This window comes from Nelumbo lutea, chromosome 1 (assembly GCF_056320005.1).
Source record: "Nelumbo lutea isolate HS-2025 chromosome 1, American lotus-T2T, whole genome shotgun sequence".
NCBI classification, from domain to species: domain Eukaryota; kingdom Viridiplantae; phylum Streptophyta; class Magnoliopsida; order Proteales; family Nelumbonaceae; genus Nelumbo; species Nelumbo lutea.
In genome coordinates, this window is record NC_142684.1 from 78,260,795 (window position 1) to 78,332,883 (window position 72,089).

The 72,089-nt window shown below is 41.9% G+C and overlaps 1 protein-coding gene and 1 pseudogene across 1 annotated transcript; both read left to right on the forward strand.

The window, feature by feature from the left end:
- Positions 1-7,800: 7,800 nt before the first annotated feature.
- On the forward strand, positions 7,801-8,388 carry LOC148875541 (uncharacterized). Its single transcript, XM_088964930.1, has one exon. It carries the CDS (start codon positions 7,801-7,803, stop codon positions 8,386-8,388), a length of 588 nt encoding a protein of 195 aa, XP_088821056.1.
- A 6,896-nt stretch (positions 8,389-15,284) lies between these two features.
- LOC148875542 (cysteine-rich receptor-like protein kinase 25) lies at positions 15,285-57,323 on the forward strand (annotated as a pseudogene).
- Positions 57,324-72,089: the final 14,766 nt, after the last annotated feature.

The window sequence follows — 72,089 nt, forward strand, 5'->3', positions numbered from 1 at the left end:
CGGACTTTTTTCGATAGATGATGGACTTGGACCTGGACTTAATTGACTTGGACTTCGCTTTTTGTTGGACTTGAAATAGGCTAAATGGACTTGGACTTGGTGGACTTTTTTGTGTTTATATTGGATTTGCTTTTTTTATTTATGCATTTGTTTATTATAGCCATGAACTTAGAGATTGATGCCCAAAAGTTGAAGAAAACCGTAGAATTTTGATCAGGTTATATTCCAGAATGGTGAGTTAGTTTATGTTTAGCCATTGATATTCTCATAATTTGAATATCTTGTTTTTTAATGATGTCTGAGTATTCTAACATTGTCTTCTAAGTGCATTCAATTAATGTAGATATGAATGCATTAGCTTCAGCAGCGTTTCTGAATTTTGAGGATGTTTTTGAGGTTCTTTAACTTTGGTTGATTCCGGTTCCAGCTTCTAGTTGAACCAAACAGCAGGAATCGGAATCCGATTCCGATTCTGGCTGCGAACCAAACCAACCCTTAGGTCTTGTTTGGTTCTCAGGAATAGAGGTCTGGAATCGAAATTGGAATAGGCTATTCCGATTCCAACTGTTTGGTTGGATGGAATTGGAATCCCATTCCCATTCATGCTGGAATGACATTCTCCCATTTGAGGGAATAGCCATTCCCTGACCCTCCCTTGGGAATGAAATACCATTCCTACTGATTCTAATTCCTATTCCCATTCATATCTGAATCAAACAGACTATGGGAATGGACCATTTCAAATCCAATTCCAAAAGATCTTGATTCCAATTCCAACTCAAACTAAAGGGTTCCTTAATGTGATTCCATGGTTTATGCCAACATCTCTTTATCCTTGCATTTGGCACTATGACGAATGCATCCTTACCAGAATGTCGATCTCCTCAGACTAATATTTGGGAATAGGAAGTCGAATACATCTCTCTACTTTTTAACAAGTCTTTTTTCTAACTTAGCTAAGGCAAACATCTTGGGTCAGGGGAAATGAACCCCGAAGTGGGTATCAGGCCCAATTTGTGAATGATGAATCGTCTTTCAAGGTTTAGGTTCCACAATACATAGTATATGTATATACGATAACAATTGGAACTCTAATCAGTTTCAATCATACAATTGTATGTCAGTTGCGTGTAACTCCATTTATTTGGACAGTGGCGAAATGTTTATGTTAAAGACAAGATAGTTTTAGGCTATACTTGGTTGAATCAAGGAAATTTGACAGAAGATGAAAAAAGAAATCATGCTCTCTATTTGAGAGAAGATGAATCAAGGGCAATCATCTGTTTTTGCTAGCTAGTTGCTATCTCCCCAACACTCCAACAGCAACTGCAACCAATTTTGGCCGCGCTTATCTATTAGGGGGTGGATAGATAACAATCACAAACTGATAAATTAAGCCAAAATAAGAAAAATAAAAAAATATAATAAAATGCATAAGAACATAAAAGGAAATTGTAAATACTACAATAAAGAAAAGAAGTACAAAAAAAAAATACAAAAGAGAACATTAAAAATTGTAAAAGAAAAGAAACTAAAAACATAGAAACAGATAACATGCTTTAACATGCATATTTTCATTATTTTGATATTTTGTTATTTGTTCAATGGGATTTGGATACCACTGAGTACTTTTTCTATGGTTACGTAGTATTTACAAGTAATTATTTTGATATCTTTCAAATAAATTTATAATGTGTTAAGAAAATATATAATAGCTGTTCATGGAGAATTATATTCCCACTTCCCAGGGTAGACTTTCTAATTGACAAGAAATTGCTTGAGAAGACTGTCTATAATCTCTGGTCAATTTGCTGAAGAATTTAGGAACGAGATTGTATTGGTTGCTAAGCTTCAACACAAGAATCTTGTTAGCTAGCATCTTAGGGTTTTGCTTGAAGGCAAAGAGAAGATACTCATCTATGACTTTGTGCCCAGCAAAAGCCTCCGTTACTTGTTACTTGGTTTGGCACTTAACACATACCCTGATACCCCTAGTAGCTTAGCTGGCCGATACCTATTCAAGCACACCATTTGTGTTGTGTAATTTCACAATTGTAAATATGCAAATCGGAGTGGAAAAACACAATTGGACGTTTTTATTTCCTTCAGGTTCCTTGTTTCATGGTGATGAGGGGCATTTTGGTCACCCCACAAATTAATGACATATGAATGCTGTCAACAGCACAACGTCCAACACAACAAGATGGTCCGACAAACCGACACGTGGCAGTTCAGAGTAGGTACGTGGACGAGTTGAGGCGAGTTCGGCCGGCTCACAACTACAGCTCGCCCCAAAACTGTTCCGCATCCTGCACCTGCATAAATACCGTTACCAGATGTATATGAGCAGCTCGCTAAACCGTACGGCACAAGACCCGCGGGAGACTTGTAACTGCCACGCGAATCTAGTAACTGACTGACCAGCATACGCCAAATTGCAAAAACAGCTCCGCAGAAGACTCAGAAACATTGCCTGATGGCAACTAAACCTCAGATAGCTACAAAAAGACCCCAGGATTACTCTGAAAGGTATGCGCACATAAGCTCTCACTCTCCCTTGCATTCTCTCTAAGACCTACTCACTGACTTAAGCATCGGAGTGTCCTCCTGGGCAAAATATACCCAAGCACTCTAACCCATCTTTCTTATAGCATCTCTCAGCTTGGACTCCCAGCTCAGCATTGTCAAGACTGAACTCAGTTTGAGCCACCACATCAAACACAAGGGAATGAGCAAATTGTGCTTCATCAATTGGCACCGTTTAGGGGAAACGCAGCAAAAAGCTAGTGATTCCATTCATTCATCCTTTACCTTTCTCATTTTTTCTCGAGGAAATCCTCCGATGGCATCTTCTAGGAATCCTTCAGCCAACAACATTAATGGCCAAGTACCCACAGTCACGATAGGCCAGATTGACATTCCTTTACTACCCACCAATGTGAGGAAAATGTAAATATTCCACCCCCACCTCAGGTCGTGAATCTTGTGGCACCTTCTATAGCGATGGATGTACAATAGTTCAACAACTTGGTACGGTGTGTGCACAACATGACTGAACAAATGTGGTCATGGGAAAATAGATTCACCTTTACTGCTGAGCAACAACAACAGCTATTCCAGCAGCAGCAACAACGGCCGCAACAGCAATTTCAGCAATAGCAGCAGCAATATCAACAACAACATCGGTCCCAACAACAGCATCACGTGGCACCAGACTAGTCGCTTCCCCGTGATAGTCAGCAGGTAGCACATGGCAGTCAACAACTCCCTCCACAGGATAATAATTTGAACCGAGAAGACCCACCTCACCCACAAGTTCATAGTCAAATCCAGATCCCGAACGGGGAAAGCACAGTAGGCCAAGACAAGCAGGTACCAATGGAAAGCCAAGCTAAGGCACCTGGCAAAACTAAAGCATCCAGCTCCACTGAGTGCACCAAAAAGAAGCGTACAAATCGCATAGGGAGAAAAATATAGCTTGCTTGCGCAAACAATGGTACTCAACCTAGAGAGAGTAGCACAGCGACTAGTAAGATGGCCCCCTTTCAGAATAGCCTAGCTTGACCTACGAAACCCCACTCGCACCAGAGATCCTTAAAGCACCATGCCCAAAAAACTTTCGAGCTCCAGCTTTGGAATCTTACCTGGGAAAGACAAACCCAGTGGAGCATGCAAACAACTTCCAAGAACTTATGCTCCTCTATGGAGCAAATGACGCTAGCATGTGCATCACGTTCCCCACCACGCTAAAAGAAGAAGCATGGTTGTGGTATTTGGGACTGGCCCTAGGATCTATTTGAAATTGGGACTAGTTTCCCAAGCTCTTTATAAATCAGTTTGTCTCCAACATGTGACACTCAAAATCAGTGACCTGCCTATTCAACATTGTACAAAAACCTGGTGAAACACTTAGGGAATATATCCAAAGATTCAACATGGAACGATTACAAATTCCTGACCTGGATCCCTCTATACAACTTATGGCGGTAAAGAAAGGCATCAAGCATTGCGAATTGAAATGGGAACTCGAATTACACCCACCGACAACCATGGAAAAATTCCTTGAAATAGTACATGACTTTATCAAGGAAAAAGAAGCAGTGGGAATGAAATCTGAAATAGTAAGAAAAAGGAAGCAAGCAGATGAAGAGGCAAGCACAAGCAAGACTAGACGAAGAAGTAGGTCGCCAAGAAAGAGTAGATCCCCAAGGAGAAGGCGTAGCAGTTCACCACGCCACAAAAACAGGTCACTAGCTAGGAGAACAAGTCGGCATTCAGTAATGCCACTAGCACACACTAGAGTGTTTACCCCATTAAACACTAGGAGGAAGGAAATCCTAATGCAAATTCAGTCCAATGACTATGTGAAGTGGCTTCCTAATATGAGGGGAGACCCCAACACCCAAAATCCAAATGAGTATAGCCATTTTCACAAGAATTTTGGACATGACATTGACCATTGTTAGAATTTAAAGAACGAGATCAAAGACCTCATCAAACGTGGTTACCTGAGATGCTTCATCAAGGATGAACGATAGCCTGAACCAGGATCCAACAAGGAGGTGCCCCAGAACACCAAGTAGTAGGAGCAAACTACGTAGAACCAGCAAACACAAGAAAGGCAAGTCTGAGGGACCATAAATGTAATCACTTGGAGCTCAATAATAGCAGGCTGCACCATAAATGTAGTCAACCGTGTAAGCACCCCCAGAAGGAGGAAGTTATTTATTTTATAGAAGATGATATGCACGGGGTGTAGTACCCCCATGATGATACCTTAGTAGTGAAGCTACTCATCAACGACTTCAAGGTGAAGAGGATCCTAGTAGATTCAGGAGCTCAGCATACATTTTGTTCATAGAGGCTTTTAACAAGATGGAACTCAGTAAAGGCAACCTACAGCCCACCAACGTATCCTTAGTGGGATTCAGCAGCTAGGTGGTTCGCCCGATTGGCAGAATCAGGTTGCTGGTCGAGGTAGGCTCGCCACCCCACATAGTGCATTTTGAGCATGATTTCCTAGCAGGGCTATCACATTGCCATATAATGAAATCCTAGGACAACCAATCTTACTCGCATTGCAAGTTGTGGTCTCAACATACCACCTCGTACTAAAATTTCCAATAGACACGGGGATAGGCATGCTTCGAGGAGACCAATTAGAATGTTGAAAGTGTTATGTAGCTTCTCTAAAAGCCAAGGGCAAGATGACAGTCGATACCAACCTAGAGCCACCACCAAAGAATGTAGATAAAAGGGCTCACCCAATCAAGGAAACGGTTGCAATACAGGTCTTCGAAGCTAAGCCCAAAAAATTGCTCCAAATAAAAGCTCGCCTGAAGGAACCTATGCGATCTGAACTGGTAAGTTTCTTGTTAAATAATTTAGATGTTTTCGTCTAGTCAACTGCTGAAATGCCTGGTATAGACCCTAGGTTGATAACTCATAAGCTTAATGTGGACCCTGCAGTCAGACCAGTCTAGTAGAGGAAGAGAAACCTTGCTCCAGAAAGGTGGAACATAGTGAACGAGGAGGTGGGAAAGTTGTTAGCATCAGACTTCAGAGAAGAAGTCCAATACCCAAGCGGCGTAGCAAACCTAGTCCTAGTAAAGAAAATGACAAATGTTGAATGTGTATAGATTTTACAGACTTGAATTGAGCCTGCACAAAAGATAGTTTCCCATTACCCAGCATAGATCACCTGATGGATGTGACCTTAGGATATGAACTACTTAGTTTTATGGATGCCTATTCAGGTAACAACCAAATCCTAATGGACCCTGAAGACCAAGAGAAGACTGCCTTTACCACTGAAACCGGCCTATACTGCTACAAGGTAATGCCATTTGGCTTGAAAAATTCTGGGGTCACCTATCAACGCTTAGTGGATTTTGTTTTTTCTAATTTGATTGGCAATAAAGTCATATGTTATGTCAACAACATGGTTGCAAAAACACTCTTTTCAAAGGATCTAATTTTTTATTTAAATCTTGTGTTTGGTGTTCTATGAAAACATAACCTAAAATTAAACCCGAACAAGTGCGCTTTCGGTGTAACCTCTAGCAAATTCCTTGGTTACATTGTTAGCTAGCACGGCATAGAAACCAACCCAGAGAAGATCTAGGCTATCCTAGAAATGAGACCACCTAGGTCGATCAAAGAAACCAAGAGACTAACTAGACGGATAGCAGCCATGAACCAATTTATGTCTAAATCGGTAGGGAAGTGCCTTCCATTCTTCAAAACCATAAAGAAAAACCAGGCCTTTGAGTGGACTGAAGAGTGTAAGCTCGCTTTTGACAAGCTAAAGCAATACCTCAGCTCGCCACCCCTGTTGACCAGGCCAGAGTTGGGAGATGAATTCAAACTCTACCTCTCTACAAGTGACGAGGTGAAAAGCTCAGTCCTTGTGAGGGAGGTAGATAAAGTACAATGACTTGTGGATTATGTCAGAAAGGTTCTCCATGCTACCAAGACAAGGTACCCCAACATAGAGAAGCTCACCTTTGCATTAGTGCTAGCCACTCGAAAGCTAAGGCCCTATTTCCAAGCCCATACCATAGTGGTGCAAACTGACCAACCTCTGAAATAGGTCCTCCTGAAGCCCAAGATCTCAGGAAGACTCACCAAATGGTCAATCGAGCTCAGTGAATATGATATCTGGTTTGAACCGTGCGCAGTGGCATATTTCCTTGCTGAGTGTACCTTCAACTCGCCATTGCTCGGACAGATAGAGCTGGAAGCAGGAACTCCGTCCAGCGTGGCGCCCCCTCCTTGTGAGATAGTGAGCTGGGATACAAAGCCCTAGATCCTTCACATAGAAGGCTCATCCAACCAGGGCGGGAGTGGAGCTGGATTAGTGCTATACGGACCTTGCGAGACAAAGCTAGAATACATGCTCTGATTTTAATTCCGATTATCGAATAACGAGGCTAAATACAAGGCCATACTAGTAGCATATCTCACCAAAGTAAGAGAGCTCATCCTTGGTTTCGACTCTTGGTACCTCCAACAAATTCCGAGATTGGAAAACACAGAGGTTGATGCCCTTTTTAAACTTGCGAGCATGATTGACTCAACAAAATGGACTATCTACATAGAAGAACTACCTTGCCCTTCGATTGAAAGGGCAGTTGAAGAGATCACAAGCATTGCAAATGTAGAGCCGGGTTGGACCGGCCCAACCAACAACTACCTAAGACACAGAATGCTATTGACAAAAAGGAAAGCAGCTCGGTAAATAGAACACAGGTAGCCCACTACGTTATAGTAGGCGAGCTGCTCTATAGGAGATCCTTCGCATTACCCTACCTGCGATGCCTAAGGCGAGCTGAAGCGAGCCAAGTTCTGTATGAGATCCATGAGGGCCTTTGTGGAGGACACCTGGAGGGCAGCGCCCTAGCCTAGAAAGCCTTACAACAAGTCTACTATTGGCCCACCATGAAAGTAGACGCAGCCAAGCTAGTCTAGCAGTGCGATAAATGTCAATGACACGCGAACATCCTACACCAACTCGCTATTGACTTGAGATATTTGACCATCCCATGGCCATTCGTGCAATGAGGCATAGATTTGCTAGGACCCTTTCCACCAACTAAGGGATAGAAGAAGTTTTTGGTAGTAACCGTGGATTACTTCACCAAATGGGTGGAAGCTGAACCTTTAGTAATAATAACAGCTCACAACATCTAGAACTTTTTTTGGTGGAGCATAGTATGTAGATTTGGCCTACCAAGAGTACTAGTCTTTGACAACAAAAAGCAATTTGAAGATGTTAAGCTTCAGGATTGGTGTGGCCAAATGGGAATAAGGCAAAAATTCACGTCGGTAGCACACCCCCAAGATAATGGACAAGCTGAAGTTTCCAATAGAGCAATCCTACGAGGATTTAAGGCTCAACTATCTCAAGTCAATGGTTTGTGGGTGGACGAGCTACCCAGCGTGTTATGGGCATACAGAACCACTATCAAGACAACGACTGGTGAAACACTACTCAACCTTACTTATGGAACCGAGGTTGTGATGCCAATTGAAATAGAGATTCTAACCTTGCGATCTGAGGTATATGTTGAAGACTCGAATGAGGAAGAGCTGCAAGCTAACCTCGACCTGATAGAAGAAACTAGAGACCTTGCCCACATTCGGATTGCAGCATACCAGCAATGCATAGCTCAGTACTACAATGCACGAATCAGGAAATGCAACTTCAGAGTTGGCAACCTGGTACTCAAAAGAGTCATGGTACCCGAGCTCGGTGTGTGGAAGTTCGGCCCGAACTCGGAAGGCCGCTATAGAATTTCCAAGACCTTCGGTGGGAATACATATGAGCTTGAAACGCTTGAAGGGAAAGTGGTCCCCCGATCATGGAATGCGGATAACTTGCGTTGATATTATATCTAAAAAGATTTTTGGATAGCCTGTCGTAATCATTTAACAACTTGCCTAATAGTGACAAAGTAAAGCAAAGACAACTCTATAATTCAAGGTAGCCAGGTCATGACGATCAAACAAGCACAAAGTATTGGGGAAAGGATTTACTCTTACTAATAAAAAAAATCTTTAGTAATGTTTGAACAATGTGAGACACGCAGACCACAAGATCTTACAAGAGCATAAAAGCCCCCAAAATAGTTAAGAGAATCATCAACACCACCACAAACTCCTTGACTGAGCTAGGAAGTAGGCTACTCATCACCGCCAGCATCACCCTGAGCCTTCTCGTCATCTTCTACTTCAAACCCCTCTTCGTTGTCTTCCTCCTCCTTTTCTGGGGTCAAAGGTTCTTGATCCACCTACTTGATGAGCTCGAGTGGGACCATCCGTGAAGTGATGGAGCTGACATCATGGTCGGGAAACAGAGACGAGGTAGTGGCAACACAGTTTAAACCCCCTCTTCATCAAAGGGATACCATCCTTCGCCCGCTGCGTCTCATACGTGGGAGACATCAAGTAAGAGGCAACAACCTCCTCCCTAGCTTGCTCAACTCCTGAGCACTCCTTTGGAGAACACTTTGACCTCACCTCCGTCAGCTCGCACTACAAGCCCGTATTCATTTGATACAGGCATTGACGCTCCATGCGCTCCCCCATCGAATCCAGCCTGAGCTTTTGCACCTCGACATTGAGCAAACCGATGTTGGTTTGCAAATTAGCTCACTCCTTCTGATTGGAGTAGGCACGATCCAGCAAGGCCTAGCCTTAAGAGTTTGCCTACAAAAGGAAAACAAAAGTAAGATACCAGACATCCTACCCACCTATCCGGCTCAGGCCCACTCGCACAAGCATTGGCTTGGCCAGAAAATCCTCAATTCTAACACGTTCATGGATGAGCCACTGAACAACGTTCCGCAGCTTATCATCCTTACGTTCAGCAACCTTCTAGAGACTGTTGTACCAGGCGGTATTACAATCCCAACCACCTAACTTTTTTAAGGAAAAACAATCGTTGCCTCCAATCCCTAACTTTTTTTGGGAAGTTGAAGATTTTCCTTCCACTAGGGAAAGGAAGATAGAAGCAAAAAGGGCACCAAAACTCTTTCCATGTAAACCAAAGCCAAGAAGGCCTTGATGCTTAGAGGAAAGTTGCGATGATGAAACAAGCTGATCAACTCGACTAGTGTTCTAACTCCGTTAGGGGCGAGCTGACCTAGAGACACACGGTAGCACCTCAGAACTGCGATGATAAAAGGATGGAGAGGGAAAAGGAGACCAGGCGCCAAACACTCCTGGTAAACACATAGACCCTCACGAACATGCTCCCGAGGATAGTTACTAGGACCAGGAGTGATCCATTGGTACTCATCTGGGATCTCGCACCTATGGCACAATTCTACTATTTCTTCCCTTGACAACTGGGTCCCTCCAAATGAACCCATTGCAGCTTCAACTTCTTCCCACTTGACTATTAAAGCCCCATCAAAAAAGGTCTCAAAGACTCCTCACCAGAGGAACTAGACTCCTCCTTTGACCCACTACAACAAACTCTATTTTCGATAGAACTTTGAGACATGTTAAGAAATTGGAGGAAGTACTCACCAGAAAATGACAAAACACTAGCCGCCAACCTTTCTCTAAAAGAATCCAAGAACCGTGATGGAGTGGGGACCTCAAGGGACTCCATATTTAAAGCTCACAGAGGAGAGATCAACAACCTAGATTAGAAGTTAAATTGACAAGAGCACGCCTCCCATGATCCGATGGCTCCTGCACCTGACAAGCTAGTGATAGTTGAGAAACTGCATGCACACCGACCCTGATAGCACGCTAGTTTCAAAAATTTTAAATGAGGCCGCCCCCTTTTGAAATTCAAAAAATCCTCATGTGCACACAAAATCGTGTTAATCACGATAGAACATCCTAGAGGAGAGCAAAGTCGAACCAGATGAACTAAACTGTACTAGGTCATAAGGGTGAGCTGAACAGGTGATTAGAGCGAGCCAACCCAAAATGCCCCAAACACTTCTACTCTCTTCTCTATCTAGGTAGTGATTCGAGAGTGGAGGCATTTTGGTCACCCCACACAATTATTGAAATGTGGACACTGTCAATAGCACTGTGTCCAACTCAACAATACAACTCGATAGACTGACATGTGACAGTCCAAAGCAGGTACACGGCTGAGCTGAGGCGAGCTTGGCTAGCCGACAACTACAACTCGCCCCAAAACCGTTCTTCATCCTGTGCTCGTATAAACACCGTTAACACGGCTATAAGAGTAATTCGCCGAACCGTACAGCACAAGACCCACGGGCGACCCGTAACTACTGTGCAAATCTAGTAACTGATTGACTAGTATACCCCAAACTGTAGAAACAGCTCTGTAGAAGACTTAGAGACATTGCCTGATGACAACTAAACCTCAGGTAGCTATAAAAGGACCCCGGGATCACTCTAAAAGGTATGCGCACATAAGATCTCACTCTCCGTTGCATTCTCTCTAAGACCTACTCACTGACTTAAGCATTAGAGTGTCCTCCTGGGTGAAACATACCTAGGCACTCTAACCCATCTTTCATACAGCATCTCTCAGCTTGGCATTGTCAAGACTGAACTCAGTTCGAGCCACCTCATCAGACACGAGGGAGAGAGCGAATGTGCTTCATCACATGGTATCAAAGCATTAGTAACATTGTAGTCGGATTCTGTTCATTCATGGTGTCCAACTAAACTCAGTGGCAACCTCATCCACTCCTGCAACTATTGTGAGTTCTTTGTCATTGGTCATCTCAAACATTACAACTCTTATCAATCTTGAAAGTAGGAACTACCTCCTTGGGAAGTGCCTCTTTGAACTCATTTTTTGTTGCCACCGTTTGATGTCTATTATCGATAGCTCATGCCTGACACGACACCAACGCTCACCTCAACTATTAGAGTACGATCCCATGGAGATAGTGTCATTCTAGAGGAACTATTTGATCACCTTATTTGTGAAGGATTGTCTCTTTTAGAAGAAAATCTAAATGATTAACCTGCTTCTACTTTCATTGCCACACAGTCACAACTTTCACCTCAACCTGGATCTGAATGTAGTACATGGTCGTTCCTCTCAACAACATAGATAATAGCCTTGCAAAGTACTCTAGTTTATCATCAATAACCATCACATCTTCACCCAATCTCTCCTCTAGTGCTGGTCATGGTCAAGCGGGAATGGACATCGGAAAGGTTCTAGTAACAGGCCATTATGCTAAGCCTGTAATTACGTGGGTCATACAACTATAGACTACTTCCAATAAATCTCTCATATCAACGGAAACAACCTCCAATGAAATTAGTAGCAATTGTAGTAGCTCCTAAGGATGCTAGTTGGTGCTCTGAAATTAGTAGCAATTGTATTACTCATCCAGTACCATTGTACACTTCACCATAAAGCAACTGAGGGAGGACTCTATCCCTTCAAGCCCAGGCCTATCAAGCTACAACCTATTTCTTCTACAATTCCAATAGCAAACACAATACTATATTGTCTAATAACGTATGACCAAGGTTTAAAGTATCGGAAAGGCGATTTTAAGATATGTATTGAGAAACGTCTTGGATATGCATACGTATCAGAAAAAAACTAAGATACACATAGATATGCTCGGAAACACTATAAATACTTTAATAAATCATAAAAGTACATCAACAACACTAAATATAAGACCTCAATGAGGTGTATATACATTAAATTAATATATTTTAATGGTTTTATGAAGAAATATATTATAGCTAATTATAATTTCATTAAAAATCCTATGCTTAACTATAATTTATAAATTATAATTCTTAAATTTTAATGTTTTGAAAAAAACCCAACTCTGCTATCCAACCATAAAACATGCATTGCCACAACTTCTATGTGAAAATATAATTAATAATTATTTATTATTTAAATAATTATTATTTATTATTCATTTCCAAAAATTATAAAAAACAAATAAACATTATATAATATATTAAAAAATAGTTATTAAAGAAGAAATTTCAATTGTGGATATGATAGATCATCCATAGAATTATAATATATTCAGTCATTGTGATCAAATGATAAAATATAATTAATTAATTATTTATTTTTTAATTCTAAAAAATAAAAAGAATATTATTAAAGAAGAAATTTCAATTGGTCTATGGATATGATTTGTCATGCATAGAATTATAATATATTCAATTTTCATGATTAAATGATAAAATATAATTAATTGTTATTTATTTTTTAAATTCTAAAAATAAAAAAAATAAAAAATATATATATTAAAGAAGAAATTTCAATTGCTCTATGGATACGATAGATAAATCCATAGATCTAAAACATATTTAGTCTTTATAGGAAAAGAAAAAACTTACATTTTCATTTTTTTTATGCTAATTTATATTTCCCCAAATATCTTCATGAAATTTCCATAAATCTACTACTAGAACAAAAAAAATTATGATTTTGAATGTAAGAAATGTAGATCAACATAAATTTAAATATTCAAGAAAAAAAGGAAATCACAATATATTATAAAAGATTGAAAAAATTTATCAATTTTTGCCATATTTTTTCAAAATTTGAAAAATCTTTAAAAAAATCAATGATTCACACTTGTTTTTTGCAAAATTTTGCAAATCTAACACTCTAGGAATGAAGTTTAGAGTTTTAGAGTCATTTGGGGGTGAAATAAGGCTTATTTCGGGGAAAAGAAGCTTGCTTTCCCCTTTAACTTTTTTTTTAGTTTTTTGTTGTATTTTTTCGTCGATACACTACTGATACACCCCAATACACCCCCAATACGCCCTGATACACCCCCGATACGCCCTCGATATGCACAAAAAAATATGAAACATCTGATTTCCATGCATATCCTGTATTGATTTTTAAAACATATGATATGAGATTGGGCGTATCGTATCGAAATTTTAAACCTTCCGAATGACACCATTACTTAGGTCATCCATCACGACATTCAATCTAGAAATTTTTCTTCTTTTATCTATTCCTTTCTTTGCAAATAATAGCTTGTGTTTATCTTGTAAACTTGAAAGAGTATTCAGTTACCATTTACTATGTTTCATTCTCGTTCCACTAAACCATTGCATCTTATTCATTATGATTTTTTGGGATCACCCCTGTGCTTTTTATTTCCAACTATAAGTATTATGTTTTATTTGTGAATGATTTTATGTGATATTCATCTCATTCAAAACAAGAGTTGAGAATCTCTTTGAAACATGAATTAAAATCATTCATACCGACAGAGGTGGAGAATTTTCTAGCACATGGGATCTCACATCAACCCACACCCAAGCCCAAAATGGTGTTGTTGAATGGAAATACCGTCACGTCATTGAAACTTTTCATACTGTCATCTATCTTCTCCATCCTCTCCTAATTAATGAATTTCTTTTTGGCTCCAAACCAGACTACACCCACCTTCATTCATTTGGGTGTCTTTGTTAGCCTTGGGTTCGTCCTTACCATCGCGATAAACTTGAACCTTAGTCCAACCAATGTGTATTTCTTGCCTACAACCTTGGGTTCGTCCTTATCACCTCTCATCGGGTTTATATTTCACGCCATGTTACCTTGGATGAGTCCATGTTTTCCCTTGCATCCTTATCTTCTTCTTCCTCTCCCTAACTTGACTTAGCCATTCTTTACCATTGGCTCCCTTCCATTCAACGACCCATTGACATTGTTTGGTGTTCTCCCTCCTCATCTGCTCCTCCAATGGTGTTTAACCTACTTCATTTTCTCAACCTACTCACCACCCACTGTTATACCTGACCTAATCCTTCCATCCTCTATTGATACCATATCAACCATCCACATGATAATACCATTTTGGGGCCTGAACCACCATCTACCGTTGGGCCTAACCCACCCCCTTCTGTTCCCTCTTCCACCCAACTTATTGAAAGTCCCAGATCTGGCCCAATAACTGCTGCACCCACCCATACTTACTCTAGGATTACCCACTCAGTGAGAATTTTCAAACCCAAAGCTTACTCCACCCGCTACCCAGTCAGGCCCAATTATGTTTGCAAAATGAAGAAATCAATTTACGGGATTCGACAGGTTCCATGGGCCTAGTATGATAAGTTTATCTCATCCCTCACTAACTTGGGACTACTCAATCTCAACTTATCCAATAGTTGCATAACAATTTTCGCATGAAGGACTTGGGCCAACTGTCTTTCTTTCTTGATGTTCAGGTGAGATGCACCATTATTGGTTTGTTCCTTGATCAAGCCAAGTACATCATGCATTTGTTGGATTGCAGTGCCGTGGTGAGTAGCAAACGCATCATCACTCTGGAATCTGTCGCTAAGCTTAGTACTGATGATAGTCCCCTTCTTGTTGATCGAAGCCTTTATTGCAGTATTGTAGGGGACTTCCAACTTGACAACACATTGACACAGCCCAACATTTCCTTCTCCGTGAACCAAGTCTGCTAGTTTCTTCAAGCACCACACCAAACTCATCTTACTACTATGAAATGCATTCTTAGAAATCTAAAGGGTACACTTACCCACTGGCTTCATCTTACACCAGGCCCAATTACTCTTTCAGCCTCTTGCGATGTAGATTGGGCTGGGTGCCCTTTGTGTTTTCTTGGGCTCCAACCCATCTCTTGGAGTGCCGAAAAGCAGACTACGGTAGCGTGCTAATCCACTAAGCTGAATACTTTTTTTTAGCTCACACAACCGCTAAGCTCTATCGACTCTGTTCTTTACTCCATAAGCTTCACATCCCTATTCGGTCACCTCCTATCCTATGGTGTGACAATGTCTTAACCATTGCACCAACTATGAATATGGTGCTTCATGCAAGACCAAAGCAACACATTGAAGTGGATTTCCACTTCATGCATGAGAAAGTGGTGCGCAAGCAACTGGTTGTTATAAAAGTGTTGCATCTGAAGCTCAGGTTGCTGATTTGTTCAGTACTAAGGATTGCACTTCCCTCAACTTCTTCAGTTGTTAACGTGGGCTCACCCCTAGCTCAACGGAGGGGGACCAGAGTTGAACTCATGCTCCTCTCCTACATGTGTTAGGTTTTGAATATCTGTTCACAGTGGTTACATGTGTCCGGAATATGCAATGCATGGACAGTTCTCCGTTAAATCAGATGTATATATATATATATATATATATATATAGCTATGGTGTCTTACTTTTAGAGATCTATAACTGGCCGCAAGAGGAACAGTTTTTTCTATCAGAGTTGCAGAGGATCTTCTGAGTCATGCAAGTATGAAATCCTTTCAAATACTAATCCTAATTCCTTTGATGATAATCATATACTTAATATTGCTTTAATGGTCGTGTGCCCGTAGTACATTACAGGGAGTCATTGAGAGCAATCTGAAACCTTGTTTTTGAAATTAATCACTAGTTGAAACCTCAAATGGCACCTTTTGTTAGCTAGTGTACTCATTAGTTGCAGCCTAAATATGTGCCTAATATTTATTATCACCATCTATATTGAAAGAAGCCATGCAGAATTACAAGATCCCATTTGATTTACCAGGCTCCCTGAATAACTAATCAGTGACATAAGGACGAATTGTTATTAGGTTTGGAGACATTGGAATGAGGGAACAGCTTTGGAGTTGCTACTGATGAGATGTATCCACATTGGTTTATTGTGTGTTCAAGAGGATGTAGCTGACAGACCACTATGGCAACAGGAGTTTGATGCTCAGCGGCTATTCTGTGTGTTTCAATTACTGAATTACAGCCAAGGTAGTATATATCACGATGAGAAGCGTGTCGTTGATAGTTGAATCAGGTGGAGTTCTTGAGTTGAGTGTTTGAGTAGGCCTTGAAGTGGAACAGTGTTGGGAGTAAATTGATTCGGGTTTAGAAGAAATGAAGGAGAAGGCCTTGATGGCAGGTAGAGAACTACATAGAAATAGCAACATAAAATACTGTTATAAACAGGAAAACAATTGAAATCATGGCTGCATGAGTGTCTTAGAATTATGAAGAAGATGAGATAATGGAGTAGAAACGATCTATAGCCTTGTTATTACTAATGTTGACTCTGTCTACTTTGAGAAATATTTTTCAAATTCAACAAAGTAATACTAATAATGGGAAGAATGAAGCCAGCCTTTTGTCTGTTTACCAACGACAAAGAAAAAAGGGAAGAATGAAGCCAACCTAAACCTCTCTCTACTCTTTCTTCTGATAATTATACCCATGAAAATGGCTTTTTCCACACCACTGCTGGTCAAAGTACCAATTCGATATATGGCCTCTTCCTCTACAATATATTGAAGATATCTTTCAGCACTGATGCAACCAGAAAGTGACATTTACTAGCTTGACGAAGATATGTTATTGCTGCTATATATATATATGAACGCGATTATTCTTCTTGACCATGTTGATTACCTCAAAGCCAAATCAATTTTCAATCTAATTGGGCTCTTGGATAGTTGGCTGATGCCATGAACCAAATCAGGTCTCAGACGCTGCTGTATTGCCTTGTCCGGTGCATATTATTGGGTGGCTGGTGGTTTGAAAGCCTCACATTTTAGGTTCCCATAACCTATTTGTTGAGGCAAACGACAACCTTATAGCTATCTAATTTTCATGCTTCAACGGGTCCGATTTTACTATCAAGTAGCTAGTGATGATATTAATTAAATGGCCTCTGCTCTGCCTCTCCCTCTGCCTCTGCCCTGCTGCTCTTCCATTAGCCTTCCAAGTTCATCTCATCAATCCTGGGTTTCTTTTTCACTTTTCTACACAAACCCACATATTAGAATGATAGTGGTGGCGTCTTTGACTTTTGAACTGACAATTATATAAAATTTTCATTACAAAACCTCATCACCCTTTTTTTTTAATTTAAAATCTTCCAATTCAACGTCTGAACTTACAAAATTTCTCCTGCTAGTTGCTACAACCAAGCCAATGTTATGGAATTTGACAATAGCAAATAATTGCAAAAGATAGACTAATAAATAAAGGATTCTTTTATTTATAACTTAAGTACTTTATATGGTAAATAAATAAATTAATGCTTCCTCGCTCATGTACTGAACTAATGATCATCAACGAGCATAGACCCTGCTTACAGCGGCAGTAGTGCTATCTCAGGAGAAATGATCAGTTTCGTATTTCTTTTCTTCCTTTCTTTCCTTAGCCGAGGGAGCCCAATCCTGTTTACCTCGATGCCATCTGTCCAAATACCACCACTTACCCTTCTAATGGCACGTACCAAGCCAACCTCAACCTTCTCCTCTCTTCCCTCTCCTCTAACGCCACACCCACCAACAACGGTTTCTACAACGCCACTGCTGGTCGGGGTTCCGATACCGTATACGGCCTCTTTCTCTGCAGAGGCGATGACACCGACGACCTCTGCCGTGAGTGTCTCAACACCGCCGCTGAAGCTATCATCCAGCGATGCCCCAACCGTCAAGTTGCAATTATTTGGTATGACGAGTGTCTGTTACGCTATTCCAACCACTCATTCTTCTCTATCATGGATGAGGAACCGTTGTTTATTTTGTTGAATTCACAGAACAACTCGAACCCTGGGCAATTCAATAAGCTGGTGGGGGATAAGCTGGGCAAGCTTGCAACTGAGGTGGTCTCTTCTGCTAGCAAGTTTACCACTTTAGAGACCAACTATACGAGTTTCCAAACTTTGTATTGCCATGCTCAGTGCACGCCGGATTAATCAGGGAACGACTGCAACCAATGTCTCAGAGTTGCCATCTCCCTTTTCCCTATTTGTTGCAGTGGAGCGGTAGGAGCAAGGGTTGTTCGATCTAGCTGTAATGTGAGGTACGAGGTGTATCCTTTCTACCGGACCACTGCTTCAGTGCCTGCTCCATCACCTATTCCTCTTTCCCTTCGGGCTCCGAGTAATAGAACTGTCGCTTCAGGTAAACTCTTTGAACTTTTGATTCTCAATTCAGCAATTATCTGCTTTTTTCTTTTTCTTTTCTGTTAAGAAAAATTCATTCAATACAGTATCCAAAAACAGGGGAGTTCTACCCGCGGAAACTGTCCACTCCAAACCAGATGTTCATATTAAAATTTACTTGATTAGCGTTAATAGTTCTATCTCCTTTGGTCTTTTCGGGATGGGTTTGGTGTTAGAATAACCTCTCTCCAACATAGCAAACTTCAATGCTTATCAGTATATGTTCTGTATATGAACATCCTTTTTCCCTTTAATGCAGGAAAAGATGAAAAAACTTCAACTGGAACAGTTGTAGCTATTGTTATACCAGTCATTATCGCAATGTTGCTTTTATCCACCTTTGGTTACTGTTGGCTATGTAAGAAGAAAAAGAAGAAAATCACTGGTGAGAAACTTCAACCTTTTTTTAAAGATCTAATGTGCTTGATTGTTTAAAGTTCAAGCTGGGTAATCATGCTCCACGTTTTGAGGGCAAGAAAAAACAAAATCTGTTCTTAATTAGTTAGTGTGTTTTTTAGAATGATTGATTAACCCAACAATCTCTGCTTTCTTGGAGGCTTAATTACCAATGTATCCGTCCGTTTTACACTCTTATCATTTCGTCTTTGCTTTGGTGTAGTGGGGGATGGAAGTAGGTGTTGGGAAGATGGGGTCACTATAACTTAGGAGGAGAAGCTCTGAGGCACGTCTGAAAACACTGTCTTTAGAACGTTATTTGCCCCCACTCAGTTTTACTGAGTTTGCTGTTGGGTTACAGGCAAATTCGTTCCCAGGATACAACAGAGCCTTGGGTGAGAATCTGCAACCAGCAAAGTTGAAGAGTCTCCAAAGAAACCTTCTGTGAGACTGTAGCAAACCGGACTGAGAGAGAGAGAGATAGTGAATTTCGAAATTGTGTTTTTGGAGTCTGATTCATGCTCCTTAAATAACTTGTGAAGAGGTATGAGGAAAATGTAGGTGCTGGTTTAGAGAAGGAACCTTGAACAATCACAATTTCAGACATTGTGGTTGTTTAAAAAGTTGTTAACAGTTGGTGATTGTTAACTTTGAATTGTGCCTCTTGATCACATTCGATCGAATCGTGACCATTGATCTCATCAATGGTGATCAACGGTCATCAACGTACCAAAACCAGAGCCGCCCATTGCAAGCCACGCGAGTGTGAGCGAAGTGTGCCTCTAAAGCGCCTCATTGCGCCACACACACGCATGCGCGCGCGTTGCGCGGTATCGAATCCCCATACTCTCCTCTACTAATTCTAAGGAGTGTAAAACTGGGTTTTTGTAAGAGAAAAACTGATTTTTTCAAACAAGTGTACAAGTGCAATTTTTCATGTAATTGACCAATCAAACCCATTGGATTTAATCTCTTATGAGATTAAAATCCAACAATCCCCCACATTGATTGATCAATTACATAGTTCTCTCTCAATCCAAACTACTATGACACAGTTATGCATACAAAAGGTGTTTATCAACTTAAACCTCTTGTTAGTATAGTTATCTCAGAGCCTTGTCAAAGTTATTAGTGGTAAGACCTTAAACCAACTACTCTCAAGACAGACCAGAGACACCTATACACATAAAAATGTTCAGTCTCTGCAAGAGTTTCAAATTTTGCTCAGCACTGTGATGGCCATGTGCTTATTTCCTGGTTTCATGAACAATCCCGAGAGCAAATCCAAACCCTCATGAGAAGCAGCACCACTTCTATGTTCACATAGGTGAAGTTTCACTATGTGCTCCGTTATTTGACACATTTTAGAACTTTATTAAGAGTTTATCTCAACCTTTCATCATAACAGACAACACTGTTTATGTTGTGATGGGAAATTTCTCAATGTCAGTGCTAACAGTCACATTGCTGTAACTTGTTGTTACCCATTAAACCCAATACTGATGGATTTTCAGATCAGGTTGGGTTACCATTATAGGTGACTAAGTAAAGGATTTTAATCCCATCTTTTTTGTTGTCATTCTTATCAATTCTCTGGCTAAACCCTTGGTAAGAGGATCAACCAAGTTTTTACTTGACCTCACATAGGTTATAGTGATGACTCCATCTTGAACCAGTTGCCTAACAAATTCATGTCTCAGACTTATATGTCTGGACTTACCATTGTAGGTACCACTGTAGGCCCTTGACAGAGTTGCCTCACTATCACAGTAAATGGAAATTGGAGGCATAGGACTAGGCCAAAGTTTTATATCCAATAATAAATTCCTAATCCATTCAGCCTCTTTTCCAGCAGCCGATAAGACTATGAATTCGGATTCCATGGTCGAGTGAGATATACAAGTTTGTCTCTTAGATGCCCAAGAGATCACACCCCCACCAAGGACAAAAATCCATCCAGATGTGGACTTGTTATCTCCATTACCGGTAATCCAACTTGCATCAGTGTACCCTTCTAGTACAGCTGGATAATCATAATAAAATAAGCCAAGTTCCAGGGTTCTCTTGAGATACCCAAGAACTCTCCCAATTGCCTTCCAGTGCTCTATACCGGGATTACTTGTAAACCGACTGAGTTTACTTACTGCAAATGCAATATCAGGTCTGGTACAAAGCATAGCATACATCAAGCTCCCTACTGCACTAGCATACTCAAGTTGTGCAATTGCTCGACCAGTATTTTCTACTAGTTTTATACTAGAATCATATGGGGTGATATATTCTTTAAAACCTAAATGCTTAAATTTCTCAAGTACTTTCTCAATATAATGTGTGGCTTAGTGCATAGCCCCTACTATGCTTTTTAACTTTTATTTCTAAAATGGTATCTAATTCTCCTAAATCTTTCATCTTGAAAACAGAGGATAAGTAGTTTTTTGTTTCATTTATGCCAACCATATTTGTACCCACAATAAGCATATCATCCACATAAAGACACACAATTACTCCATAATTTTTAGTAAATTTTGAGTAGATGCATCTATCAACACTATTATGTTTAAAACCAAAAGCTATAATGCAAGAATCAAATTTCTCATGCCACTGTTTAGGTGCTTGTTTTAATCCATATAGTGATTTAACCAATTTACAGACTTTCTTCTCGTTTCTAGGAAGAACAAATCCTTCTGGTTGTTCCATATAAACCTCTTCAGTTTTAACATCCATTTGGTGAACAGATAAGTGATAAATGGATGCTAATGCTATAAGTGTTATAATAGAAGTTGTTCTAGCCACTGGTGCATAAGTGTCAAAGTAATCAATCCATTCCTTTTGACTAAATTCTTTGGCTACCAATCTAGCCTTAAAAGTTTGCACAGTTCCATCAATGTTGTATTTTCTTCTAAACACCCATTTACATTTTATTGGTTTTGATCCTAGAGGCAGATCTACTAGTACCCATGTGTTATTTGACATTATTGAATCCATTTCATCATTTATAGCTTCCTTCCAAAAGGCAGCATCTCTAGAGGTCATGGCCTCACTATAGGTTTTTGGATCATTTTCAATGTTTAGGACAATGGGTATTTTATTTAAAATCTTCTTTCTATCAGCCTCAACCAAAAATACAATTGACTGAGTAGAGATAAAATCTAAACCTAAGTGTTTCTCTATTCTTTGTCTTTGACTTCTTCTAAGTCCTATTGTAGGTGTTATAGTTGTGTCATTTCTTCTTTTAGTCTCATTATTATCAACAGGTATTGAGATCTGAGTTTCTCTGTCATTTTCTGTGGATTCATTTTCTGCAGGTTTAGAACATAGTTTATTTTCAAAGAATTCAATATCTCTAGTTTCAATAATTATGTTGGACTCTAAGTCTAGAAGCCTATAGGCCGTACTATGTTCTGCATATCCAACAAACATACTTTTCTTAGTTCTGAGTTCTAATTTGGTTCTTTTAGGATCTGGAACTCTATAATATGCTAAACACCCCCACACTTTTAGATATGCTAAAGTAGGTTTTCTTCCTGTCCATAATTCATATGGGCATTTGTTATTAACTCTAGAAACAATTCTGTTATGTAAATGTTAGGCTGTTAGGAGTGCTTTCCCCCCCCCCCCACAGGTTTAAGGGTGCATTAGCTTTTAACAACATGCAGTTTATCATTTCTGTAAGTGTTCTATTTTTCCTTTCAGTCAGGCCATTCTGCTAAGGGGTATAAGGAGCAGAACACTGATGTATTGTTCCAAATTCTTCACTGAAAGAATTAAACTCATTTTTAAAGTATTCAGCACCCCTATCACTTCTAAGGATTTTAATTTTCTTTTCTAATTGATTTTCAACTTCAGTCTTATATAGTTTAAACATGTCAAAGGCTTCATCCTTAGTTCTCATAAGGTAGACATAGGTGTACCTAGAAAAGTCATCTATAAATGTTATGAAGTATCTCTTGCTTCCTCTAGTTAATACACCATTGAGTTCACAGATGTCAGAATGGATTAGTTCTAGAAGTTGAGAATTTCTCTCAACACTAGGGAAAGATTTCTTAGCCATTTTAGATTTTACACATATTTCACATTTTCCAGTTGATTCATTACTGTAAGCAATTATACCTAGTTTGCTCATGTTCTTTATGGATTTAAAATTCAAGTGTGCTAATCTATCATGCCATAAAGAGAAAGAATCAACAATATAAGCATAAACTTTTCCTTCATTAATATTTAATTTGAACATACCATTACAACCATATCCCTTTCCAACAAACATCCCATTCTTGGATATGATTAGTTTGTCGGATTCAAAGACAACTTTGAATCCCCTCTTACAAACAAGATTTACTGAGACCAAGTTCTTTCTAATGTCAGGAACATGGAGAACATTCAGGAGAGTCAGTGTCTTTCCGGAGGTGAAGTTCAACTCTACATTGCCTCTTCCAGCAACTTTGGCACATGTTTGGTTTCCCATCTGTACCTCCTAGCCATCAGTCACTTCTTCATATGTCTTGAATAAGGACTTGTCCTTACAAACATGGATTATGGCGCCTGAATCAAACCACCATCCAGAAGACGTTTCTGCCATGTTGACTTCAGTAATCATGGCCACGAGATTGTCTTCTACCATGTTTGCAAACTTGGTTCTGCCTTTCCAATGTCGGCAGACTCGAGCATAATGCCCCTTCTTTCCACAAACATAGCAGGATCCTTTCTTGTTGTTGCTCATTCTGAAGTTCCCATCCTTCTTCTTTACTTGTAATGTAGGGTTAGTCTTCTTTGATCCATTTTCCACAAAATTTACCTTAGAGTTCAGCATACTGGTCAGGGTCTAATCCCTACTGTCTCTAATTCAAGACTCTTCTTCAATACGAAGGTGTTGCTGAATTTGCTCCAAGGTAAGTTCTTCAGCCTTGTGCAGAAGCTTCTTCCTGTAATCCTTCCAAGAGGGTAGAAGTTTGGCAATGATTGCTCCCACTTGGAAAGATTCAGGAAGGATGATGTTAAGGGATCGAATTTTATTGACTATCACTTATAGTTCATGAACTTGCTCCAGTATAGGTTTATGGTCGTTCATGGTGAAGTCAAAGTATTTTGCAATAAGATACTTATTCGTACCTACTTCTTGCACCTTGTATTTGAATTCCAAGGTCTTCCAGATTTCTTTTAGAGATGCAAGTTCCTTGTAGAAATTGTAGAGCCAGCCTGATAAGGCATTCAAAATGTGTCCTCAGCACAGAAGTGAGTCCTCTTCCCATTTTGCTCTTTCCTTCTTTAGTTTCTCAGAGTCTTTGTCAGTGAGTTCAGGAAGTGATTGCAGATTCGGGTCCAACAGATAGTATAGCTTTAGTGTGGTCAGAAAGAAGATCATCTTGTCTTGCCATCGGCTGAAATTTGCTCCGTCGAACTAGTCTAGTCGAACAAGTGAAAGAATGATAGGATCCATCTAATGGATGCCAAGAAAGGTACGGAATGGGGGCGAATTTCAAAAAAAAATTCCTACCTTCTTCCAACTAGGAGTCATATTCCCTAAATTTAGAATACATTATTCAAGGATCCTACATGAACCATAAACAAACTAGATCTGAACCAAAAGGAAACAGGAAGTATTATACCTGATCCGGAAAAATAATATCTCCCAAAGTTGGTGTTCACGTCCAAAGAAGTGACCAAGATCCGCTCCTGCTGAAGATGACACAGCTGTGGATGGAACAGAACCAGCAGAGTGCATCCTACACACTGGATTCTTCACAAGAACCCTTTGTAAACCTTGAACACTGAATCCTTTTGTCTTTTTGCAAGACTATTGTCAAGAACTGCTTTCTTGACTTCCTGTTGCTGTAAAGATCCAATCATCCAACAGGTAGTGGCGGCGGTTGAAGGAGGAGAAGTCCAAGGACGAAGAGGGCAGAATTGTCTCTTCTCTCTGGAGTTTGTGAGAGATCAAATCTCAAATTGCAGGATGCTTTTCTTGCTTCCTCAAACCCCTAATTCAAAATCTGATATTTCTGCTAGGGTTTTCTCCACTTTCTTCTTGATTAAGAAACCTCCCAATATTTTGGGAGTTATCCCAATCCAAATTAGTATTTGGATAGAGGTTAATCTTAATCCTATCTGCAGATTAAGTTAGTTAACTCCTGATCTTATCAGGAGGTTACCAGATTCAAATCTAATTTGAATTTGGTCTCTTAGAGAGGATAAGGTCAAAGACCCAATCCTTTTACTAACACTAATCTCATATTCGCCCCATGAACTGGTGATCATATCAGCCAAGTCCGAAATGGGCTTTTGGCCCATTAAGTGTTCAGTGTTTAACTAGTTTCCAACCTACTGCTCAGTTGGGCTTCTTTGTATGGCGTGGGACCCAAGCATTGATCTACACGCCAGACACATGGGTTCGGCCCAGCCTTTATTACAAGGCCCAGCCGAATTCATTGAAAGACTCAGTGACCCCCTTGAGCCCATCACATGGACCCTATGGGCCCAACACTTACATTAAGTGGTCCCTGGGCCAAGCCATCTTATAAAAACCCAGGGACTGTGGGCAGGTGCAAGATTATCCCATCAGGTATTATCCTAAATGGTCTTACACTTAACCTCTCAGCCCTTAATGATCAAGCACTGCCCGACAAGAGAAGACCTCTCTCTCGGCTGCAAGGAGCAGTGCCACACTCTCCACTCACATGGATCCCGGGAATTAAAACCTTTTGCAAATCCTTTTGAAACCGTACATAAACATATATATATATATATATATATATATCTTATTTTTGCAAAACAAAATTCCAACGATTGAAATCAATTGCCGGCAGTTTGGTTTCCATCAGAGAGAGTGCATTACCGATCATTACCATTGTCTGACAAAGGGGCTGATTCTGTCACTATGACCACTCACTCAGATGAATTCTCTGACTGCCCCAACATGTCCAGGTTTTGACCCCCACTAAGGATCTCACTGATTGACACATCAAAGACAGCCCGATCCCACACCTAGTGATGTGTCATAATCGAGTCTAGGGGTCAGGTGTAACTTTCCAGTTTTGCCCAATATCTCCAAGGTCTAGGGCAACACTGGAAATCTGGTCTGGTTCAAGGGTTCAAGCAATCCCATACTGCATGTGCCTTGGGTCTTACCCTGATGGCCAAAACAAGCCATCCCAACACTTGGTGGCACACCAGTATCAACCTTGGTAGGATAAATCTCCCCAGACTTATCCAATGGCTGTGAACATTTAAAACTAACACAAGTTTCTTTAAGTGTCCAGTTTTAGAGTCTTACACAGAATTATACCAAACAACATGAATCAAACATGCACTTAAATTTATTTCCACTAAATAACAAAAGTACATCAAATCCGATTGAAGTTAAGGGCATACAAGACTATCTAACAGCTCCCACTTGCACTTAGGTCCAATCTGGTACAAGCCGGAGTCCCATACTTTCCACGTGTTTCTCAAACACCTTCTATGTTAGTGGCTTAGTCAATGGGTCTGCCACATTATCCGCTGATGCTACCTTCTGAATTAGGACGTCCCCTCTACCAACGATCTCCCGTAGTACATGGTACTTCCTCTCGATGTGCTTTGACTTCGAGTGGGCCCGAGGCTCTTTAGCCTAGGCGATCGCTCCATTGTTGTCACACAACAATGGGATGGGTGATGTGCTGGACGGAATCACTCCCAATTCATGTATGAATTTCTTCATCCACACAGCTTCCTTGGTAGCTCCACTTGCGGCAATGTACTCGGCCTCAGTTGTGGAGTATGCAGTGGACCCCTATTTGCTACTTTTCCAGCAAACAACACACGATCCTATCATGAAAACATACCCAGACGTAGACTTTCTATCATCTGGATCCGATTGGAAATCGGCATCGGTATTCCCCAGAACTTGTAGTGAACTACCATCGAATACCAGACAAAACTCTTTTGTCCTTCGAAGGTATTTAAGTATGTTCTTCACAGTAGTCCAATGCTCCTACCCTGGGTTAGCCTAGAATCTGCTTACCACACTCACCGCCTGAGCTATGTCCGAGCGAGTGCACAGCATGGCATACATGATGCTCCCTACGGTTGAGGCATAAGGAACGTCTCTCATGCCCTCAATCTCCTCAGAAGTCTTGGGAGACATCTTCTTGGAGAGAGTTACTCCATGTCTGAAAGGAACATTTCCTTTCTTGGAGTTTTCCATGTTGTACGTTTTGATAATTTTGTCAATGTAAGCAGCCTAGGATAATCCAATTATCTGCTTCGATCAATCTCTATAGAGTCGAAGACCCAGTATGTATGAAGCTTCTCCAAGATCTTTCATGGAGAATTGTTGTGACAACCATATCTTGACTGAAGTCAACATTCCTACATTATTCCCAATGAGTAGGATATCGTCCACATACAGTACTAAAAAAGTAATCTTATCTCCACTGGACTTCCTGTAAACACATGGCTCATCCGGGTTCTGCTCAAAGTCAAACGTTTTGATGGAAGAATCAAAACGGATGTTCCAACTCCTAGAAGCCTGCTTAAGTCCATATATGGATCTATTGAGTTTACATACCATGTGTTCCTGACCAGCAGCAATAAAGCCTTGCGGCTGCTGCATGTAGATATCTTCACTAAGATCACGATTCAGGAACGTGGTTTTGACATCCATTTGCCAAATCTCGTAGTTATGGTATGCTGCTACAGCTAGCAGGATCCTAATGGATTTAAGCATTGCCACGGGCGAAAAGGTTTCCTCATAATCGATGCCTTCTTTCTAAGTATGCCCTTTCACGACCAAGCGAGCTTTGTAGGTCTCAATCCTGCCACCGGGGCCCTTCTTCCTCTTGTAGATCCATTTGCAGCCAATTGCTTTTACCCCGGACGGCGGATCCACTAGAGTCCAGACTCCATTGGTCTCCATTGAGTCGATCTCAGCTCTCATGGCCTCCACCCACTTCTGGGAATCTATGTCTAACATAGCTTCCGCATAAGTAACAGGATCCTCTTCACTAGTCAAGGCTTCCACCAGGTAGGTATCCTGGTCATAACCATATCGGACTGGTGGTCTGGATACCCGGGTGGACCTTCTAGGTTGGTCACTACTTGGAACTTGTGGGACATCTCCCACTACTCGTGAGCTCTCCTCATCAAGAACTATGTCCTGACGGTGAGTGTCCAAGATGTATTCAGATTCTAAGAATTGGACATTTCGACTACAAAACACTTTCTGCTCACTTGGGTCATAGAATAGATAACCCACTGAATCCTTTGGGTAGCCTATAAATAGGCAACGACTGGTTTTGGATTCCAACTTGTCCTCACTTGTTCTTCTAACGTGTGCAGGACAACCCCAAATCTTCAAGTGTCTTACACTTTGCTTCCTTCCGGTCCATAGTTCATATGGAGTTTTTGGAACTGATTTGGTTGGAACCCGATTCAGCACGTAGATAGCAGTCTCTAATGCATATCCCCAAAAGGATGTGGGTAATTTTGAGTGTACGAGAAGTGAACGGACCATGTCCAACAAGGTCCTATTCCTCCTCTCTGAAACACCATTGAGTTGTGGTGTAGCAGGAGGAGTTATTTGTGACACTATCCCATTGTCCTTTAAGTTGTCCCTGAATTCATCAAAGAGATACTCGCCACCTCGATCTGATCGAAGGGCCTTAACTTCTCTCCCCAACTGTTTCTCGATTTCCTGTCTGAACTCTCTAAACTTTTCAAAGGATTCAGATTTGTGTCTCATTAGGTACACATAACCATATCGTGAAAAATCATCTGTAAAGGTGATGAAGTACACGTGTTGATTCTGTGTCCTAACACTCAGGGGACCACATACATCAGTATGTATTAGGTCAAGTGTGCCTCCAGATCTTTCAGGCTTACCGTCATATGGCCGCTTAGTCATCTTACCTTGAAGGCAAGGCTCACAAGTGGGAAGATTTTCTACGGTTAGAAAATCCAAAGGACCATCCTTTACCAGTCTTGTGATTCGGTCAATACCGAAATGGCCAAGTCAGTAATGCCAGAGGCACGTGGGATTAATTGTATCATGATTCCTTTTCTTGGGATTTTCGACCGTCGTAGTTTCGGTTAGGTTAGTTTCTAGAGAAGGTTGTCGAACATAGAGACCATTCTCCAGTTCTCCGCATGCGATGAATTTGTTATTCCGTTTAACAGTAATCATATTACTAAAATAAATAGTATATCCATCAGCACATAGTTTAGAAACATAAATTAAATTTCTTATCAAGTTCTGTACATAAAGACAATCTTTAAGTACAAGGACTCCTTCTCTAAAAACTAATTCTACGGTTCCTATTACCGCAGCTGCAACACTTGTAGTCGTTCCCAAGAATAGTGTCACCTCGCCATCACTCAATCTTCTGCTAACTTTGAACCCCTGCAGTGAGTTACACGCATGAGTTGAAGCCCCGGAGTCAACACACCAGGACAAAGAAGTAACTAACATATTAGTTTCTATGACACAAGTTTCGATGTTACCTTTCTTAGATTCCAGGTAGGCAGGATAGTTCCTCTTCCAGTGGTCGGTCTGTTTGCAGAAGTGACAGACATCCGATGCCTTGTTCTTCTTCTGCTTCTTGGGTTTGGCAGCTTTCTTCTGGGGCTTCTTTGCCTTTCTCTTTTTCTTTGCTTGATTTGTTAGCTTCAGCAAGCATAACCATAGGCTCATCCTTCTTTAAAAGATACTCGGCCCTCTGCAACATATTGCTGAGTTCCTGGACGCTGACATTCAGCTTATTCATATTGTAGTTCATAGTGAGCGCATTGAAGGAAGAGGGCAAAGAATTCAGGATGGCATCCACTTGCATGCCAAGATCTAGCTCAGATCCAAGGGCTTCAAGTTTGTTAATGTAACCCATCATCCGAAGACAATGGTCATGAACTTTCTGCCCCTTGGACATCAGCGCGGTCATGAACAATTTCAGGACCTTTTGTCGAGTAGAATGGTTCTGCTCTTCATACATTGTTCTTAGACTATCCAATATGTCCTTGGCCAGTTCAATCTAATCGAGTTGCCTCTATATTGAGTTGTCTAATGTGGCAATGACAAAGCAGTGGGCTAGGGAGTTCTTATCCTCCCAATCTTGGTAGTCCCTCCTACGGACCTCAGAAGCCCTATCACCCGGACGTTCCGGGGTAGGATTTTTCACCACCTTATCTAACTTTTCAGAAGTTAGGACCAGCATAAGATTTCTGTACCAGTCGGCATAGTTTGGGCCCTTAAGCTTGTTATCATCTAGAAGCTTTGCAAATTGACCGTTTGCCATTTTCTGATAAAATAGCAAGAACGTTAGTCCACAACCTTAGTTTGATTCATGTTACCTACATAGATCTGGATTTTAATCTATATTCCATTCCCATTTATTCATCTCTGAGATTTTCCCTCCCTTTTTAGTGACGGAGACGACGGAATGTCTCTTGAAATGTGGAAAATCACATAGGGTGCGTGAAGCCAACTGTTTCAGCTGCATAACCCCACTACCTTTCTGTGACGGATCATATCCATTCATCAGATGAGTTTCCCTTTGGCCTCTATCGGATAAGGTTCAGAGCCATTTTCAGGTAAACCTTTCTGTCCAGTGAGTGCACACACATCATATTCAGGTTACGCCAAGGTACCGTGAGAGAAATCCCATTTTCTAGTGAAGCCTCTCCCACATCGGTCTATGATGCCCCTATCATCTAATGAAACACTCTAACAGATCCAACAACAAATGGATAACCCAATTTTATAGTGCGTTTCCTCATTACTGATGGACCCATCATTATGCTAAAGACGGAAGGCCTTTAGAAAGTCCATCAAATGGATCTCCCTATCACACGCACTCATATTTGCTTGGAGGGAACAAAATTACGCCCTAGTTCTAATTTAAGTCAAACCAAAGTAGCTCCCACTGGCTTTCATAAAGCCAGATTTTTAGTGGAACTCAATTGGCTAGGGGTTCCGTACGCATCCCTTTTTAGAGTTGTGGGGCCCACCAAGTAGAGAGGGGTCATCCAATGACCTTAAGGGACACCATGGCAATGATGTGCATTCAACCATGGTGTGCGCAAGAGCCACTAACGAATTATCATGGGCCAAGTGCTTATGGCCCATGGTCGCAGCACATCATACATCCAAACATCACATGAAAAGGAAAAATTGATCCAATCAATTAACTACTGTGAAGCCCATCGAATAGCCCATTTAAAAACCTAAAGCATTAACAATTAATGTTTACTAGGTGTATGGGCTGAATAGCAGTTAGCAGTTCGGCCCATACAGCTTTTCTCACAATAATGGGTTTTTGCAGTTTTAACCCTTTAAAACTGGGCTTTACAGGTGGGCCGAATTAATCCCTGTAATTGAACATCAGATTTGGAATAACTAGTGTGAGAAATATGGATTGAAAAACAGCCCCCTTCGAATCTCAGATTCGGTCCAAACAGTTTTGGTCCAATCTAATCCGAAATGGTCCAAAACTGATTTTCAATTCAAGAATTAATTCATGAGAGATCTGAAATTAATGATTGTTTATTTTAGACAATCACAAATCAAAAATATGGATTGTTCGTACCACTTGCAAAACAGAGGTCAAACATAAAAGTTACAGTTTCATAAACTGTAAATCGCAGTAGGCAATTTCTCCATCTGTGAATCTCCAGCGCCGCCATCTTCTTCCTTCTTCTTTAATCAAGAAAATAAATAAAACAGAAATCCTATTTCTATTAATTAATTACATTATTGATCAAATCCTATACATTCAGTCTAGAAAAATAAAAAAAAAATTATTTACAGACCAAAAAATAATAAAAGGAAGAAAAAGGATGTGCAGACTATCTGTGCCAAATCTGCACTGCGATCTCCAGGTTCGAACAGTCCATTAAATCAAAAATAAATAAAGAACAATTCTAAATAAATTTTTGGATTTAACAAAATTAATTTCAGATCAAATGCCCTTAACAAGAAACTATTTCTTGGAAAAAAAAAAGAAAGCAATTTGCGCAGATCTTGGCAGAACATTTTTTGTTCATCTGTGCAGGGTCAGATCTGATTTTCTTTTGGTTCAAGATTCGAACCTGTGGCTCTGATACCACTGAAAGAATGATAGGATCCATCTAATGGACGCCAAAAAAGGTGCGGAATGGGGGTGAATTTCAAAATAAATTTCCTACCTTCTTTCAACTAGGAATCATATTCCCTAAATTTAGAATACATTATTCAAGGATCCTACTTGAACCATAAACAAACCAGATCTGAACCAAAAGGAAACAGGAAGGATTATACCTGATCCGGAGAAATAATATCTTCCAAAGTTGGTGTTCACGCCCAAAGAAGTGACCAAGATCCGCTCCTACTAAAGATGACACAGCTGTGGATGGAACGGAACCAGCAGGGTGTGTCCTACACACTGGATTCTTCACAAAAACCCTCTGGAAACCTTGAACACCGAATCCTTTTGCCTTTTTTGCAAGACTATTGTCAAGAACTACTTTCTTCTTCCTTCTTCTTTAATCAAGAAAATAAATAAAACAGAAATCCTATTTCTATTAATTAATTACATTATTGATTAAATCCTATACATTCAGTCTAGAAAAAAAATTATTTACAGACCAAATAATAATAAAAGGAAGAAAAAGGATGCGCAGACTATCTGCACCAAATCTGCACTGCGATAACCAGGTTCGAACAATCCATTAAATCAAAAATAAATAAAGAACAATTCTAAATAAATTTTTGGATTTAACAAAATTAATTTTAGATCAAACGCCCTTAACAAGAAACTATTTCTTGGAAAAAAAAAGAAAGCAATCTGCGCAGATCTTGGCAGAACATTTTCTGTTCATCTACGCAGGGTCAGATCTGATTTTCTTTGGGTTCAAGATTCGAATCTGTGGCTCTGATACCACTAAAAGAATGATAGGATCCATCCAATGGATGCCAAAAAAGGTGCGGAATGGGGGTGAATTTCAAAAAAAATTTCCTACCTTCTTTCAACTGGGAATCATATTCCCTAAATTTAGAATACATTATTCAAGGATCCTACTTGAACCATAAACAAACCAGATCTGAACCAAAAGGAAACAGGAAGGATTATACCTGATCTGGAGAAATAATATCTTCCAAAGTTGGTGTTCACGCCCAAAGAAGTGACCAAGATCCGCTCCTACTAAAGATGACACAGCTGTGGATGGAACGGAACCAGCAGGGTGTGTCCTACACACTGGATTCTTCACAAGAACCCTCTGGAAACCTTGAACACCGAATCCTTTTGCCTTTCTTGCAAGACTATTGTCAAGAATTACTTTTTTGACTTCCTGTTGCTGCAAAGATCCAATCTTCCAACAGGTAGTGGCGGCGGCTGAAGGAGGAGAAGTCTAGGGACGAAGAGGGCAGAATTGTCTCTTCTCTCTTGAGTCTGTGAGAGATCAAATCTCAAATTGCAGGATGTGTTTCTTGCTTCCTCAAACCCCCAGTTCGAAATCTGATATTTCTGCTGGGGTTTTCTCCTCTTTCTTCTTGATTAATAAACCTCCCAATATTTTGGGAGTTATCCCAATCCAAATCAGTATTTGGATAGAGGTTAATCTTAATCCTATTTGCTGATTAAGTTAGTTAACTCCTGATCGTATCAGGAGGTTACCAGATTTAAATCTAATTTGAATTTGGTCTCTTAGAGTGGATAAGGTCAAAGACCCAATCCTTTTACTAACACTAATCTCAGATTCACCCCAAGAACTGGTGATGATATCAACCCAGTTCGAAATGGGCTTTTGGCCCATTAAGTGTTCAATGTTTAACCAGTTTCCAACCTACAGCCCAGTTGAGCTTCTTTGTATGGCGTGGGACCCAAGCATTGATCTACACGCCAGTCACATGGGTTCGGCCCAGCCTTTATTACAATGCCCAGCCGAATTCACTAAAAGACTCAGTGACCCCCTTGAGCCCATCACATGGACCCGATGGGCCCAACACTTACATTAAGTGGTCATTGGGCCAAGCCATCTTATAAAAACCCAGGGACTGTGGGCAGGTGCAAGATTAGCCCATCAGGTATTATCCTAAATGGTCTTACACTTAACCTCTTAGCCCTTAAAGATCAAGCACTACCTGACAAGAGAATACCTCTCTCTCGGCTGCAAGGAACAGAGCCGCACTCTCCACTCACATGGATCCCGGGAATTAAAATCTTTTGCAAATCCTTTTGAAACCGTGCATATACAATATATATATATATATATATATATATATATATATATATATCTTATTTTTTTAAAACAAAATTCCAACGATTGAAATCAACTGCCGGCAGTTTGGTTTCCATCAGAGAGAGTGCATTACCGATCATTACCATTGTCCGACAAAGGGGCTGATCCTGTCACTATGACCACTCACTCAGATGAATTCTCAGACAGCCCCAACATGTCCAAGTTTTGACCTGTTAGATAGTCTTTTATGCCCTTAGCTTCAATCGTATTTGATGTACTTTTGTTATTTAGTGGAAATAAATTTAAGTGCATGTTTGATTCATGTTGTTTGGTACAATTCTATGTAATACCCTAAAACTGGACATTTATAGAAATTTGTGTTAGTTTTAAATGTTCACAACCATTGGATAAGTCTAGGGAGATTTATCCTACCAAGGCTGATACTGGTGTGCCACCAAGTGTTGGGAAGGCTTGTTTCGGCCATCAGCGTAAGGCCCAAGGCACATGCAGTATGGGATTGCTTGAACCCTTGAACCAGACCAGATTTCCAGTGTTGCCCTAGACCTTGGGGACAGATGGGCAAAACTGGAAAGTTACACCTGATCTATAGACTCGACTATGACACATCACTAGGTGTCGGATCGGGCTGTCTTTGATGTGTCAATTAGTGAGATCCTTAGTGGGGATCAGAACCTAGACATGTTGGGGCAGTCTAAGAATTCATCTGAGTTAGTGGTCATAGTGACAGGATCAGCCCCTTTGTCGGACAATGGTAATGATCGATAATGCACTCTCTCTGATGGAAACCAAACTGCCGGCAGTTGATTTCAATCGTTGGAATTTTGTTTTGCAAAAATAAGATATATATATATATATATATATGTGTGTGTGTGTGTGTGTGTGTATGTACGGTTTCAAAAGGATTTGCAAAAGGTTTTAATTCTCGGGATCCATGTGAGTGGAGAGTCCGACACTGTTCCTTGCAGCCGAAAGAGAGGTCTTCCCTTGTCGGGCAGTGCTTGATCATTAAGGGTTGAGAGGTTAAGTGTAAGACCATTTAGGATAATACTTGATGGGCTAATCTTGCACCAGCCCATAGTCCATGGGTTTTTATAAGATGGTTGGCCTAGGGACCACTTAATGTAAGTGTTGGGCCCATAGGGTCCATGTGATGGGCTCAAGGGGGTCACTGAGTCTTTCAGTGAATTCGGCTGGGCCTTGTAATAAAGGCTGGGCAAAACCCATGTGGCTGGCGTGTAGATCAATGCTTGGGTCCCACGCCATACAAAGACTTAAGCCGATGAGCGGAGTTTCAACTCGAAAGCCGGCCCGAAGCAGAGTGATCTAAAAAGCCCAGGATAGGAGCTATTACGACTCGAACAGGAAGTAGAATTCCTATATCGAAAGCGAAAGCACCCTTACCTAGGCCAGGGAATAAGAAACCAACTCTGCTTGAGTCATCAGAGGCCTGCATTTGTTGAAAAAAGCAAGCAAACGTAGGCTTGAAAGCCGGAGTGCGCTAGCAGCAAGATTCAAAACGGATGCACGCGCTAGCGCAACAAGCAACGGCTTTGAATCGCTTGCTCGGCTCCGCGTTAGCGCAACGGCTTGAGCGCTAGCGCTCATGGAGTTGCTTGTTGCCCATGCATGATGAAAAACGGATGCGCGCGCTAGCAGCAAGAAAACGGCTTCACGTTAGCTTAACGGCATTAGCGCAGCCATTTTCTTGCTGAGTGCTAACGCGCGCCCTTCTGTTTTTCAGCCGGGCGAGACAAGCTACCTTTAGCTAGGAGCCTCTTTTCCTTCTGCCCAGCTCCCCGAAAACAACGTTCGACTTGCATGTGTTAATCATATCATTTTTGAGCTTGTGTGATCCCCGGGTGTCTGTCTTCGCGCACCCACTCGATCGGCTTGCCAATCAATCGAGGCGTCCTTCCTCTTCCATAAGGGCGGCTCCCCTTTTCCAAAAGCCTTTGGTTACTTTCATTCTCAATTACCAGGGCTCAGCCTCACATTTCATAAAGGGCAGGGGTCGTTCTAAGGGCTTTGAGGGACGTCTTCTGTTTCCCTTATCAAGCAAGCCACAAGTCGTAGGCCGTCGCTCGATCTAGCAGTATCGGTGTCCAATCCCTCAGTATCAGTCAGCGAGCGCTTTAGGTAAAAGAACTACTTAGCAAAAACGCCTGCAAGTAGGTGTATTCTGAGAACTACACGAGCTCTTTTGGCAAAAAAGCGGAAACCTCCTTCGTCCTCCACTTGCCGGAGACTATGGGGATCTGGGATTTGAGAACACTAACTGACGGCACTCAACTGACGGGACTTGGAGAACGTGTGATGCTGGGTCGGGGTTTGGTGAACCAACTGGTCGCTCCTCTAGTTGAAGTATCGGGCCCCTTTTTCGTTGCCTAGGTTACACCTTCGGAATACCCCAGAAGGGGATTTTGCTCTACTCCCCCCAATCTTCACTTTACGCCACACCGACTCTCCGTCGTGGAATTAGACCAACTGGACAGCAAGTTGGAAACTGGTTAAACATTGAACACTTAATGAGCCAAAAGCCCATTTCGAACTGGGCTGATATGATCACCAGTTCATGGGGCGAATCTGAGATTAGTGTTAGTAAAAGGATTGGGTCTTTGACCTTATCCACTCTAAGAGACCAAATTCAAATTAGATTTGAATCTGGTAACCTCCTGATAAGATCAGGAGTTAACTAACTTAATTTGCAGATAGGATTAAGATTAATCTCTATCCAAATACTGATTTGGATTGGGATAGTTCCCAAAATATTGGGAGGTTTTTTAATCAAGAAGAAAGAGGAGAAAACCCCAGCAGAAATATCAGATTTTAAACTGGGGGTTTGAGGAAACAAGAAACACATCCTACAATCTGAGATTTGATCTCTCACTGACTCTAGAGAGAAGAGACAATTCTACCCTCTTCGTCCCTGGACTTCTCCTCCTTCAGCTGCCGCCACTACCTGTTGGAAGATTGGATCTTTGTGGCAACTAGAAGTCAAGAAAGCAGTTCTTGACAATAGTCTTGCAAGAAAGACAAAAGGATTCGGTGTTCAAGGTTTCCACAGGGTTCTTGTGAAGAATCCAGTGTGTAGGATGCACCCTGCTAGTTCCGTTCCATCCACAGCTGTGTCATCTTCAGCAGGAGCAGATCTTGGTCACTTCTTTGGGCGTGAACACCAACTTTGGAAGATATTATTTCTCCGGATCAGGTATAATCCGTCCTGTTTCCTTTTGGTTCAGATCTGGTTTGTTTATGGTTCAAATAGGACCCTTAAATAATGTATTCTAAATTTAGGGAATATGATTCCCAGTTGAAAGAAGGTAAGAAATTTTTTTTGAAATTCACCCCCATTCCGCACCTTTCCTGGCATCCATTGGATGTATCCTATCATTCTTTCAGTGGTATCAGAGCCACAGATTCGAATCTTGAACCCAAAGAAAACCAGATCTGACCCTGCGCAGATGAACAGAAAATGTTCTGCCAAGATCTGCGCAGATTGCTTTCTTTTTTTTTTTCCAAGAAATAGTTTCTTGTTAAGGGCGTTTGGCCTGAAATTAATTTTGTTAAATCCAAAAATTTATTTAGAATTGTTCTTTATTTATTTTTGATTTAATGGACTGTTCGAACCTGAAGATCGCAGTGCAGATTTGGCACAGATAGTCTGCACACCCTTTTTCTTCCTTTTATTATTATTCGGTCTGTAAATAATTTTTTTTTTATTTTTCTAGACTGAATGTATAGGATTTGATCAAGAATGTAATTAATTAATAGAAATAGGATTTCTGTTTTATTTATTTTCTTGATTAAAGAAGAAGGAAGAAGATGGCGGCGCTGGGGATTCGCAGATGGAGAAATCGCCTACTGCGATTTACAGTTTATGAAACTATAACTTTTGTGTTTGACCTCTGCTTTGTAGGTGGTACGAACAGCCCATATTTTTTATTTGTGATTGTCTAAAATCAAAAATCATTAATTTCAGATCTCTCATGAATTAATTCTTGAATTGAAAATCAATTTTGGACCATTTCGGATTAGATAGGACCAAAACTGTTTGGACCGAATATGAGATTCGAAAGGGGCTGTTTTTCAGTCCATATTTCTCACACTAGTTATTCCAAATCTGATGTTCATTTACAGGGATTAATTCGGCCCACCTGTAAAGCCCAGTTTTAAAGCATTAAAACTGCAAAAGCCCATTATTGTGAGAAAAGTTGTATGGTCCGAACTGCTAACTGCTATTCAGCCCATACACCTAGTAAACATTATTTGTTAATGCTTTAGGTTTCTAAATGGGCTATTCGATGGGCTTCACAATAGTTAATTGATTGGATCAATTTTTCCTTTACATGTGATGTTTGGATGTATGATGTGCTGCGACCATGGGCCATAAGCACTTGGCCCATGATAATTCATTAGTGACTGTTGCGCACACCATGGATGAATGCACATCATTGCCATGGTGTCCCTTAAGGTCATTGGATGACCCCTCTCTACTTGGTGGGCTCCACAACCCTGAAAAGGGATGCGTACGGAACCCCTAGCCAATTGAGGCCCACCAGAAATCTGGCTTTATGAAAGCGAGTGGGAGCCATTTTGGTTTGACCTAAATTAGAACTAGGGCGTAATTTTGTTCCCTCCAAGCAAATATGAGTGTGTGTGATAGGGAGTTCCATTTGATGGACTCTCTAAAGGCCTTCCATCATTAGCACAATTATGGGTCCATCAGTAATGAGGAAACGCACCATAAAATTGGGTTATCCATTTGTTGTTGGATCTGTTAGAGTGTTTCATTAGATGATAGGGGCGTCATAGACCAATGTGGGAGGGGCTTCACCAAAAAATGGGAACTCTCTCACGGTACCTTGGCGTAACTTGAATATGATGGGTGTGCACTCACTGGATAGAAAGGTTTACCTGAAAACGGCTCTGAACCTTGTCTGACAGAGGCCAAAGGGAAACTCATCTGATGAGTGGATATGATCCGTCACCGAAAGGTGGTGGGGTTATGCTGCTGAAACAGTTGGCTTCACGCACCCTATGTGATTTCCCACATTTCCAGAGACATTCTGTCGTCTCCGTCATTGAGAAGGGAGGGAAAATCTCAGAGATGAATAAATGGGAATGGAACAAAGATTAAAAGCCATATCTATGTAGGTAACATGAATCAAACTAAGGTTGTGGACTAACGTTCTTGTTGTTTTATCAGAAAATGGCAAACGTTCTTGTTTGATTCATGTTGTTTGGTGTAATTCTCTGTAAGACACTAAAACTGGACACTTGTAGAAACTTGTGTTAGTTTTATATGTTCACAGCCATTGGATAAGTCTGGGGAGATTTATCCTGCCAAGGCTGATACTGATGTGCCACCCAGTGTTGGGATGGCTTGTTTCGGCCATCAGGGTAAGACCCAAGGCACATGCAGTATGGGATTGCTTGAACCCTTGAACTGGACCAGAGACCAGATTTCTAGTGTTGCCCTAGACCGTAGAGACAGATGGGCAAAACTGGAAAGTTACACCTGACCCCTAGACTCAATTATGACACATCTCTAGGTGTTGGATCAGGCTGTCTTTGATGTGTCAATCAATGAGATCCTTAGTGGGGGTCAAAACCTGGACATGTTGGGGCAGTCTGAGAATTCATCTGAGTGAGTGGTCATAGTGACAGGATCAGCCCCTTTGTCAGACAATGGTAATGATCGGGAATGCACTATCTCTGATGGAAACCAAACTGTCGGCAGTTGATTTCAATCGTTGGAATTTTGTTTTGCAAAAATAAGATATATATATATATATATATATATATATGTATATGTACGGTTTCAAAAGATTTGCAAAATGTTTTAATTCCCGGGATCCATGTGAGTTGAGAGTTCGGCACTGTTCCTTGAAGCCGAGGGAGAGGTATTCTTTTGTCGGGCAGTGCTTGATCATTAAGGGCTGAGAGGTTAAGTGTAAGACCATTTAGGATAATACCTGATGGGCTAATCTTGCACCTGCCCACAGTCCCTAGGTTTTTATAAGATGGCCTGGCCCAGGGACCACTTAATGTAAGTGTTGGGCCCATGGGGTCCATGTGATGGGCTCAAGGGAGTCACTAAGTCTTTCAGTGAATTCGGCTGGGCCGAACCCATGTGGCTGGTGTGTAGATCAATGCTTGGGTCCCATGCCATACAAAGAAGCTCAGCTGGGCAACAGGTTGGAAACTGGTTAAACACTAAACTCTTAATGGGCCAAAAGCCCATTTCAAACTAGGCTGATACGATCACCAGTTCATGGGGCGAATCTGAGGTTAGTGTTAGTAAAAGGATTGGGTCATTGACCCTATCCACTCTAAGAGACCAAATTCAAATTAGATTTGAATCTAGTAACCTCCTGATAAGATCAGGAGTTAACTAACTTAATCTGCAGATAGGATTAAGATTAACCTCTATCCAAATACTGATTTGGATTGGGATAACTCTCAAAAATATTGGGAGGTTTCTTAATCAAGAAGAAAGAGGAGAAAACCCCAACAGAAATATCAGATTTCGAACCAGGGGTTAGAGAGAACAAGAAACACATCCTGTAATCTGAGATTTGATCTCTCATAGACTCCAGAGGGAAGAGACAACTCTGCCCTTTTCGTCCCTAGACTTCTCCTCCTTCAGCCGCCACCACTACCTGTTGGAAGATTGGATCTTTGCAGCAACAGGAAGTCAAGAAAGCAGTTCTTGACATTAGTCTTGCAAGAAAGACACTAGGATTCGGTGTTCAAGGTTTCCAGAGGGTTCTTGTGAAGAATCCAGTGTGTAGGATGCACCTTACTGGTTCCGTTCCATCCACAGCTGTGTCATCTTCTGCAGGAGCTGATCTTGGTCACTTCTTTGGGTGTGAACACCAACTTTGGGAGATATTATTTCTCCGGATCAGGTATAATCCTTCTTGTTTCTTTTTGGTTCAGATCTGGTTTGTTTTTGGTTCAAGTAGGATCATTGAATAATGTATTCTAAATTTAGGGAATGCGATTCCCAGTTGGAAGAAGGTAGGAAAATTTTTGAAATTCGCCCCCCATTCCGCACCCTTCTTGGCATCCATTAGATGGATCCTACCATTCTTTCATCATCAATGTACCAAAACCAGAGCCGGCCATTGCAAGCCACGCGGCTGCGCGCGAAGTGCGAGCAAAGTGCGCCTCTAAAGCGCCTCATTGCTCCACACACACGTGTGCACGCGCATTGCATGGTATCGAATCCCCATACTCTCCTCTACTAATTCTAAGGAGTGTAAATCAGCTCCTATTGAAATATTGAAAACAAAACTTATAATTTTCCAATGTGGGACAAGTTCAAAACTGGGTTTTTGTAAGAGAAAAACTGATTTTTTCAAACAAGTGTACAGGTGCAATTTCTCATGTAATTGACCAATCAAACCCATTGTATTTAATCTCTTATGAGATTAAAATCCAACAGTAGGAATGTTGAAGCACTGCAAATTAACTTGAGTACAGTCGCTGCGGCTACAAACAACTTCTCTGATGCTAATAAGATTAGTGAAGGTGGATTTGGAAGCATTTACAAGGTAAGAATTTACAACACATACAGATTGAGAGCACTAAAATTTCACTATGGAGAGATGAGAGAGTTAAATTTATTATTTATGACAAATTCCCAGGGTAAATTTCCCAACGTGCAAGAAATTGTTGTGAAAAGGCTCTCTAAAAACTCTGGGCAAGGTGCAGTGGAATTTAAGAATGAGGTCATGTTGGTTGCCAAGCTCCAACACAGGAATCTCGTTAGGCTCTTGGGGTTTTTCTTGGAAGGAGAAGAGAAAATACTCATCTATGAGTATGTTGTCAACAAAAGCCTCGACCACTAACTATTTGGTTTGGCCCTTGAACTCTTATATTTGAACAATAATTCATTACATTCCGTTTTGAACTTTTTGACTTTTAATCTCAAAATACATTAATATTTTGACAAATTAATTATTTGTGTGAATTATAGGTCCCGATGAACATGCACGCTTGGATTGGCCAACCCGTTACAAGATCATAGAAGGGACTGCTCGAGGGCTTCTCTATCTTCAAGAAGATTCTCGGCTGAAGATTGTTCATCGCAATCTTAAAGCTAGTAATATCTTGTTAGATGGTGATATGAACTCCAAAATATCTAATGTTGGGATGGCAAGAATCTTTCAAGTGGACCAAAGACGAGCAAACACAGACAGAATAGTTGGAACTTAGTAAGTATATATACTGAACCTTGAATCGCTTTCCTTTAAGAGAGATTGTATGATATTATACCCACACAAACACACGTCCATTATTTGTCCAAGAATCTAGCCCAATGCCATAACTGAATATTACAGCGGCTACATGTTGTCAAAGTATGGAATGCATGGACAAATCTCAATCAAATCGGATGTGTTAAGTTTCGGTGTATTGCTTTTGGAGATCGTAACCAGAAAGAAGAACAACTCTTTCTATCAGTCAGAGCATAAGGAGGATCTTCTAACTTATGTAAGTCTGAACCTTATTTTCAATGCTTTTTGATGATGACTACTAGTATCTAAAGTAGTTACATGTGGATGAATTGGTAAAGGCCTGGAGATGTTAGAATGAAGGAAGAGGTTGGTGTTAGACAGTTTTGTATGCTCTTAGCTTCAATCGGAGTGATTTACATTATGAATTTATTGTAAATGAATAAAAATACATATTTGATTCATGTTCCCTTGGTATGTTTCTGTGTAATACCCTTAAATTGGACACTTAATGAGACTCGTGTTAGTTTAAAATGTTCACAGCCAATGGGTCAGTCTGGGGAGACTCATCCTAATAAGGTTGACACTGATGTGCCACAAAGTCAGTTGGGGTGTCCTGTCTCAGCTGCCAGAGTGAGACCCTAGGCACATGCAGTGTAGGATATCTTTGAACCAGACCAGATTTCCAGTATTACCCGAGGCCTTGAAGATTAATGGGCAAAACTGAAAAGTTACACCTGACCCCAAGACTTGATTATGATACTGCACTAGGTGTTGGATTGGGCTATTTTTGATGTACCAATCAGTGAGATCCTTAGCGGGGGTCAAAACCTGGGTATGTTGGGGCAGTCTAAGAATTCATCTGAGTAGGTGATCATAGTGACAGGATCAGCCCCTTTGTCGGACAAAGGTAATGATCAAGGATGCACTCTCACTGATGGAAACCTAGACTGTCGACAGTCGATTTCAATCGTTGAGATTTGTTTTGCAAAATATATTTTATATGAGATATAAAAGTATATATATTATGGTTTCTAAAAAATTTGCAAAAGGCTTTAATTCCCAGGATCCATATGAGTAGAGAGTGTGGCACTGTTCCTTGCAGCCGAAGGAGAGGTCCTCTCTTGTCGGGCAGTATTTGATCATTATGGGCTAAGAGGTTGAGTGTAAGACCATTGAGGATAATACCTGATGGGCTAATCTTGCATCTGCCCACAGTCCTTGGGTATTACAAGGTGGCTTGGCCCAAGGACCACTTAGGGTAAGTGTTGGGCCCATAGAGCCCATTTGATGGGTTTCAGGGGGTGCACTGTACATAATAGTGTATTCGGCTAGGCCTTGTAACAAAGCCTGGACTGAACCCATGTGACTAATGTGTAGATCAATGCTTGGGTCTCACGCCATACAAGGAAGCCCAACTAGGCAGTAGATAGGAAGGCTAAGTGAGCATTGGACCTTAATGGGCCAAAAGCCCACTTCGAACTAGGCTATTTAATTAGTTAAATATGGGGCGAATTCTTTGATGGATTAGCAGATAACCCTATCCACTCAGAGAGTCCAGATCTGAATGTTCAAATCTGGAAACCTCCTAATAAGATTAGGAGAAGGCTGATCTAATCTGCATATAAGATAAGGGTTTATCCTTATCACCTAAGTGGATGTCTGATCCAAATAAGATTTTGATCAGCAACTCCTAATTAGATTAGGAGCTGATCCTTTAGGGTTACAAAAGAAGGAAGGGGCAGCAGCCTTTAGAAGAGACATATTCACATCCTCTTTAGTGCTGAAATCACAGAAGAAAGAATTAAGCAACCCTACAGAATTCTTTCTTACCATCTCCTTCTTCCTATCGCCTAGCATGCCAGTTCAATCTCAAGTTCAGTGGGAGAAGTCAAGATTTGATCTTGATATCAGTTCTTTGTGAAATGACTGATAGGAAGCTGTGTTCACATGCCATCCTGCTATTTCTTGCGAAGGACTAGGTTCTTGGAGAAGAACTCTACTAATTCAACTCCATCCTGCACAGCGCCATCTTCAGTGGGAGCAATCCTTGGATCCTTCCTTGGGCGTGAACACCTCCATTGGGAGATATTACTTTTCCATATCAGGTATAATCCTCTCTAATTACTTTTGTTCATATCTGGTTCAGTTTATGGTTCAAGATTGATCCTTGAAAATATGATTTTCTAAATAGGGAATGCAATTCCCAGTTGAAAGGGAGAGAAAAATTTTTTTAATTCGCCCACCTTATTCCGCAAGATTTGGGCGTCCATACGATGGATCTCTCATCCCTTCAGTGGTATCAGAGCTAGGTTCAATTCTTGAACCAATTTGTTTCAAATCTGAACCTACGCAAATGGGTAGAAGGCGTTCTACCCGATTTGCGTAGATAAAGGGTTTTGGGAAATTGTCCTAAAATTTATGGGCGAAAAATCTAAAATTAATTTTATATAAATCTGATTATTGTTTAGAATTGTTCTTTATGATTTTCTTAATTTATGGGCTTTTCGTACAAGAGGAGATCGAATTCTTTATTTGCACAGGGAACCTGTAATTTTGCAGTTTATGGATTATTTTATTACATTTAGTCTATAAATTTTTTTTTTTATTTTTTAGATTAAATGTATAGGTATTCAATCTGATGTAATTATTAATAAAAATTAGGATTTCTATTTTTTTTTTATTTTGGATCGAAGATGGTGGCGTAGAGAAGCAAATTTCGTAGATGGGAGAATTGCAATCTACGATTTGTAGTTTATGAAACTACAAACTATGATCTAACCTCTGTTTTGCAGGATGGTTTGTGCGAACAGCCCTGGTTTACTGATTTTTTTCTTTTATTAGTATTTAATTTCGGATTATTTTTTTGAATTAAAGATTTAATTAAAGATCAAACCCTAGACCCATTTGAATCAAGATTTGTTCAAATAGTTTGGACCGAATCTAGAGTTCGATCATGATTGAATGTCAACCCTAATTTTTCCCACTAATGGGCCCGAGGATTGATAATTAATTAAATGATTAATTCGGCCCAACCTGTAAAGGCCCAGTTTTAAATTATTAAAACTGCTAAAAGCCCACTCTGCGAATAAAGCTATATGGGCCGAACCCATAAACCCTAATTCAGCCCATATACCTAGGTAATATTAATGGTTAATATTATGGATTCAAAATGGGCTTTAAATGGGCTTTACAGATAATTCATTGATTGGATCAATTTATCCTTGCATGTGATGTATGGATGTGTGATATGCTACGTACATGGGCCATAAGTGTCTGGCCCATGCTAAATTGACAGTGGCTCTTGCACATACCATGGCTGAATGCACATCATTACAATTACCATGGTGTCCCTTTTGGTCATTGAAAGACCTCCCTCAGTGGTGGGCCCCACACCTCATGGAGAGGTTACGTGCGAGACTCTATCCGATTTGGGCCCATCAAAATCTGGCATTATGAAAGTCAGTGGAAGCCACTTTGGTTTGACTTAGATCAAACTAGGGCATAATTCACTGTTCCCTCCAGCTAATATGAGTGCATGTGATAGGGAGATTCATATGATGAACTCTCTAAAGGCCTTCCATCATTAGCATGAGGATGGTCCTTCAATAATGAGGAAACACACCAGAAAATGGATTATCCATTTGTTGTTGGGCTTGTCTGAGTGTTTCATAAGATGATAGGGGCGTCATAGACCGATGTAGGAGGGGTTTCACCAAAAAATGGAAACTCTCTCACGGTACCTTGGCGTTCACGAATATGATGGATAAGCACTCACTAGACAAAAAGGTTTACCTAAAAATGGCTCTAAACCTTGTCTAATAGAGGCCAAAGGGAAAACTCATATGATGAGTGGATATGATCAGTCACAGAAAGGTGGTGGGGTTATGCAGCTGAAACAGTTGGCTCCATGCACCCTATGTGATTTCCCACATTTCCAGAGACAATTCATAGTCTTTGTCACTGAGAAGGGAAGGAAATCTCAGAGATGAATAAATGGAAATGGAACGTAGATTAAAATCCATATCTATGTAATGAACATGAATCAAATTAGGTTGTGGACTGATGTTTGCTTTTTTATCAGAAAAATGGCAAATGGACAATTTGCAAAGCTGCTTGATGACAACAAGCTGAAGGGCCCAAACTATGGTAACTGGTACAGGAACCTTATGTTGGTCTTAACCTCTGAGAAATTGGATAAGGTAGCCAAGAATCCTGCATTAGATCATCCGCGAGATAGGGCTTCTGAGGCCCGGAGAAGAGAATACCAAGAATGGGAGGAGAAAAACTCCCAAGCCCACGACTATATCATTGCCTCCTCGGACAACCCAATTCAAAGGCAGTTCAATCAGATCGAACTTGCCAATGACATATTGGACAATCTCAAGACAATGTACGAAGAGCAGAATCGTTCTACTCGGCAGAAGGTCTTGAAACAATTCATGACCGCGCAGATGTCCAAGGGCCAACAAGTTCACGACCATTGTCTTCAGATGATGGGATATATCAACGAACTGGAGGCTCTTGGATCCGGGCTAGATCTGGTAATACAGATCGATGCTATTCTTAACTCCTTGCCTCCATCCTTTAATCCATTCATCATGAATTACAACATGAACAAGCTGAACGTCAGCTTGCAGGAACTCAGCAATATGTTGCAGAGGGCCGAAGAATTGATTAAAAAGGATGAGCCCATTGCCATGTTTGTTAAAACTAGCAAATCGGGCAAGAAAAGGAAGGCAAAGAGAAAGCCCCAGAAGAAGGCTGCCAAACCCAAGAAGTAGAGGAAGGACAAGGCATCAAATGCTTGTCACTTCTGCAAGAAGACTGGCCACTGGAAAAGGAACTATCCTGCCTACCTAGAATCCAAGAAAGGTAATTTCGAATCTTGTGTTATAGAAACCAATCAATTGGTAGCTTCTGCGTCCTGGTGTATTGACTCTAGGGCTTTAACTCATGCGTGTAACTCACTACAGGGGTTCAAGTTAAGCAGAAGGCTGAGTAAAGGAGAAGTTACGCTCTACTTGAGAACTACTGCAATTGTTGCAGCCACGGCCATAGGAACCGTGGAGTTAATTTTTAGAGAAGGAGTGATTGTATTGAAAGATTGTCTTTATGTACAAAATTTAAGGAGAAATTTGATTTCTGTTTCAAAACTGTGTGTAGATGGTTATTCTGTCTTCTTTACTAATACGATTACTATTAAAAGAAATAACAGATTCATTGCATATGGGGAACTGGAGAACGGTCTCTATGTTCTACATCCTTCTCTAGAAACTAACATAACCAAAACTACATTGGCTGAAATCCCCAAGAAAAGAGTTTGTGATACAGTTAATCCCACGTGCCTGTGGCATTACCGACTTGGCCACATTAGTGTTGACCGAGTCACAAGGTTGGTAAAGGATGGTCCTTTGGATTTTCTAACTGTAGAAGATCTTTCCACCTGTGAGCCTTGCCTACAAGGTAAGATGACGAAACGGCCATTTAACGGTAAATCTGAAAGATGTACAGGCACACTTGACCTTATACATACTGATGTATGTGGTCCCCTAAGTGTTAGGACATGAAATCAACACGTGTATTTCATTACCTTTATAGATGATTTCTCATGATATGGTTATGTGTACCTAATGAGACACAAGTTTGAAACTTTGAAAAGTTCAAAGAGTTTAGATAAGAGGTCGAGAAACAGTTAGGGAGAGAAATTAAAGCCCTTCGATCAAATCGAGGTGGTGAGTATCTCTCTAACGAATTCAGGGACTACTTAAAGGACAATGGGATTATATCACAATTGGCTCCTTCTGCTACACCACAACTTAACGGTGTTTCAGAAAGGAGGAATAGGACCTTATTAGATATGGTCTGGTCACTTCTCATACACTCAGAGTTACCCACATCCTTTTGGGGTTACGCATTAGAAACTACGATTTACATGCTGAATCGGATTCCAACCAAATCGGTTCCGAATACTCCATATGAAATTTGGACAGGAAATAAACCAAGTGTCAGATACTTGAAGATTTGGGGTTGTCCAACACACGTTAAAAGAACGAGTGCAGACAAGTTGGAATCCAAGACTAGCCGTTGCTTATTTTTAGGCTACCCAAAAGGCTCTGTCGGTTACCTATTCTATGACCCAAGTAAGCAGAAGGTGTTCTACAACCAAAATGCACAATTTTTGGAAACAGATTACTTCTTGGACACCCATCGTCAGGAAGTAGTTCTTGATGAGGAGAGATCAAGAGCAGTGGGAGATGTCCCCAAGTTCACCAACCTAGAAGATCCACTTGTTAGACAGTCTTGTATGCCCTTAGCTTCAATCGAATTTGATGTACTTTTGTTATTAAGTGGAAATAAATTTAAGTGCATGTTTGATTCATGTTGTTTGGTATAATTCTATGTAAGACCCTAAAACTGGACACTTATAGAAACTTGTATTAGTTTTAAATGTTCACAGCCATTGGATAAGTCTGGGGAGATTTATCCTGCCAAAGCTGATACTGGTGTGCCACCAAGTGTTGGAATGGCTTGCTTCGGCCATCAGGGTAAGACCCAAGGCACATGCAGTATGGGATTGCTTGAACCCTTGAACCGGACCAGATTTCTAGTATTGCCCTAGACCTTGGAGACAGATGGGCAAAACTGAAAAGTTACACCTGACCCCTAGACTCGATTATGACACATCACTAGGTGTCGGATCGGGCTATCTTTGATGTGTCAATCAGTGAGATCCTTAGTGGGGGTCAAAACCTGGACATGTTGGGGCAGTCTGAGAATTCATCTGAGTGAGTGGTCATAGTGACAGGATCAGCCCCTTTGTTGGACAATGGTAATGATCAGCAATGCACTCTCTCTGATGGAAACCAAACTGCCGGCAGTTGACTTCAATCGTTGGAATTTTGTTTTGCAAAATTAAGATATATATATGTATATGTACGGTTTGAAAAGATTTGCAAAAGGTTTTAATTCCCGGAATCCATGTGAGTAGAGAGTGCGACACTGTTCCTTGTAGTCGGGAGAGAGGTCTTCTCATGTTGGGCAGTGCTTGATCATTAAGGGTTGAGAGTGCGACACTGCCCACAGTCCCTGGGTTTTTATAAGATGGCTTGGCCCAGGGACCACTTAATGTAAGTGTTCGGCCCATAGGGTCCATGTGATGGGCTCAAGGGGGTCACTGAGTCTTTCAGTGAATTCGGCTGGGCCGAACCCATGTGGCTGGTGTGTAGATCAATGCATGGGTCCCGCACCATACAAAGAAGCCCAACTGGGCAACTGGTTGGAAACTAGTTAAACACTGAACACTTAATGGGCCAAAAGCCCATTTCGAATTGGGCTGATATGATCACCAGTTTATAGGGTGAATTTGAGATTAGTGTTAGTAAAAGGATTGGGTCTTTGACCTTATCCACTCTAAGAGACCAAATTCAAATTAGATTTGAATCTGGTAACCTCCTGATAAGATCAGGAGTTAACTAACTTAATCTGAAGATAGGATTGAGATTAACCTCTATCCAAATACTGATTTGGATTGGGATAACTCCCAAAATATTGGGAGGTTTCTTAATCAAGAAGAAAGAGGAGAAAACCCCTAGGAGAAATATTAGATTTCGAACTACGGGTTTGAGAAAGCAAGAAACACATCCTGCAATCTGAGATTTGATCTCTCACAGACTCCAGAGAGAAGAGACAATTCCGCCCTCTTCGTCCCTGGACTTCTCCTCCTTTAGCCGCCACCTCTACCTGTTGGAAGATTGGATCTTTGCAGCAACAGGAAGTCAAGAAAGCAGTTCTTGACAATAGTCATGCAAGAAAGACATTAGGATTCGATGTTCAAGGTTTCCAAAGGGTTCTTGTGAAGAATCCAGTGTGTAGGGCGCACCCTACTGGTTCCGTTCCATCCATAGCTGCGTCATCTACAGCCGGAACGGATCTTGGTCACTTCTTTGGGCGTGAACACCAACTTTGGGAGATATTATTTCTCCGTTATGGTTATGACCAGGATAGTTACCTGGTGGAAACTTGACTAGTGAGGAGGATCCCGTGACTTATGCGGAAGCTATGTTGGACATAGATTCCCAGAAGTGGGTGGAGGCCATGAGAGAAGAGATGGACTCAATGGAGACGAATGGAGTCTGGACTCTAGTGGATCCGCCCTGTGGGGTAGAAGCAATTGGTTGCAAATGGATTTACAAGAGGAAGAAGTGCCCGGATGGTAGAATTGAGACCTCCAAAGCTCGTCTGGTGGCAAAAGGGTACACTCAGAAAGAGGGCATCGATTATGATGAAACATTTTTGCCTGTGGCCATGCTTAAAATCATTAGGATCCTGCTAGCTATAGCAGCATACCATAATTATGAGATTTGGCAAATGGATGTCAAAACTACATTCCTGAATGAAGATCTTTCTGAAGATATCTACATGCAGCAGCCGTAAGGCTTCTTTGCTACTGGTCAGGAAAACATGGTATGTAAACTTAATAGATCCATTTATGGACTTAAAAAAACTTCTAGAAGTTGGAACATCCATTTTGACTCTGCTGTCAAATAGTTTGACTTCAAGCTGAATCCGGATGAACCCTGTGTCTATAGGAAGTACAGTGGGATATGGTTACCTTCTTGGTTTTGTATGTAGATGACATTCTACTCATTGGGAATGATGTATAAATGTTAACTACGGTGAAAGTATGGCTTTCATAGCAATTCTCCATGAAAGATCTTGGAGAAGCCTCCTATATACTAGGTCTTCAATTCTATAGAGATAGATCGAAGCGGATAATAGGATTGTCCCAATCTGCTTACATTGACAAAATAATCAAAAGATATAGTGTGGAGAACTCCAAGAAAGGAAATATTCCTTTCAGGCACGGAGTTACTCTCTCCAAGAAGATGTCTCCCAAGACCTCTGAGGAGATTGAGGGCATGAAGGACGTTACCTATGCCTCTGCCGTAGGGAGCATCATGTATGCCATGTTGTGCACTCATCCCAACATTGCTCAGGCAGTGAGTGTGGTAAGCAGATTCCAGGCCAACCAAGGGTAGGAGCACTGGACTGCTATGAAAAATATACCTAAGTACCTTCGAAGAACAAAAGAGTTTTGTTTGGTATTCGATGGTAGTTCATTACAGATCCAAGGGTATACTAATGCCGATTTCCAGTCGGATCTAGATGATAGAAAGTCTACATCTGGATATGTTTTCACGATAGGATGGTATGTTGTTTGCTGGAAAAGCAGCAAACAGGGGTCCACTACAAACCCCATGACCGAGGCCGAGTACATTACCGCAAGCGAGGCTACCAAAGAAGTCGTGTCGATGAAGAAGATCGTTCATGAGTTGGGAGTAGTTCCGTCCAACACATCACCCATCCCGTTGTTGTGTGACAACAATGGAGCCATTGCTTAGGCTAAGGAGCCACGAGCCCACTCGAAGTCAAAGCACATCGAGAGGAAGTACCACATACTGCGGGAGATTGTTGATAGAGGAGACCTCTTGATTCAGAACGTAGCGTCAGCAGAAAATGTAGTAGACCCATTGACGAAGCCACTATCATAGAAAGTGTTTGAGAAACACGTAAAAAGCATGGGACTCCAGCTTGTATTTGATTGGACCTAAGTGCAAATGGGAGCTCTTAGACAGTTTTGTATGCCCTTAGCTTCAATTAGAATGATGTACATTATGAGTTTATTGTAAATGAATAAAAATATATATTTGATTCATGTTCCCTTGGTATGTTTCTGTGTAATACCCTTAAACTGGACATTTAATGAGACTCATGTTAGTTTAGAATGTTCATAGCCAGTGGGTCGGTCTGGGGAGACCTATCCTGACAAAGCTAACACTGTGGTGCCACCAAGTCGGTTGGGGTGGCTTGTATCAGCTACCAGGGTGAGACCCTAGGCACATACAGTGTGGGATTAATTGAATCTTTGAACTGGACCAGATTTCCAGTATTGCCCTGGACCTTGGAGATTAATGGGCAAAACTGGAAAGTTACACCCGACCCCTGCACTAGATTATGATATTGCACTAGGTGTCGGATTAGGCTATCTTTGATGTACCAATCAGTGAGATCCTTAGCAGGGGTCAAAACCTGGGTATGTTGGGACAGTTTGAGAATTTATCTGAGAGGGTGATCATAGTGACAGGATCAGCCCCTTTGTCGAACAAAGGAAATAATCGGGGATGCACTCTCACTGATGGAAACCAAGACTACCGGCAGCCGATTTCAATCGTTGAGATTTGTTTTGCAAAATATATTTTATATGAGATGTGAAATTATATATATTATTGTTTTGAAATGTTTGCAAATAGGTTTTAATCCCCGGGATCCATATTTGAGAGAGTGCAACACTGTTCCTTGCAACCGAGGGAGAGGTCCTCTCTTGTCGGGCAGTGTATGATCATTATGGGCTGAGAGGTTAAGTGTAAGCCCATTGAAGATAATGCCTGATGGGCTAATCTTGCATCTGCCCACAGTCCCTGGGTGTTACAAGGTGGCTTGGCCTAGGGACCACTTAGGGTAAGTGTTGGGCCCATAGAGCCCATCTGATGGGTTTCAGGGGGTGCACTGTCCATAACAGTGTATTCAGCCAGGCCTTGTAACAAAGGCTGGGTTGAACCCATGTGGCTGATGTGTAAATCAATGTTTGGGTCCCAGGCCATACAAGGAAGCCCAATTGGGCAGCAGTTTGGAAGGCTTATTGAATTCATAACCCTAAATGGGCCTTAAGCCCATTTTGAACTGGGCTAATTTGATTAGTCTTTAAGGGGCAAATTCTGAGATAAGATCAACTGATAGAATTGGGCCCACACCCTATCCACTCAAAGAGTCCAAGATCTAAAAGGACTTCTAGTCCAGATATGATTTGGGTTAGCAACTCCTAATGGGATTAGGAGTTGATCCCTTTAAGTCAATAAAAGGAAGAGGGGGCGGCAGCCTTTAGACACAACATCCAACAGACTCAAGTCTTGTCTTCAGAGCTAAGGTCATAGAGGAGAGAATTCTGCACCCTGCAAATTCTCTCTAGCTGCCTCCTTCCTACAGCCGCTGCCTATAGTAGTTCGATCTCCATTGCTTGGGAGAAATCAAGATTGGATCTTGATTCTAATCTTTTGCATAAAAGATTGGTAGGAGTTGTATTCACTAGACGTCTAGGTGATTCTTGGGAAGAATCAAGTTCTTAGGAAAGACACTGCTGATTCTACTCCACCTTGCACTGCGCCATCTTCAGTGGGAGCAGATTTTGGTTTCTACCTTGGGCGTGAACACCTCCATTGAGAGATATTGTTTCTTTGTATCAGGTATTATCTCTCTCTCCTCCTTTTGGTTCAGATCTGGTTCAGTTTATGGTTCAAGAATGATCCTTGAAAATATGACTTTCTAAATAGGGAATTCGATTCCCAGTTGAAGGGAAAGAAAAATTTTTGAAATTCGCCCCCTTTATTCTACAATCTTGGTCTATCTTAGCAGCCAGGGTGAGACCCTAGGCACATGCAGTGTAGGGTCAATTGAATCTTTGAACCGGACCAAATTTGCAATATTGCCCTAGGCCTTGGAGATTAATGGGCAAAACTAGAAAGTTACACCCGACCCCTAGACTCGATTATGATACTGCACTAGGTGTCGGATTGGACAGTCTTTGATGTACCAATCAGTGAGATCCTTAGCGGGGGACAAAACCTGGGTATGTTGGGACAATCTGAGAATTCATCTTAGTAGGTGATCATAGTGACAGGATCAGCCCCTTTGTCGGACAAAGGTAATGATCAGGGATGCACTCTCACTGATGGAAACCTAGACTACCGGCAGCCGATTTCAATCATTGAGATTTGTTTTGCAAAATATATTGTATATGAGATATAAAAGTATATACACTATGGTTTCTAAAATGTTTGCAAAAGGTTTTAATTCCCGGGATCCATATGAGTAGAGAGTGTGGCATTGTTCCTTGCAGCCGAGGGAGAGGTCCTCTCTTGTTGGGTAGTGTTTGATCATTATAACGGGTCTCTACCAAATCAGGCACAACCGCCACTGCCAGATCGGGTGTAACCGTCACTGTCTTTCTATGACAGCTGCTATTTCCAGGGCTGAGGTGGCAGGCATGGGTCGTCCCTGTAGGACATGTACCTGTCGGGTATGAGACATATTTCACAGGAGGCAGGTACGGTGCCACCTGCCAAGAGGCAGGGGTGTAGCCTCCAGGTTCAGCAGGTGCTATCAGAGAGATTTTCTGGACCTTCGAGCTATCTTGAGTCGAGTTGCATTCTGTCGAGCTTTCTGATGCCGAGGTACTGGTGATGGGCCGAACGGCTTTCTACCTGAGGCGCATCCTCAACAGAGGAGCCAATGGCACCGGCCCGTGGTGTCCCTACTTCGAGACACCCAAGTCGGATCGGGGTGCTCCCTTCTTGGGAAAGGCTTAGAGCTCAGTGGGAAGTGCTCGGGTCCTAGGGGAGCTCGGTCCTTGAGAGGAGTTCGGGCCTTAAGAGGAGCTCGGGATGTCCCACACTTGGTGCGAGTCAAGGTTGGTCGGGCATTAGTCCCCAGCGAGTTGCCTAACTTGCCGAGAGGCCAAGTTGGACTCAGTGGGTCCCTCCCATCGAGTCACGGTTATGCTGTCAGGCTGACCTGTTCGTCAAGCTAGGTCATGTACATGTGTCCCTGTGCTACGAGGTCGGGCCAAATCACCCTCCATCAATTGCCCACCACTCCCTGTGTTGGGGGTGTTGACCTAGCATGGGGAGTTCACGGTGCACCAGGTGGATTTGGCTCATTACTCATGCCACCCTATCAGGCAACCTGTTAGTCAGACCGGTCTGGCGCTCGGCTCACTCGAAAGAAAAACACGGGCTGCGTACAGCTCACGTACAGATGCCACATGATCTGGACTTCGCAGACACCAAAAAATGCGCTAAACTGATTTCACCTCGAGAGCCTCGTAGCCGGTTTTCTTGAGAACCGTCAGACCGCTTCGATCTTGACCATTGGTGCTCGGGCCTAGCGGCTATAAATAGTGGGGGAACTTAGTCAATATCTATGACCACTAAGTATCCTTCGTCAAGCTTGAGCTCACGTTTGGAGTATTCAGCTCGGGTCTTCTAGCTCGTCTAGTCCTAGTTCGGTTGTGTTTTTTCTTGGTGAGTCCCCGAGCTTCCCTTTCTCCTTTTTCAGTTTGTTTCTTTCAATGTCTAGTGGGGATAGTCTCTTAGACGAGCCCGAGGTGAGTACCTCGGGTCAGGGTGACCCTGCTATTGCCCAGCCATCCCACGAGGCATGGGTGACCCTCAGGTAGGCTGGCGTCCACCTTCCACCGAGATCGGGTGCCAGATCAGTTTGGGTCATCCACTATGACGCTGGAGAGACTTCAGCACCTCATCCAACAATTCAACCTACCTCAAGAATACTCATAAAGTCTTCCTACCGGCAACTTCCCTTGGGAGCACGGTCCGGATGAGATCATGGTCTTTAGGGAGCAACTTGTCGGCAGACTTCATCTCCCTCTTCACCCCCTTATCCCGAGGTGTTGAGACACTTTAATGTCACACTGGACCAGCTCCACCCAAACTCTATTCAAAACGTGGTCAGGACTATCTCCCTTTGTTTCGAAGACGCCCTTCCCTTAGATATAGACATACTTTGCTCTATTCCATCAATAAAGAAGAGTGCCTCGAGTGTTCTCCCTGAGCATAGGCGGACCTACTATTTGTCCCCTCGCCCGGGCTTCAAGTTGTTACACAAATTCCTAAGTAAGGTCATGGCCTAGAAGCGGAACTACTTTGTATTCCGGAGCAACACAGGGTGGCCCTTCCTTACAAGCTGGAGGGTGGCTACTCAAGTCCCCGGCATTACTCTCGACAAGAAGACGAGGGAAACACTCCACTCATGGGCTTAGGTTGGGTTCGATCACAAGGATTATATTGCCAAAAGGAAGCTCATTCAAGTTGGTTTGAGCCTGGGTAGGTCTATTTTACTTTATCGTCTTGCTTAATCAGCTTAGTGTTTTCAAGCTTACTGACGTCGAGATCTATTGCAGGTCCCATTGAAGAAGAGAGGAAGAAGCGAACCACCAAGAAGGCGTGCATAGAGCCCCCAAGTACCCCCACCCTTGAGCCCGACCTCCCACAAGTTCCTTCTTTGGGGCTCGAGCTCCCACAGGCCCCCATCTCGGAGCCCAAGATCCCTAATGCCCCTCCAGTGATAGATTTGGAGGAGGACTTACCATCTCAGGAGCCTGAGGTGGCGGCAGAGCCAGTTGCTGAGCCAGTTGGGGATGCTGTCGAAGTTCCTAATCTCGCCGAAGCTGCTGCTGAGGCTTCCAAGGAGTCGGCTTATCATGCTGCTGAGACGGAAGTGTCCAGCTCGAGGAGCCAGGAGGAGGAGAGCATCCTGATCCCCCAATGTAGCCTCCAAAAAAGTAAAGGAGCTGTCTACCCCGCAGAGGTTATAGACTGGGTTGATCTCACCCCTAGTCAGCTCGGGGCCCGCGCTGCAACCCACTCTTTGGTGGTGAGTTCACACTCTAAGAATCATCATTTTCCCATTCTTTCATTCTTTTCTCTTTTCTTTGGTACTAACCGACCTCCTTTTGCTAGGTGAACACCGCCATGCATTCATTGACCCTTCAGTCTAACAGATATCTGAAGCAAGTTTTGGCTGCCGAAGAGTCATCTTGCATAGCCCATACTGATCTGAGGGCAGCTCGGTGTAAGATCCATCAGTTTGAAGGGGATGCTGCAACTCAGAAGAGTTTCATTGAAGTTCTGCTATCAGAGAAAGAGGAGCTAGCCCGCAAGAGGGACAAGATAAAGGCTGAAGTGAACGGGCTCAGAGCAAGCCAAGAGGCCTTGAAGCTCGAGGTGGAGAGCCTCAAGGCAGGTCAGGAGGCTTCGCAGCTCAAAGTGCGAAACCTTAAGGAAGCCAAGGGGGCCCTAGATTACGAGGTGGAATACCTCAAAGCTGACATCAAGGAGAAGACTGAGATCTTCGATCAAGCTCTCGGGGAGATGAAGGTCCAGGCCATCATTGACTACGTCAAATCATCTAGGTTTGATGACGTGATGTTTTAGGTCTACCATAGGGGGTTTAAGCTCAACAGATGGTTGATAAGGCAAACATACCCTAACCTCGACACAAGTGCCATCACCACCTGGAGGATCATGGACGAAATGGCCCTCCAGGCCATGGATGACCCAAACTCCGAAGAGGAGGGCAGCAATGAGGAGCTTAGTGCTATCGACCAGGCTAATACCCCCAAAGAGGCCCCATGTGAAGTCGACAAGCCTTCGAAGTAGTTGTGTGCTCCTTGCACTCTGGTCCTGTGTGAAGTCTACACATCAGCCACAAGGGTTTAGCCTATCCTTTGTTAAAAGGCCTGGCCGAATACACTGTTATGGACAATGCACCGCCTGAAACCCATCAAATGGGATCTATGGGCCCAACACTTACCCTAAGTGGTCCCTAGGCCAAGCCACCTTGTAACACCCAGGGACTGTGGGTAGATGCAAGATTAGCCCATCAGGTATTATCCTCAATGGTCTTACACTTAACCTCTCAACCCATAATGATCATACACTACCCGACAAGAGAGGACCTCTCCCTCGGCTGCAAGGAACAGTGTTGCACTCTCTCAAATATGGATCCCGGGAATTAAAACCTTTTGCAAATCATTTTGAAACCATAATATATATATACTTTTATATCTCATATAAAATATATTTTGCAAAACAAATTTCAACGATTGAAATCAGTTGCCGATAGTCTTGGTTTCCATCAGTGAGAGTGCATCCCCGATCATTACCTTTGTCCGACAAAGGGGCTGATCCTGTCACTATGATCACCCACTCAGATGAATTCTCAGACTGTCCCAACATACCCAGGTTTTGACCCCCGCTAAGGATCACACTGATTGGTACATCAAAGACAACCCAATCCAACACCAAGTGTAGTATCATAATCGATTCTAGGGGTCGGGTGTAACTTTCTAGTTTTGCCCATCAATCTCCAAGGTCCAGGGCAATACTGAAAATCTGGTCCAGTTTAAAGATTCAATTAATCCTACACTGTATGTTCCTTCGGTCTAACCCGGTAGCTGAGAAAAGCCACCCCAACCGACTTGGTGGTGCCACAGTGTCAGCCTTGTCAGGATAGGTCTCCCCAGACCGACCCACTAGTTGTGAACATTCTAAACTAACATGAGTCTCATTAAGTGTCCAGTTTAAGGGTATTAAATAGAAACATACTAAGGGAACATGAATCAAATATGCACATTTATTCATTTACAATAAACTCATAAAGTACATCATCTTGATTGAAGCTAAGGGCATTCAAAACTGTTTAACAGCTCCCACTTGCACTTAGGTCCAATCAGGTACTTGCCGGAGTCCTACATTTTTCATGTGTTTCTCAAACACTTTCTATGATAGTGGCTTAGTCAATGTGTCTACCACATTCTCCTCTGATGCTACCTCTTAATATGATCCTCCCGTAGGTCCAGTGTCGTCATACAACAGTGGAATGGGTGATGTGCTGAATTCCAAATTCAGGAATGAACACCTTCATTCATAAGGCAGCATCACTTACGGCAATGTGTTCGGCTTGTGTTGTGGACTGTTAATTTGCTACTTAGGACCCCTGTTTGCTAACATTCAGGAAACAGCACACGATCCTATCGTGAAATCATATCTAGATGTAGATTTTCTATCATCTGAATCCGACTAGAAATCAGCATCAGTATACCCTTGGATCGGTAATGAATTACCATCGAATACTAGACAAAACTCTTTTGTCCTTCGAAGGTACTTAAGTATGTTTTTCACAGCAGTCCAGTGCTCCTGTCCTGGGTTGGCCTAAAATCTGCTTACTACACTCACTGCTTGAGCAATGTTAGGACGAGTGCACAGCAGGGCATACATGATGCTCCCTACAGCAGAGGCATAGGGAACGTCTTTCATGCCATCAATCTCCTCAGAAGTCTTGGGAGACATCTTCTTGGAGAGAGTGACTCCGTGCCTAAAAGGAACATTTCCTTTCTTGGAGTTTTCCATGCTGTATCTTTCATGGAGAATTGCTGTGAATGTCATATTTAAACTGTAGTTAACATTCCTACATCATTCCCAATGAGTAGAATGTCATCTACATATAGAACCAAGAAGGTAACCTTATCTCCACTGTACTTCCTTTAAACACAGGGTTCATCCGAATTCTGCTCGAAGTCAAACGATTTGACAACAGAGTCAAAACAGATGTTCCAACTTCTAGAAAATTGCTTAAGTCCATACATGGATCTATTGAGTTTACATACCATGTTTTCCTGACCCGCAACTATGAAGCCTTGCGGCTGCTGCATATAGATATCTTCAGTAAAATCTACATTCAGGAATGCAGTTTTGACATTCATCTGCCAAATCTCATAATCATGGTATACTGCTACAGCTAGCAGGATCCTAATGGATTTAAGCATGGACACAGGCAAAAAAGTTTCCTCATAATCGATGCCCTCTTTCTGAGTGTACCCTTTCGCCACAAGATGAGCTTTGAAGGTCTCAACCCTACCATCGGGGCCCTTCTTCCTCTGGTAAATCCATTTGCAACCGATTGCTTTTACCCCGGAGGGCGGATCTACTAGAGTCCAGACTCCATTGTTCTCCATTGAGTCCATCACTGCTCTCATGGCCTCCACCCACTTTTGAGAATCTATGTCCAACATAGTTTCTGCGTAAGTCACGGGATTCTCCTCACTAGTTAAGGTTTCCACTAGGTAACTATCCTAGTCATAACCATAACGGACTGGTGGCTTGGACACCCGAGTGGATCTTCTAGGTTGGTCACTACCTAGAACTTGTGAGACATCTCCGGTTGCTCCTGAGCTCTCCTCATCAAGAACAATTTCCTGATGATTGGTGTCCAGGATGTAATCAGTCTCCAAGAATTGGGCATTTTGACTGCAGAACACTTTCTGCTCACTTGGGTCATAGAATAGATAACCTACAGAGCCTTTTGGGTAACCTACAAATAGGCAACGACTAGTTTTGGATTCCAACTTGTCTGCACTCATTCTTTTAACGTGTGCTGGACAACCCCAAATCTTCAAGTGTCTGCACTTGGTTTCTTTCCGGTCCAAAGTTCATATGGAGTGTTCGGAACCGATTTGGTTGGAACCCGATTCAGCACGTAAATTGCAGTTTCTAATGCATAACCCAAAAGGATGTGGGTAACTCTGAGTGTATGAGAAGTGATTAGACCATATCCAATAAGGTCCTATTCCTCCTCTCTAAAACACCGTTAAGTAGTGGTGTAGCAGTGATGAACCTACAATTTATCTATATTTTATGAGGTTTTTGCATGAAATTTTATGCTGGGTTAATTAGATTTTGCCCTATTTTAGCTTGATTGCAAGAAAGATTTCAGGGGGAGCCAAATCAACAAAAGAAGGCAAAAGCAAGAGAAGAAAGCCCAAAATTTATCAAGTTCAGCCCGGCCCAGCCATGAGAGCAAGGGAGTTTCATTCGGCCCAAGTAGTGCAAGCTAACTCTTTGGAAAACCCAAGGGAAAAAGCCTAGCAAGAAGGAAATTTCGGCCCAGCCCATTTTTAGCCTAAATAACAGCCTAGAGTGTAGCTCACATGAGCTCAAAAGCAAGCTAAGTTGTAGCCCAAATAGCAGCCCAAAGGGAGCTAGGGGCGGCAACTCCTAGAAGTTTCTTGAAGAGAAGGAGGGAGCACTCTAGAAGGTTCATGAGGGGCGTAATACACCCAATTCTAGAGACTTCAAGAAGGGGCAAGAGCCCCCTTGAAAAACTATATAAGGAGGCCTCTAGGAGGGGGGAGAGGTGTTCAATTGCTTGAGAGGAAGGCTCTCCCACTCTTAGAGGTTCGGCCACCTTGAGAGAAGAGAAGAGAAGAAGGCTAGAAGCAAGGAAGAAGAAGAAGAAGGGCTGAAGGAAATTCAAGACAAGCAAGCTAGAAGAAAAGGTGAGTTCGAATTGAGGGTTTGTGATTCAAAGATCTTTTGTAATAAATCATTTGTAGTTTCATTCTCTTTTGATTTGAATTCAGTTTCTTTGTTATATTTTCTTTCTTCTTTCTCCTTGTTTCCATTCTTCCTTGATGTATTTCAGCTTGTAAAATTTCAATTCAGCAATCTAATTCTTTTTGATTCATTCAAATGGTCATGAATTGTACTTGAAGTTTCTTGAATAAGGGTGTTATTGTAGATTAATTCGGCCAACTAACCTTCAAAACTCAGATCCGAATTCTCAGATCTGAGATTGCAAGATCTGAATTGCTTGAAAGAGAATTCAGATCTGCAATTTTCAGATTGGTCGAATGGATCTAAAGCTTGGAATTCCTAGAGTGCTTGAGAGAGACTCTAGGAATTCAGATCTACTATTCAAGAACTGAATTGAGTGCAAGGTTAGAGATAACTTGCACAATTCAGTTGGTGATCAATTCAGACTTGAATTGATGCCTTAGAAGTGTTTGAAGAAATGCATGCATGGGGATTAGATTCTTGCTAGAGATAGAAGAACCGTCACTCATGCATAGGATGAACATGTGCTTGAAAGAGGCTGTTCATGACCTTGGGGTTTCACCAACCCAAGGCTCAATCATGATTTATTCGAATGATCCAAATTGATAGATTGCTAAATTATGAGATTGACATTTACTGCTTACTCTTCTAACCTGATTTGAAGGCAATTGGGCCAATGATTTAGATAGATTTTAATTTAGGATTTTTTAGCTTTCATTAAAGTTTTGATTTATTTGTTGATCAGATAAGAAGTGCTCAATTTAGTATTGGTAATTGTTTCCTAAATCCTCGTGGAAACGATACTTCACTCACTACTTTATTACTTGAACGGCTAGTGCACTTGCTAGTGTCACAATGAGCCACACATCAAGCAGGAGGAGCTAATTGTGATACTATCCCATTGTCCTTTAAGTAGTCCCTGAATTCGTCAAAGAAATACTCGCCACCTCGATCAGATCAAAGGGCTTTAACTTCTCTCCCCAACTGTTTCTCGACCTCTTGTCTAAACTCTTTGAACTTTTCAAAGGATTCGGACTTGTGTCTCATTACGTACACGTAACCATATCGTGAGAAATCATCTGTGAAGGTGATGAAATACACATGTTGATTTCGTGTCCTAACACTCAGGAGACCACATACATCAGTATGTATTAGGTCAAGTGTGCCTGTACATCTTTCAAGCTTACCGTTAAATGGCCGTTTTGTCATCTTGCCTTATAGGCAAGGCTAACAGGTGGGAAGATCTTCTATAGTTAGAAAATCCAAAGGACCACCCTTTACCAACCTTGTGATTCGGTCAACACCGATGTGGCCAAGTCGGTAATGCCACAGACACGTGGGATTAATTGTATCACGGGCTCTCTTTTGGGGATTTCAGCCGACGTAGTTTCGGTTATGTTAGTTTCTAGAGAAGGATGTAGAACATAGAGACCGTTCTCCAGTTCCCCGTATGCGATAAATCTGTTATTTCTTTTAATAGTAATCGTATTACTTAAGAAGACAGAATAACCATCTGCACACAGTTTTGAAACAGAAATCAAATTTCTTCTTAAATTTTGTACATAAAGACAATCTTTAAGTACAATTTTTTCTTCTCTAAAAATTAACTCCACAGTTCCTATGGCCACGACTGCAACAGTTGCAGTAGTCCCCAAGTAGAGAGTGACTTCTCCTTCACTCAGCCTTCTACTTACCTTGAACCCCTGCAGTGAGTTACACGCATGAGTTGAAGCCCCGGAGTCAATACACCATGACGTAGAAGATACCAATAAATTGGTTTCTATAACACAAGATTCAAAATTACCTTTCTTGGATTCCAAGTAGGCAGGATAGTTCCTTTTCTAGTGGCCGGCCTTCTTGCAGAAGTGACAAGCATCCGATGCTTTGTCTTTCTTCTGCTTCTTATCCTTAGTGGCTTTCTTCTAAGGCTTCGTTGCCTTCCTCTTTCTCTTGCCCGTCTTGCTAGCTTCAATAAGCATAACTATAGGCTCAACCTTTCTAATCAATTCTTCATCTCTTTGCAACATATTGCTGAGCTCTTGTAAGCTGACATTCAGCTTGTTCATGTTATAATTCATGATGAACGGATTAAAGGAAGGAGTCAAAGAATTAAGAAAAGCATCTATCTGGGTTGCAAGGTCCAGCCCGGATCCAAGAGCCTTCAGTTTGTTGATGTATCCCATCATCCGAAGATAATGATCGTGAACTTGTTGGCCCTTGGACATTTGTGTGGTCATGAACTGTTTCAAGACCTTTTGTCGAGTAGAACGATTCTGCTCTTCATACATCGTTCTGAGACTATCCAATATGTCCTTGGCAAGTTCGATCTGATTAGACTGCCTCTGTATTGGGTTGTGTAAGGAGGCAATGATGTAACACCGGGCGAGGGAGTTTTTCTCCTCCCATTCCTGATAGTCTCTACTTCGGGTCTCAGAAGCCCTGTCACTCGGACGATCCGGGGCAGAATTCTTTGCCACTTTGTCCAGCTTTTCAGAAGCTAGGACCAGCATAAGGTTCCTGTACCAGTCGGCATAGTTTGGGCCCTTAAGCTTGTTGTCGTCAAGAAGCTTTGCAAATGATCCATTTGCCATTTTCTAATAAAAGAGCAAACAGCAGTCCACAACCTAATTTGATTCATGTTCATTTCATAAATATGGATTTTAATATACGATCCATTTCCATTTATTCATCTCTGAGATTTCCCTCCTTTCTCAATGACGGAGACTACGGGTTGTCTCTGGAAATGTGGGAAATCACATAGGGTGCATGGAAACAACTGTTTCAGCTGCATAACCCCACCACCTTTCTGTGAAGGATCATATCCACTCATCATATGAGTTTTCTCTTTGACCTCTGTCGGACAAGGTTCAGAGCCATTTTCAGGTAAACATTTCTGTCTAGTGAGTGCTTACCCATCATGTTCGTGAACGCCAAGGTACCGTGAGAGAGTTCCCATTTTCTGGTGAAGCCCCTCCCACATCGGCCTATGACGCCCCTATCATCTTATGAAGCACTTAGACAAGCCAAACAGCAAATGGATAGCCCATTTTCTAGTGCGTTTCCTCATTACTAAAGGACCCATCCTTATGCTAATGATGGAAGGCCTTTAGAGAGTTCATCATATGAATCTCCCAATCACGTGCACTCATATTGCTGGAGGGAATAGTTAATTATGCCCTAGTTTGATTTAGGTCAAATCAAAGTGGCTCCCACTGACTTTCATAAAGTCAAATTTTGGTGGGCCTTAAATCGGCTAGGGTTCCGCACGTAACCTCTTGATGAGGTGTGGGGCCAACCACTGAGGGAGGTCATCCAATGACCAGAAGGGACACCATGGCAATGATATGCATTCAGCCATGGTGTGCGCAAGAGCTACTGTCAAATGAGCATGGGCCAAGCACTTATGGCCCATGTACGCAGCACATCACACATCCAAACATCTCATGCAGGGATAAATTGATCCAATCAATTAATTATCTGTAAGGCCCATTGGAAGCCCGTTAAAAAATCCATAATATTAACCATTAATATTATCTAGGTATATGGGCTGAATTAGGGTTGCCCAGTTCGACGTATACAGCTTTATCCTTCGAAGCGGGATTTTAGCAGTTTTAACTATTTAAAACTGAGCCTTTACAGGTTGGGCCAAATTAACCATTTAATTAAATATCAATCCTCAAGCCCATTAGTGGGAAAAATAGGGCTGACTTTCAGCCTTGATTAAACCCTAGATTTGGTCCAAACAGTTTGAACTAATCTTGGTTCGAATGGGTCTAGGGTTTGATCTTTAATTAAATCCTTAATTCAAGAAAATAATATGAAATTAAATAACTCATAAAAGAAAATCAAGAATCAGTTAATCAGGGCTGTTCGCAGACTCCATCCTGCAAAACAGAGGTTAGATCACAGATTGCAGTTTCATAAACTGCAAATCGTAGATAGCGAATGTCTCATCTGCGAAATCTCCTTCTCTGCGCCGCCATCTTCGATCCAAAAATAAAAATAAATAGAAATCCAATTTCTATTAATAATTACATTAGATCGAATGCCTATACATTGAGTCTAAAAAAATATCATTTATAGACCAAATGTAATAAATAAATTCAAGAAACTGCAAATCTTGCAGTTCTCCCTGTGCAAACCAAGAATTCGATCTCCTATTGTACGAACAGCCCATAAATCAAGAAAATCATATAGAACTATTCTAAACAATAATCAGATTTATATAAAATTAATTTCAGATTATTTGCCCATCAGTTTTGGGAACAAATTTCCCAAAACCCATATCTGCGCAAATTGGGTAGAACGCCTTCTCCCTATTTGCATAGGTTCAGATCTGAAATAGAATGGTTTAAGATTTGAACCATAGCTCTAATACCACTAAAGGGATAGGAAATCCATCACATGGATGCCCAAAGATTGCGGAATAAGGGGGCGAATTTCAAAAAACAATTCTCTCCCTTCAACTAGGAATCAAATTCCCCATTTAGAAAATCATATTTTCAATGATCATTCTTGAACCATAAACTGAACCAGATCTGAACCAAAAGGAGTAAGGAGAGATAATACCTGATACAGAGAAGTAGTATCTCCCAATGGAGGTGTTCATGCCCAAGGAATGATCCAAAATCTGCTCTGACTGAAGATGGCGCAGTGCAGGGTGGAGCAGAATCAGTAGTGTTCTTACAAAAGAACTTGATCCTTCTCAAGAATCACCTGGATGGGTTGTAAATACAACTCCCACCAATCTTTTCTCCAAAAGATTGGAATCAAGATCCAATCTTGATTTCTCCCAAGAACTGGAGATCGAACTGCTGTAGGTGGCAGCTGTAGGAAGGAGGTGGCAAGAGAGTATTTGCAGGGTGCAGAATTCTCTCTTCTGTGATTTCAGCTCTGAAGACAACACTATCTATTGCTTGCTTGTGATTGTGTCTAAAGGCTGCCGCCCCCTCTTCCTTTTATAGACTTAAAGGGATCAACTCCTAATCCCATTAGGGTTGCTAACCCAAAACATATATGGATTAGAAGTCCCTTTAAGATAAGGGATAATCCTTATCCTATCTGTAAATTAGATCAGTCATCTCCTAATCTAATTAGAAAGTTTCCAGATCTAAATCTTATTTAGATCTTGGACTCTCTAAGTGAATAGGGTGTGAACCCAATCCTATCAACTGATCCATCTCAGAATTCGCCTCTTAAGTGACTAATCAAATTAGCCTATTTCGAAATGGGCTTAAGGCCCATTTAAGGTTACATATTCATTTAGCCTTCCAAACTGCTGCCCAGTTGGGATTCCTTGTATGGCGTGGGACCCAAACATTGATCTACACATCAGCCACATGGGTTTAGCCCAGCCTTTGTTACAAGGCCTAGCTGAATACACTGTTATGGACAATGCACCCCTTGAAACCCATCAGATGGGCTCTATGGGCCCAACACTTACCCTAAGTGGTCCCTAGGCCAAGCCACCTTGTAACACCCAGGGACTGTGGGCAGATGCAAGATTATCCCATCAGGTATTATCCTCAATGGTCTTACACTTAACCTCTCAGCCCATAATGATCATACACTGCCCGACAAGAGAGGACCTCTCCTTCGGCTACAAAGAACAGTGTTGCACTCTCTCTTGTATGGATCCCGAGAATTTAAACCTTTTGCAAATCATTTTGAAACCATAATATATATATACTTTTATATCTCATATAAAATATATTTTACAAAACAAATTTCAACGATTGAAATCAGCTACTGGTAGTCTTGGTTTCCATCAGTGAGAGTGCATCCCCGATCATTAAAGATAGCCAAATCCGATTGAAATCACCCACTCAGATGAATTCTCAGACTATCCCAACATACCCAGGTTTTAACCCCCGCTAAGGATCTCACTGATTGATACATCAAAGATAGCCAAATCCGACACTTAGTGCAGTATCATAATCGAGTTTAGGTGTCGGGTGTAACTTTCCAGTTTTGCCCATCATTCTCCAAGGTCCAGGGCAATACTGGAAATCTGGTCCAGTTCAAAGATTCAATTAATCCTACACTGTATGTGCCTAGGGTCTCACCCTAGTAGCTGAGACAAGCCACCCCAACTGACTTGGTGGCGCCACAGTGTCAGCCTTGTCAGGATAGGTCTTCCCAGTCCGACCCACTCGCTGTGAACATTCTAAACTAACACGAGTCTCATTAAGTGTCCAGTTTAAGGGTATTACACAAAAAATACCAAGGGAACATGAATCAAATATGCACTTTTATTCATTTACAATAAACTTATAAAGTACATCATCTTGATTGAAGCTAAGGGCATACAAAACTGTCTAATAGTCCAGCTACCGGGGTGAGACCCTAGGCACATACAGTGTAGGATTAATTGAATCTTTGAATTGGACCAGATTTTTAGTATTGCCCTGGGCCTTGGAGATTGATGGGCAAAACTGAAAAAGTTACTCCCGACCCCTACACTCGATTATGATACTACACTGGGTGTCGGATTAGGCTGTCTTTGATGTACCAATCAGTGAGATCCTTAGCGGGGGTCAAAACCTGGGTATGTTGGGACAGTCTGAGAATTCATCTGAGTGGGTGATCATAGTGACAGGGTCAGCCCCTTTATCGAACAAAGGTAATGATTGGGGATGCACTCTCACTGATGGAAACCAAGACTGCTGGTAGCCGATTTCAATCGTTGAGATTTGTTTTGCAAAATATATTTTATATGAGATATAAAAGTATATATATTATGGTTTCTAAAAGGTTTGCAAAAGGTTCTAATTCCCAGGATTCATATAAGCAGAGAGTGCAACACTGTTCCTTGGGTGTTACAAGGTGGCTTGGCCCAGGGACCACTTAGGGTAAGTGTTGGCCCATAGAGACCATCAGATGGTTTTCAAGGGGTGCATTGTCCATAATAGTGTATTCGGCCAGGCCTTGTAACAAAGGTAGGGCCGAACCCATGTGGCTGATGTGTAGATCAATGTTTGGGTCCCACGCCATACAAGGAAGCCCAATTGGGTAGTAGTTTGGAAGGCTAAATGAATATATAACCTTAAATGGGCCTTAAGCCCATTTCGAACTGGACTAATTTGATTAATCACTTAAAGGGGCAAATTCTGAGATGGATCAGCTGATAGGATTGAGTCCAGACCCTATCCACTTAGAGAGTCCAAGATCTGATTTAGATCTTGAAGCCTCCTAATTAGATTAGGAGATGGCTGATCTAATCTACAAATAAGATAAGGGTTATCCCTTATCACTTAAAGGGACTTCTAATCCAAATATGATTTGTGTTAGCAACTCCTAATGGGATTAGGAGCTGATCCCTTTGAGATTATAAAATGAGGAGGGGGCGGCAACCTTTAGACATGCAACCAATACACTCTTGTCTTCAGAGCTGAGATTACAAGAAGAGAGATTTCTGCACCCTGCAAATACTCTCTTGCTGCCTCTAGCAGTTCGATCTCCAGTTCTTAGGAGAAATCAAGATTTGATCTTGATACCAATCTTTTGGAGAAAAGATTGGTTGGAGTTGTATTCACAAGCCATCCAGTTGATTCTTGCGAAGGGTCAAGTTCTTTTGGAAGAACACTGTTGATTCTGCTCCACCCTGCACTGCACCATCTTCAGTGGGAGCAGATTTTGGATCCTTCCTTGGGCGTGAACACCTCCATTGGGAGTACTGTTTCTCTGTATCAGGTATTATCCCTCTCTACTTCTTTTGGTTCAGATCTGGTTTACTTTATGGTTCAAGAATGATCATTGAAAATATGATTTTCTAAATAGGGAATGTGATTCCCAGTTGAAGGGAGAGAGAAAATTTTTGAAATTTTCCCCCTTATTCCACAATCTTTGGGCATCCATGTGATGGATATCCTATCCCTTTAGCTCTGTCCCCCATGTGTTTGTCGCACAGGCCTTCATGAGTGTCGTTGAGTACGAGTTCAACTTCGAAGGGTTGCAAGCAGGACAGGTAGGGGAGCGTATAGGATTTTCGATACAGTCGTTCGTCTATCATGATGTATTTGGCTACCTATCGCTCTACCCTTCTGGTGGCATTGCGATCCGCAAGGTGGGTCCCGTGTAGCAGGAAGCTCACAAGCGAGTCAATCCAGCTCGGCTCTGCTTGAATGACAGGTGTGACCTCCTCTGCTCCCCCATAAATGCTAGGCCGAGGCAGGTCCTCTATATACACGGTCCTCATGGTGTTATCACTGGTGCTAGCCAGCCGGGACAAGGCGTCAGCCTCAGCATTCTCCAACCTCGGGATTTGTATGATGAAGTGTGACTGGAAGTTGAGTAGAGCCTCTCTTGCTTTGGCTAAATAGGCAATCATAGTCGGTTCACGAGCTTCGTATTCACCTATAACTTGGTTGACCACGAGTTGGGAGTCGCTGCAGATGACGATACGTTTGGCTTTCACTTCTTTGGCTAGGGCTAGCCTGGCTATCAACGCTTCGTATTCCACTTCATTGTTGGATGCAACGAACTCGAAGGGTAGTGCTTACTCCAGTTTCATGCCACTTGGACCGTGCAGAACTATCTCGGCTCCGCTGCCCTGCTGGTTTGAGGAGCCATCCACGTGAAGGATCCAAGGCTCCTGATCCCAGTTCATGCTTGGCCTAACTAGGAGAGATGCCACACTGGTTGCTACCTCACGGTGCTCGAACTCGACCGGCTTGGGAGCTTCGGGCTCGCCCGAACTAGGAGCCTCGTGATCAACCGACCTGGGGACTTCAGAGCTAAAGGTGCACTCCACCATGAAATCTGCTAAGACTTGGGCCTTAATAGCAGTTCGGGGCTTATATTGGAGGTCGTACTCAGTAAGCTCGATGGCCCACTTCGTCAGTTGACCAGAGACCTTGGGCTTGAGTAAGACTTGCCTCAGAGGTTTGTTGGTGAGAACGACGATGGTGTGAGCTTGGAAGTACGAACGGAGCTTCCGGGCTGCGATAACCAACACGTAGGCCAGTTTTTCTATCTCTAGATATTTTGTCTCTACTCCCTATAACACTTTACTAAAATAGTAGATAGGTCGTTGAACCCATTTTACCTCTTTTATTAGTACTGAGCTGACCACCTCGTCGCTCACCGAGAGGTACAGTTCTAAAACATCACCCTCTTCGAGCTGGGTCAAGACTGGTATGCTAGCGAGGTACCTCTTGAGATCATTGAACACGAGTTGGCACTGTTCGATCCATTCAAAACCCTTGCTCTTAATCACTTTAAAGAAGGGCAGACAACGGTCTGCTGATTTGGACATGAAGCGGCTCAAAGCAGCTATTCGGCCATTAAGCCTCTAAACCTCCTTCATCTTTTGGGGTGGCCTCATCTCTAAGATGGCCTTTATTTTGTCCGGGTTAGCTTCGATGCCGCACCGGTTAACGATGTACCCCAGGAATTTACCCGAGGTGATACTGAAGACACACTTATTTGGGTTCAATTTCATGTTAAATCTACGCAGGATTTCAAAAACTGAATGCAAGTCTTGTATTAAATCATGTGAAATTTGGGTCTTGACGATCATGTCTTCTACATAACACTCAATTTTTCAGTAGATCAACGGCTCAAACAATTTATTTACAAGTCTTTGAAAGGTTGTCCTGGCATTCTTTAGCCCAAAGGGCATGACCTTGTAGCAGTATAGGTTGACCTCGGTTATGAAGGTGGTCTTTTCTTCGTCTGCTAGGTCCATCCTGATCTGGTTGTAACCCGAGTAGGCATCTAGGAAACTCAGTAACTCATGTCTTGAGGTTGCATCCACTAGTCAGTCAACCTTGGGGAGTGGGAAGCAGTCCCTTGGGCAAGCTCGGTTCAGGTCAGTATAGTCGACGCACATGCGCCATTTATCGTTGGCCTTTTTTACCAAAATAGGGTTGGCCACCCAGCTTGGGTAATGGACTTTTCTTATGAAATTGGTTGCGATGAGCTTATCGACCTCATCATCGACCGCCTTCCAGCGCAGGGGATAAGTTGTGTTTCTTTTGTCTAATGGACCTAACTATAGGGTCAGTATTAAGTCTGTGAGTTATGACGCTAGGTTAAATGCCGGGCATTTCTATTGTGGACCATGCGAAAACATCTAAATTCTGAAGTAGGAAACTTATTAGTTGGGATCATAGGGGTTCCTAGACCGAGGCACCGATCTGAAGTGTCTGGGCTGGGTCCTCTACTGAAGTCAAGATGGTCGTCGTTTCGTCCATGGGCGCAGCTCGTTCCTCGCCTTGCTCTGTGGGCCTCTCCAGTTCGAGGTCGTTGGCCACCTTGGTTTTCCCTTTGAGGGCGGCGACATAGCACTTGCAAGACTCAATCTGGTCACCTCGCGCTACCCCACTCCGAAGTCTGTAGGGAACTTCATCGCCAGACAATAAGTAAAGACCACCACTCACAGGGCATGGGTGATCGGCCAACTTATTATGGCATTGTAGGGTGAGGGAGTTGCGACCACCAAGAACTCGTGGTTGAGCCTCACTATGCTGGGCTATGTGCCGACCTCCACAGGTAAAGTTATCCTTCCTAGGGGTCAGACTTCTTCTCCGTTGAAACCTACTAGGGGAGTGTTTGCAGGCTTCAGGTCGGCCTCTCGCAACTGAAGCTTGTCGAACGCGGCCTTGAAGAGGATGTCTGCCGAGCTACCAGAGTCAACCAGGACACGCCTGACTTCAAAATCGTTGATCTTCACCTTCACTATGAGTGCATCGTCGTGGGGGTAGTGGACCCTGTGTGCATCATCTTCTGTGAAGAGGATTGGATCTTCTGTCCTTGGCTGCTTCGACAGCTTTGCGAGCTAATATCCGGGCCGCAGCCAAGGTG

What these genes read in the sequence shown, in the direction of transcription:
- LOC148875541 (XM_088964930.1), top strand. Translation starts at nt 7,801, where the DNA reads ATGGGAATAAGGCAAAAATTCACGTCGGTAGCACACCCCCAAGATAAT.